Genomic DNA, 72,089 nt, shown 5'->3' with positions numbered 1-72,089 from the left:
TGCATTTTTGGATTATATATTTGTGTTTTGATGCATTTGTAATATTTATAGATATTGTACCTTTAAATGTATGACAGAAATCCACATATATCCATATCCATCATTTTAATAATAAAAAAATACGTACTTGAAATAGAATTTTACTTAGGATTGCGAAAACTTGGTGTGTCTTTCTCAAGTAATGATTCCCTCAAGAAATTGGAAAGTAATGGGAATGGAATAAAACTGATATTAACTCAAAGGAGAATTAGTTTGAAAAATATATAAGAGCATATTATTATGAAGTCTTCATCCTTTCCAAAACTGTAATTTTATACATTTATCCAAATCAAAGTAGCCTATAACTCTATGACGTATATTATGTTAAGTAATACTAATACACAAATAAAATTTGAAAACAAAATTTTATGAATGATGCGGGGCTCGAACCCACGCCCTCTGGCGTTCGGTGCCAGTGCTCTCCCAACTGAGCTAAGCGTTCGAATGACGCATCGTCATAAAATTTTGTTCTCAATTCTTTTTTGTGTATTAATCCTAGAAGTGAGGGTTTTCACTTTAAAAACATAACAAATTGTTTAGATTTACAAGAGCGACATCTCTAGTCAATTTCCTAATACGCAAATATTAGAGTTGAGCAGGTTATCAACTGTAAAGTAAATCCTGTAGATGAAGCCACAACCTGAGAGTTGAACAAAGCATACAAGATTTTATGACGATACGCCAGAGGTCGTGGGTTCGAGCCCCGCATCGTTCATAAAATTTTGTTTTCAAATTTTATTTGTTTATTAATCCTAGAAGTGAGGGTTATCACTTTAAAAACATAACAAATTGTTAAGTAATACTAAGTTCCAAACTTAGTACTTACATAAAATTGACATTCAATTCGAAACGACTATTCGCAGAGTATAAACCAAACAGTCCAGGCTTTACCTGCCAAAATGTCGAAATTTTTTGAATGAATATTCTGCTAAAATTTATTTACTGTCAGAAGTAAGTGTATAATAACACAAATATTTTATTTAGTAGTTATTAAATTAACTTTGATGCTAATTGGAGTGTTTTTTATTTTGCAGGCTAACGGAACTCTCTAAGTAAAAAGCGATTCATTCGATTGCATGAAACGTGCAGTCATTGACAGATTGACAGATGACGGCTATAATCTTGTAAGAAACGGAGATAGCCGATATCCACTACGTTTTAAGCATTTGTTCGCTTTTAAACTTAGCCGGATTATATTTCGTGGCCAATCGCGATACTGTAATTACTACTATTTCAAACTTATGTCAAATGACTGTACGTTTCATATAAAACTAAATTAACATTTTTACTTAGACAGTCCCGCGTCTTATCGTAGTATTTACATCATCTTTGTTACTTTGTCTGACCTTACTTTGGACTTATCGAAACAATAACCTTCTTCCAACAGACCGTTTCTTCTCTGAGATGTATCTGAGAGGTATAGAAACTTTTTTTTTGAAAACTGCTTTCACTCTTCTAATATGAAAACCAATAGTTTAAATTAACTAAATCTTTAACTGTAAGAGTCAAAGTTCGCTTTCGTATACCCCGGTACTCTACTTCACCTTTTGTGCACCGAATCTACAGAACAAATCTTGGTCATCATTCTCTCACACCTAGGCTAATCAGACTATACAGGGAATTCATAGATTTATATTTCCATTTATTTGTTCTGTAATAATTTGGAAAATTAAAATAAAACTTGTCAAATCACATGACTCAAATGGGAGATGTCAAGCACTAACTTCTTAGAGTTGTAAATGTTGTGTGATTTCTCACCATTAATCTTTTTTTATGTTACTTTTTGTTTTTCTTACACTGCATAAGCTGTTCTTTTTTATATCCCTTAAATCTAAGTTCTGTCACACGACTTATCTGTCTAAATTTGCATGCTGTAAGACTTAAATTATGTAAAAAAATTGTGTGTAATTCTGTTGGTGATTCTAATAAAATAAAATAAACAAATAAAGCTAACACTATTCCTATCCATAAGCTCCATTTCTTTATTATCCCATAAGTTGCATTTTAATGTAACACATTGTTTTGTTCCTGGATAAACAATCTACAATTTGTGTCTGTCTCAACATTAACATGTCTATAATCTAAAGTTGTGCAAACTGAGGTCACATAGTCGTTGCGTTGCAATTTACAAAATTGTTAACAATTTTTTTTTAATAGTGTGAATAGAATAAAATGTGTAATTGAAATACAGTTTTACTCAACAGGATATTTCGTGTGACATTTTAGAGAATACGCTAGTGTAGTATATATATATTATAGAGTATAGCTATTGCTCAGGTGTGATGAGATATTGAATTTTGAGAATGATGTGCATGATAATAATAAATATTATTATTTAATAGTTCTTAGATCATTCCTATATATATAACTATGATGATGACATATGACATGGAAGTCTGTAAAGACACTCCGAAAAAATTTGACTGTAATACCAACTACACGTATTTCTTTTGTCTTTCAGCAACTATTTCATTGTTGGATTGATACAATATCATCATCACCATCGTCATCATATCGGCCGGAAGTTGTCCACTGCTGGACAAATGACTCCACCAAGGATATCCACGACGATCGGTCCTGCGCTGCCCTCATCCAACGTATTCCGGCGATCTTGACCACATCGTCGGTCCATCTTGTGGGGAGCCTACCAATACTACGTCCTCCGGTACGTGGTCGCCATTCGAGGACTTTACTGCCCCAAGGGCCATCTGTCCGTCGAACCATATGCACTGCCTACTGCCACATTTTTGCAATCATTTGGGCTATGTCAGTGACTTTTGTTCTAGGGATCTCCTCATTTCTGATCTCTTAGGGAAACTCCGAGCATAGCCCTCTCTATGACCATAAACTGTCTCATTGAATACATAGAAAGGCAGAAAGTAGCCGTTTCCTTAGGGCATCAAGGAGTCCTAACTCGACACTAATAATATTTATTTATATTTAGAGCCATTCTAGTTGGACTTTTCGCGTGTACCTATAGTGGGTAAAAAAAGCTGCTTCCTACTTTTTCCTGGCTCGAAAATCCACCTTCGCATATAGTGTGGTATTCAAAAACTCTCTTCCAGGTGCAAACAAAGTGTTCCTTGAGATTCCTCGCGTGTGCTCAGGACGATATAATGTGCTTCAAAATAGCACATCTAATCCCTTTTTAAAAACCAGCAATGCTCCCGTTATTGCTCCAGTATTGGAGGAGTAACTGGGCGAAAGTGATCACTGAATATCAGGGGTCGCGGATGCTCGTTTGTCCTAAAAGTCAAAGTCAAAGCGAAATAAACTTTATTCAATTAGCCTAAACATAAAATCAGTTGACCCGTACGTAATTAACACTGAAAATATCTCATTTAAATTACCGAATCTAACATATATAGGGCAACCAAAATTAATCACTAATTTTAAACTCGAAAGCGTAAATAGGGAAATGGCAGCGAAAACATCCTTCACAACTGCAGAATCCTGCGAAAATATACCCTTAATTCTGAAAAATCTTTATAAACATGATTGCTATGAAATTCTTACAGGCGCTTTAAGTAATCTGACATTATTTTTCTACAGACACAGTCTGTTATTACAATATAATATATTATTGTATCTGTTTAAAGTAAAGTGATCACCAACACCCAATTCTCTTGCAACACCAGAGGAATTACAGGAGCGTTGCCGGCCTTTTAAAAAGGTTAACGCGCTTTTTGTGAAGGTCTTGTTGATGTGAGCTTGCTTGTGCGGTGAAAACACCACACAAGTAAGCTCATTCGACAGCTTGGTAATACGTTTTTTTTTTTTAATGGAAGTAGGACAAACGAGCTTACGGGTCACCTGGTGTTAAGTGATTACCGCCGCCCACATTCTCTGGCAACACCAGGGGAATCACAGGAGTGTTGCTGGCCTTTAAGGGTGTACGCGCTTTTTTTATTTTGAAGGTCCTACCCATGTCGTATCGTCCCGGAAACACCGCAAAAGGAAGCTCATTCCACAGCTTTATAGGTCGTGGAAGAAAGCTTCTTGAAAACCGCACTGTGGAGGACCGCCACACATCCAGATGGTGGGGATGATATATAGGTACAAAGGAGCCTCCCCCTGACTTACCTTAAGAAGAGCTGGTTGCGCTCGCTCCAGGTTAATTATATAGGACGTTCCGCCCCATGAAGTTAAACAGCAGTTCAAAATTTATTCGGCTAAGGCAAAATACACAGTTTTAAATAAAGGGAAATCAGCAGTTTCGAAATTTTTTGAAAATATATTGACACAATCGTACTATCTGATATTGATTAATATGTGCATACGAAGTTAATTAACTTATCAAGTTATCGTTATTCGTTAGCTCATTCTTATCGCAATTCCTTTAAAATTGCTTTAACAAATCGTTACAGAAGGTTTGCGTCTACTGCATTTCATTGTTTGGTTCTTTTTTTAGTTCTTACGTGCATGCGGTCACGATTTCTAAAGGTATATAGGCGTACAGACTGGTGTAACGTAACATGAAATGTATCATTCTAAGTACCATTGATTGCATTCGCGGATGCACCCCTATGTGTTCGTTCGAAAAATCGACAAATCACGGGCCAGCGCGCGGCTTGTAATGCTCGTAGCGAGCGCGTGAAATGCTCGTTTCGCCCGCACATAACATCCAAACTATGAGAAATTATTACACGGTGTGTGTTACCTTTCATGGTTGTTCTTCTTCTTCTTCGCGTGCCTTTCCCACTAGCAAAGGATGGCTGTCAGCTTTGTAGTTTAAGTTTTTTGTCCTTCGCGAGGCGAAATAGTTCTGCCGCACTCGCGCTGCTAGTCCACTCTCGGATGTTGCACAGCCAAGACTTTTTTCTGCGACCTACGCCTCTTCTTCCGGCAACTTTTCCCATCATGATGGGTTGTAGGAGTTCGTACCTCTCGTGCCTAAGCACGTGCCCCAAATATGATGTTAAATAGTCATAACACTAAAGATATTATAAAGACAAAAATGTAGATGCGAATATTTTATTGAACGGAGAGGTGATTTGATTGATTCCAAATTGCAATGGGGCCCCCATGTTGAAGGATTATATATAACCGCATATGCGGTTAAAAAAATTCGACGATCAACTGACATAGATACGGCGAGATTAGTATACTTTAGTTATTTTCATAGTATTATATCCTATGGTACATTGTTATGGGGCAGTGCAGCTGACATTAATACCATCTTTGTGCTGCAGAAGAGGGCAATTCGTGCTATTTAGAACCTAGGTTCTAAGGAATCATTAAGATAAAAATTTATAAAATTAAACATTTTGACTATTGCTTCTCAATAATATATTTTTGATAATGTTCTTTAAGTTCAAAAGCACATTGAGGAATTTGCTAGAAACTGTGACAATCATAATCTTAGCACGAGGAACAAAAATACTCTTGTTACGTCTACTACTCGGATAAGTCGAATTTGTAAGTCTTTTGTGGTGCGATTTATATTCTTTTACATCAAGATCCCAGAAAATGTTCAAAATAAAGGTATTACGATATTCAAAAGAATTGTTAAAAATGTTTGTGTGGTAAAGGTTACTACAACATAAATGCCTTTCTTAATGATTCCACAGATTGGGAATGGAGTGACCGCCCACAGGACACTTAACGATAATTATACATTATTACTTTATAAACATATTTTTTGATGGAAAAAAAACTTATTATTCTCAGGTCTGAGGCATTTCTTTTTGGAATGGTTGCTAGTGTTCGACTTTCAATAAGTGATTTCACAATCTATTTTGAATTTGAATTTAAATTTAATACATTGCAATAATGTCACCAATCTGTACGCACCATTATACAGCAAATAAGACCTGGAGCTATCCATTACCGTAAAAGTGGACAAAACGACTTTAATCTTTTTTGATTTTTTTTTTACAAAAAAAGAATTCTGGGAGAATTTCTTGCGCTGCTTCGTCTCTCTCAGAGCGCCATTTGTTTCCGAAGCGGTGGTAGTTTTCGAAGTGACATCAAAAAGAATTCTAAAGGAATCAATTTTTGAGAAAATAAATGCCTTTTTTGCATTTTATTGTATTTCTTTAAGTAGATTGTTATAGAACAAAATTGACAGGACTGAGATTTCATCTGCGCACGAGCATACCATCTGCAACCCCTGTGATATTCCAGGTTAGTGCACTTGTTCCTTTAATCAATTTACGCCTTATATCATCCCGCAACTTACAGTCCACTCAAATCCTGCAACAGTATCAGGTGATATTTGAACCAGATCACCCAAACGACATGAGTAAAGAGTAACAATAATGTATCAACGAAACTAAATCATTTTTATTGACATAGAGAGCTTAATGAATACATTGACTGTTTTGGTTTTTACATATTGTTTTAGAACGATAATTTAGCTCACACATCATTTTAAACACTTTTTACAGTATTTAATGGGATTGTTACACTAATTTAAGGATATATTGAGTTACTCTGTATAATACACCTTTTTTTTATGACAAAAAAGGACTAGATGAGTTCAACTGATGGTAATCGAGAAAGCTTGCCCATTAAAATGCAGCGCCGCTCAAGATTCTTGAAAGACCTAAAAATTCTGAGCGGCACTACAAGTGCGCCCGTCACCTTAACACAAAAGATGTTAAGTCTCATTTGCCCAGTAATTTCACTAGCTACGGCGCCATTCAGACCGAAAAACAATAATGCGTAAATATTACAGACTACTTCATGGCAGAAATAGGCGCCGTTGCGGTACCCATAATCTAGCCGGCATCCTGTGCAAAGGAGCCTCCCACTGGTAAGAACTTTTATTGCCAATCTACCATTGTATGTGCTCTCTGATATCTATCTTAACTACAATGTAAAAAAAACAGACTAAGAATATACTAGCTTATAAGTATACTACCTGACAGCCCTTATTATTCATGACCAAAAAATATTAAGAGTTGCTGACTGTTTACAACCTGTCAATCAAAATCGGTTACAGTCACAACAGATTCGCTTTCCTTTTCTATCTAGCTGTATCTCCGTTAGATATATTCTTATATATATATATATATATATATATATATATATGATATTTCTCTCGCACACTTTTTTTAGGCTGTACTACATACATACATACATACACTCACGCCTTGTTCCCGTCGGGGTAGGCAGAGACAATAGAACGCCACTTGCTTCTATCCTTACAAACCCCCCCATTCATTACTCTTTTCATACATGCTCGCCGGTTCCGGATGCTTCGGACCTTTCCTCAAAACGTCCCCAATTTGGTCGAATGTTCTACGAAGTCTCCCGCGACCTACTTGCCCACATACACTTACCTTATATATGTCCAAACCAGGTTAGTTAGGATGTTCCTTTTTTTCTTGAAAACAAGGGACGAGACGAGCAGGACGTTCAGCTGATGGTAATTGATGCGCCCTGCCCATATTGTAATGGGTGCAGTGCCGCTTAGGTTTATTGAAAAACCCCAAAAATTCTGAGCGGCACTACAACTGCGCTCGTCACCTTGAGACATAAGATGTTAAGTCTCATTTGCCCAGTTATTTCACTAGCTACGGCGCCCTTTCAGACCGAAACACAGTAATGCTTACACATAACTGCTTCACGGCAGAAATAGGCGTCATTGTGGTACCCATAATCTAGCTGGCATCCTGTGCAAAGGAGCCTCCCACCTACTCTAGTATATATATTGCAAGTCTACGAAAAACCTTGTTTTAATAAAAAACTTTTTTTTTTTTTTTTAATGGATATAGGAGGACAAACGAGCGTACGGGTCACCTGGTGTTAAGTGATCACCGCCGCCCACATTCTCTTGCAACACCAGAGGAATCACAAGAGCGTTGCCGGCCTTTAAGGAAGGTGTACGCGCTTTTTTGAAGGTACCCATGTCGTATAGTCCCGGAAACACCGCACAAGGAAGCTCATTCCACAGCTTTGTAGTACGAGGGAGAAAGCTTCTATAATAAAAAACTACATGTATAAAAATATATTTGACACCGCTAATAATTATAAAACTATGATAAGATTGAGTTATAGCATCCAAGCCGTGATATCGATTTATACTTCCACATGAGCGTCAGATCCATTTTCCATAACCTCTGTCACATTATCAGTCTCTAAATGTGCAATACACTTTGGTTCTTCGGTACATCTGTTCACAAATTGGAATTGCGAGTTATTCTTCAGTTTCTTGTACTCGCTCCTCACCAGAACCATCAGGTAAAATTGAAGAACTGGAAGAAAAATGATTAATTATTTTAAAACACCAATTCAGTACAATCTTATAAATATTTTTTAATAACTGCAAAGTTAAGATTAATGTTTTTAAACTTTTATTATCGCGGTAGTTTAATATATAGTTTATTATGATGGGTATATCTATATATATAAAAATGAATTGCTGTTCGTTAGTCTCGCTAAAACTCGAGAACGGCTGGACCGATTTATCTTGAATTATTTGTGGAAGTCCAGAGAAGGTTCAAAAGGTGAATTAATATGAAAGTGTTCGGAATTAAATAGAAACAACAATTTTGTTTTTCCTTTGATGTTTCGCCCGCCGTCCGATATTTGTTTTGTATGGACATATTTTCTATGAGAAAATTTATTGACGCACGGTTTGACAGTTCTGCTGTAAAACAATTTCATTACAACAACAGGGAGCATATTTTACGAAATAATTCTTGATGTTATGATATATTATTGACAAATTCAAAAAAAAAAAATATTTATTATATACAGAACAGCGTCTATCGGGTCAGCTAGTATTTTATATATTTCGATCTAATTGCATGAAAATATACGTGGTTGCGCGAGCGTAGTAAAACTCTCTAAGAAAAAAGCGATTCAACGTTATTGACAAATTGACAGATGAATAAAAAAAAGAGATAGCCGAAGTCCACTATGTTTAAGCAACTGTGTGTCTTCATACTTAGCCGGGTTATACTTCGTGGGTAATCGCGATACTCTAATTACTACTATTTCCAACTTATGTCAAATGACTGCAGGTTTCATATTAAATTCAAACTAAATTTTTATTTTTATTTAAGCAGTTCCGCCTCTTATTACGTCGTATTTACATCCTCTTTGGTCGCGGCGGAACTGCGGTGGTGGTGAGAAACTCTTGACACATTGACACTTGACACTAATAGTACATCAATCTGTCCACTGACCTCTACCACAGTAGACATATTATGTCTACTGTGCCTCTACTATATACCACTGGACTTGCGTCTGTGCTTTTGTGTCTGTTTGATATTCGCCATCTTAGCGCTGTTGGCTATGTAGCGAGAGTCTGCGGTACTTAAACTAGTGGATAACATAGATGGTGGGAAACTATTTACAAAAAAAATGTGTACTTTATAACGCTGATTCTTGAAGGGTAAATAACATGGAAAATGAACGAAATTAATTCAAAATGTAAAAAAACTTCAGACTATTGTACGTTCATTCGCAGCCATTTGTATTATACGTCAAAATTAGTTCTCTGGACGCTCGCTAGTGGCGCTTCAAATAGGCACAACAAATTTGCTGTCAAACATATGGAACAGCCTTTCCGGTGGTATTTATACAGTTCAGTGAATCTGTCCAAGTGGAGTCTAATTCATTTTGGTCTTTGATTCCCAAATTATTGATGACACATAGTGTGTGACCACGATTCATGCAACTGTATCGTAATATCGTGTCGTAAGTACCTACCCGTCACAATAATTATAAAGTTAAGATTGTTTGTAGTTTTTCCTGTAGGTAAGTAATTACTTGTTTGATGCCATATTTCGTGATCCCATCAATATTAACGAAATCAGACTGTATAATAATACATTTCGTAGCTATTAAGGCAATCTTTAGATTGGGCTGATATTGCAGCTTCCCAAACCCTTCACAAAAGAAAAGATTCAAATTAAGTTCACATAAAATATGGCTAAATCAATTCTTAAGTAATTCTTTTTTTAAATAATCATTTCTACTGGTTGACTATATCACCTACTCATCTTTTCAATATATGCCAACTCCTAGGCTCATTTTGACAACTACATGTGGACCAAAAGTCTGTTTGACTCAATGGGTACAGTTTGCGAAATTTTTGTGCAAAAAGTGTTATCCAAAAGAAATGAGATTAACAAGCTATTCTGGACTACACAAAAATAAGAAACAACATAAAAGAAACATTATAAAAAGATTACTTTTCTTACAGGTTAGCAAGCACAGTTCTGTAATTTAAATTTAAAATAAAATACACTTACTTTTTAAAACAAAAAAATAATACTTACATATATAAATAAACTGTACTGATAAAATTGCAATGAAAAATGGTAGTATAAACATGAGAAGCATTCCTGCGACCATAAAAAAATGTGTAACGTATGTTATAAGGTACAGAATCATCAGCACAAGTATGACAGCGCTGTACCTGTAGTACATTCTGATAAATGGGTAGTCCTTCTGCAATAAACAGTACAACGTCAGTTACGTATAAAAACTCTTTAAACACAAAAATAAACTTCAAATTAGGCCTGCCATAGACTACAGTAAAACCTGCTTAAGACGATTTCACAGGGACCCAATCAACAACACGTCATAAGCGAGAAAGCGTATTAAACAAAACAAAATTTTATGAACGATGCGGGACTCTAACCAACTGACCTAACTGTTCGAGTGACGTATCGTTATAAAATCTTGTATGCTTTGTTCAACTCTCAGGTTGTGGCTTATAATGTGGTGTATAAATCCTAGAAGTGAGGGTTATCACTTTAAAAACATAACAAATTGTATAAATTTTAATTTTAATTACGTAGTTTAAAGTATTCACTTTTTTTGGTCTGACAGAATGATTTAATCCATTTGAGCGCGTGCAACGCAGAGCAGCTAGAATTGTCGGGGACCCAGTACTCTGTGAACGGCTGGATCACTTGGCGTTGCATAGAGACGTCGCTTCATTGTGTGTCTTCTACCGCATCTATCACGGGGAGTGTTCCGATGAGCCGTTTCACCTGATTTCTTTCGCCGAATTCCACCTTCGCACGACACGCCACAAGTTAGAATATCATCCTCACCATCTGGATGTGTGGCGGTCCTCCACAATGCGGTTTTCAAGGAGCTTTCTTCCTCGTACTACAAAGCTGTGGAATGAACTTCCTTGTGCGGTGTTTCCAGGACGATACGACATGGGTACCTTCAAAAAAAGCGTGTACATGTATTCCTTAAGGGCTGGCAACGTTCCTGTGATTCTTCTGGTGTTGCAAGAGAATGTGGGCGGTGGTTATCACTTAACACCAGGTGACCCGTACGGTCGTGTGTCCTCCGTTGCGGCTCAGAATTTTTGGGGTTTTTCAAGAATCCTAAGCGGCACTTCGTTGTAATAGGCAGGGCGTATCAATTACCATCAGCCGAATGTCCTGCTCATCTCGTCCTAAGGAACATTATTATAAGAATTAAATTCTTCTTTTTTTATGACAGTAAGCAAAATACCATGCAGAATTAAAACCTTACCTTATGGGCACCCCAAATAAAAATTATTTGAAAAATAACATCAATAGCAAGGCCAAATACAAGTGCAAACACCATTATCAAATCAAACCTATAATTTCCATTTTTATTTCTATATAGATGATCGTGAAGGAATATACAGTAGGGTATGATAAGACATATATTTATTATCTGAAAAAAAAAAGAAAAAAACTTTTAAACAGCTTGCCAATAACAGAAGTTCCTCTAGTAAATCTATTACGCAGAGATTCCTGCCGCCAAATCCACCTTCGCACGACACGCCACAAATTAGGATATCATCAACACCATCTGGATGTGTGGCGGTCCTCCACAGTGCGGTTTTCAAGGAACTTTCTTCCACGTACTACAAAGCTGTGGAATAAACTTCCTTGTGCGGTGTTTCCGCTACGACACGACATGGGTACCTTAACAAAAGCGCCTATACCTTTCTAAAAGGCCGGCAACGCTCCTGTGATTCCTCTGGTGTTGCAAGAAAATGTGGGCGGCGGTGATCACTTAACATCACTTAAGCTCACCAGGAGGAGGTTTATTTGCACCGGAGGCCGGTTTTTTTTTATTACTATTGTAATAAAAAAAACCTTATTAGGGTCGAGACGATCAGGAATTTCAGCTGATGGTAATTGATACTCTCTGCCTGATTCTTAATAAATTCTGTGCGGCACTACAATTGCGCTCGTCTCCTTGAGACGTAAGATGTTAAGTCTTATTTGCCCAGTAATTTCACTAGCTACGGCGCCCTTCAGACCGAAACACAGTTATGTTTACACATTACTGCTTCATAACATAAATAGGCGCTGTTATAGTACCCATAATCTAGCCGGCATCCTGTGGAAAGGAGCCTACCCCTGGTATATACTCGTATATATATACTGACGAGCCTTTGCATGTCATGTAATAGTAGGAATGTAAGCATTATTGCCTTTCGGTTTGAAGCGACTCGTGGTGACATTACGGGGCTATGAGACTTAACATCTTATGGCAGAAAATCGGCAAGTTCAATAACGATACCGCTTACAATTTTTGTGTTTTTCAAAAATCTTGGGCGCCACTGCATTGTATCTCTTACCACCAGGTGATTTCTAAATAAAATTTGAAATCAAAATTTATGAACGATGCTGGACTCGAACCCGCGACCTCTCGCGTTCCGTGCGAGGACCAGGGGGGCTTACCAACTGAGCCAACCGTTCGAGTGACGTATCTTGTATGCTTTATTCAACTCTCGTAAGTAGATCCTGTAGACGCAGCCACAACCTGAGAGTAATACCTGTATGTAGATAAATCACACCTTCGGTAAGACAAGGGCACAATTGCAAAATTTTGCAAAAATGAGTTAAATATGCCCAAACATATAAAAATAGTAGTACTACCACTGGACAAAGACACCCATTAATTTACTGTATTTACACTAGAGGGCGTCAATGCCCTTGACTCATTGGTCAATTTTTTGATCATTCTGGCACGACATGTACACATTAGTTAGTTGCGCCGAGGACCGCAAGTGATTCAGTTGTCTTCTGGAGTGACAAAGCCACAATAGAAGTTACGGCTTTGTCCCTCTTATTGTTTACAATTTATCACTGTCATCGAGTATTTGTGACGTTGTCTGTCCATTTTATTAATTCATAAACAATTTTAAAATTACTGATTTATCTAAGCAATATCTTTAAATGCAATATAATATAATGTTTTCTTAGTGCATAGTTATTTTTGTTCGGGCTGTTTTTAGGTACTGCACTAAACTCTGATAATGAATCGGAGAATAGAGACTTTTCACCGTCAGAAGGATCAGAATATAAGCTTCCACGTTGAACTTCATCACGGTAAAATAGATCTCCAAGTTCATCAAACAGCTCGTCTAGTTCCAACAGCAGCTCATCAAGTTCACCGAAATCTGTCAATAATGATACTAATTTGGAAACCAATGAAAGTAATGCGGAGCCAGATCTGATATTCACCTTAACTCTGAACATGGATTTGGAAAGCGAATGTCGAGTAAAAGACAAAAAATACCCTTAAATGGAAAGGAGTTATTTCAAAGCGTTTGAAAAACAGTGGCTAGGCAGGAGGAAAGACTATTCCAAAAAAAAAAACGATGGGTCCACCTTGCAGTGATTCATGCAATCTCTTGTGTTCCACCAAAGTGTCATGTGAAACGAGAAATGAGATATTTAAAGCTAAAGCTAAAGGGAATATCAAAGACAACGAGACTTTCTTACATCCTGCGTCAAAAAAATTCAACCTCAAACTCGAAGAACTATACTATCAGCCAAAACCCGCAATAGAGCACCTAGAAAACCAAACTCTACCTACTACTTTCAAATTGGTGGCAAATAAGTCAATTGTGTAATTCCAAAGAAGTGTAACGATAGTGATTTCCAAGTCTGTGCTATTTTAAGTTCTTAATGATAATGTTTAAAAGAAAATAAAACAAATCTGTAAAATAAACTAATAATTTCATTAATAATTCATGTTTAAAAAATGGTTTAAATAATCATTATTGTAAAATATTTTAAAGATTGGCGTAACAAGGGCACAATTGAAACCCTTTCTTTAAAAAAAAAATTAAATCAAATAAAAATAAAATTTCTTAACTACTGTCAAAGCACAATTCTATTTTTTAATAATCAATGCATATTAAGTTAGATATCAATAAGTAAAATATAATACAAACACTGACCAATATGATATTAATTGCAAAACAAATCTTAAGATGGCTCTCCTGTAAAATTATAAAAAGTTCGATTGTGCCCTTGTCTTACCGAAGGTGGGAATAGTTTTTGGCAAAAATTACTCACAGTGTCCTCTTATTTTATGGTATTTGTAGTTGTGGGTTATAATTAAGAGATTATGAAATCGTAATTGTAATGCAAAAATCAATGTAAAACCAAAGTTACAATTACACGCGTTTTAATACTTTAAAAGTGTTTTATTTGAATGTGTAACACGTGCCATTTAACCTTTGAACAAAATCTCAAGTCTGTAGCACCAATCAGTCAAGAGAAACAGGGAATTATACTTATAGTCAACTATATTATATTTATTATTATAATAATATGTTACTAAATATATATTATGTCAATAAATTATATTTGTGGTCAACGGATCAGCCTATCTATCCAACGCGGAAATGCTGGAAGTATTCTTGGTAAGCTTCCACGTAATGATAGTTTTAATTTTATGTAGTCATCGTATTGTAAATATAGTTGTAAGATTTGTTTTATCGTCTCACTGTAAATATTTATAGTTATATCTAGGCTCGGTCGTCCGGATATTTATATTATAAATGATAAAATAGCGAACTTACCATTTTTACATACGCCCAAATAAGTAGTCCTTTCCGCAGGGGTACACAGAAACAGCATTTTATAAGAACTGGCAGTTCACATCTCATGTTTAAAAACTAAAATAATTCTTAACAGAACAATTGATTGTAATTTGTCTAAGTTATTTGTAAATATGAACAACTTGAATGACAGTTAATTCATTTATGGTCCTTATCATCGGAAGTGTAGCGCAGATATTATAATATTGAGCATGTGTCTGTCTGTTTGTTGAAACATAATCAGTTTTATTATGTAACTTATATACGCTTCGTGTTATTTTACATTGAAATTAATCAAATACAAAATACTTACTGATATTATATGATCCCAGTGTCTTTCTGATAGTATTATTTATACAAAGTTATACCTAGGTAACACTGAAACTGTTATAAAATGAAAAACGGCTTAATGTAGAAAGTTTCCAATACTTTTATTGTTTTTCGAAGTAATCTCCGTTCCTCTCTACACATCGTCGCATTCGATGGAAGCACTGAGAAAAGTAGTGGACCCATTGTTCCTTAGGGGTCTCTTCTATGTTCTATGTATTCATTTTCGTACGCTTTCACCGCATCTTCAGGGCTCGTAAAGCGAATACCTCGAATTTTATCTTTAGTTCTTGGGAATAAATAAAAGTCGTAGGGCACCAGGTCAGGAATGTATGGCGGATGACTCATTTATCTCAACACCTGCCATAGTCAAATATCCAACAGTCCGTTTCTCAGAGTGCGCTGAAGCATTGTTGTGGTGGAGGAGGATCCTGCTTCCAGGGTACTGCTGTCGAATTTTTTTAAAGACAACAGGCAAACAGCGATTGCCATACTGTCCTTCCATCTTCTAGCACAACTGTCGCGAAATGACCTTTCCGACCAAAGAATGAGGCAATCATCTTTTTTCCTTGACTTCTTCCTTTCTTTACCTTAGTGGGCCGATCCTCGAAAGGAAACACCCACTGAGGTGATTGTCTTTTGATTTCGGGTTCGTAGCAATATATCCAGCTTTCATCACCTGTGACGATGTCAAATACAGTATTTGAACTACCGCCGTTGAACTTATCTAACATTTGGCGACACAGTCCATGCGAAGATGTTTCTGGTCGTCGATTAAAGTATGGAGAATCTATCTGGTACAAAGCTTCCTGACGCCTAAATGTTCGTGTAATATTTTTTGAACTCGACTCATACCAATGCGTAGGCTTGCCCGTATCTGCTGATAGGTCACTCTCTTATCTTCCTCGTTAAACCAATTGTAAATGGGATACGAGATGGGGCTTCATTAAGAAATGCTAATCGCAGCCTATCATAGCTTTGTTGTTGAGTAAGCCCACAACGAAAGTCGTAATAAATCATTGACCGAAAATTTTCTCGAATTAGGTTGATTTTCACTTGTAACCAGAGTTATAGATTTGCCGCCAATTCACAAAAACAAATGACAAATGAATGCAATATACTACTACATTAGGTTACCAAAGAGTTCTAAAATTTAAATTCAAAAATGTTTTCATTAGCAATGTTTCTAACTGGCCAGTTCCAAACATTTTCAGTGTTACCCACGTACTACGCAACCCGGCATTTTAGTTTCAATTATTAGCAAAGTTAAACAGAGCATTTGGCAGGTCAACGTCACACATTATACGAGACTGGCTCGAGTACGCCCACTTGGGCGTGCTATTGGTTGCCGCACTTTTTTTTTTTTATGGAATAGGAGGACAAACGAGCGTTCGGGTCACCTGTTGTTAAGTGATCACCGCCGCCCACAATCTCTTGCAACACCAGAGGAATCACAGGAGCGTTGCCGGCCTTTATCGCCTTTACTTTGCGAATACGCCTTCGGTATATAGTTGGATCGCAGCGAACACAAATCCCTAATCTAAGATTTTAATCACCCTAACGTGATCGCATAAAATGGCACGAAGTAGGTGTTGTTCCAAAATTGTCGCTCAGAGGGCTATTGAGAGGGCTATGCTTGGAGTTACCCTGTGAGATCGAATTAGAAATGAGGAGATCCGTAGGAGAACCAAAGTTACCGATATAACCCAAATGATTGCGAAACTGAAGAAGCAGTGGGCCGGGCACATAGTTCGACGGACAGATGGTCGGTGGGGCAGTAAAGTCCTCGAATGGCGACCACATACCGGAAGACGTAGTGTTGGTAGGACCCCCTCAAGATGACGATCTCGTGAAGATCGGTGGAATACGTTGGATGGAACAGCGCAGGACCGACCGTCGTGGAGATCTTTGGGGCAGGCCTTTGTCCAGCAGTGGACGTCTTCCAGCTGATGATGATGATATACATTTGTTTTTAAATTCTTTCGATTATTATGCTGATATTAATTAGCTATTTTTAATATTTTTTATTTCTTATCAGTTTAATTGCGTTTTTGATTTAATTCGTTTTAAGGTTTATTGTAGTGTTAATTGGTAGTGTAGTGATCAAATAAATGTTTTCCTCCTTTCTATTTTGTGAAAAAGTTTTACTTACATCCTTTTTTCATACAATATTTGCTTCTTAATAATGTTTAACACTTACATAATTTATACGTCTAGAGAAAGCCTCTTGTTGTTAGGCAATTTAAGTCATTTACTGTGCCGACAGCTACGTCTTACGCTCGCCATTTTTTTTTAAATATCTAGACGTATAAATTGTCTATGGTTTTACATTTATTACTTACTAGGTTCTTATAGTCGTCACGCCAGCATCAATGAAATCATCCGCAGGAAATTTGTCGCTCACATCGTCGTCCATCTTTAAAATCATTTATCAACTTAATAGGTTATTTAATATTATATTATACAATTTATGTAGCCTGCGCAAAACCAGATAAGCATCATACATCATTATTCTCTGTATAATTTATATTATTGTAAGCCTTCTTTGATATCGAAGCTTTAATATATTTCTTGAATTTGTGCTCAGTGAGTCCTAGTATACTGTCTGGTATTTTATTGTTAAATTAAATACCAAGACCTTGAAGGAGCCCTTTATAATTCTAAGTCTTAGATCATTTATATAACGGCCAAAAAAAATTGAATTTAGAACTAAACCCTATTTTGAGCAATTCACACACACTAACGATCGCAAGTGTAAGACGTAGCTTGTCACGCACACTAAACTATTTCCTGGCCTGTTTTATTGGTCGTCTAACAGCAAGAGACTCTATCTACATGTATAAATTATCTAAGTTGTAAATAAATATAATAAGTGGCAGTTGGTGCTGGGGCTGCTGCTTCGACTGAATTAAACAAGTTAGTTCAATGACGTTATATAAGGATATATCATTCGCAGTCTGATAGCGAAACGGTAAAAGAGTGCTTAATGCAATGTTAATCATCCATGTTCCGAATTTTTTTTGCGTCAAACGTCGTCTATAAAGAAGCATTATAAGCTAATGCGTTTTATTCTTATAATAATAATATTAGCCTTTTTTACAGACAAAAACTAAACCTAATTTTCATCAGCTGGAAGACATTCACTGCTGGACAAAGACCTCGCTCAAAGTCCTGCGTTGCCCTCATCCATCGTATTCCGGCGATCTTGATCAGATCGTCGGTCCATCTTGTACCTACCAACACTGCGTCTTCCGGGTCGTGGTCGCCATTCGAGGACTTTTCGGCCCCAACGGCCATCTTTCCGTCGAACTATGTGCCCTACACACTGTCACTTCAGTTTCGCAATCATTTGGGACTTTGGACTAAACAATAAACAAATAAAAACTAAAAAATCATGACTAAATTCTTTTATAAATTCTTAATTGTCCTTGTACCTCTGGGGAAAGGCCTCCCTTGTTCTTCTTCACTCTTCTTTATTGGCAGTTAGACTAGTCCTAGTTCTTCCAGCCATTTTCATTATTTCATCTACCCATCTTCTAAATTGCCTACCTCTATTTCTCTTGCAACTACTTTGGTACCATGTAGTGATAGTAAACTTTTATTAGGTCCTCTCATCAGGTGTCCAGCCCGTTTCTATTTTAGACTCTTTATAGCATAAGCAACATCGGCTACTCTTATCTTATCTCTCAAATTTTTGTTACTTATTTTGTCTATTCTCTTTTTATTGATTAAGCTCCTTTCCATGGCTTACTGGGATTACATTATTCTTCCATAACCCAACATAAAACAATTGGAAATTTTCATCATCTCCGACAATTTATACTCATTTCTTTCCTGCTCCATCAAAATTGACATAAGTGTGAATTCCACGCGGATGAAGTCGCGGACACCAGCTTGTGTTCTACAAATGTTTATTTTTGATAAAATGCTTCATTTTCAGACAGTGGGACGTCTAAGGTAGGAAGCTAATAAAATTGTTTAATTACTAATAATTATTTAACTTCTGCCACGCAATCCGCAAAATGTTTTCCAACAATTACGGTACGAAACCACTTCTGACACTGATACAGCGTGTTTCATGCACTTTTCTGGAATTTAAATTTCTTTTAAATTTATTACTTAATTTGTGTAAAAATATTTTGAAATTGTATCATTTAGGTATTTCTACCTCACGCCCAGATCAATGAATCTTGAATGAAGCTCTTGCTAGAATATTAATAGGGTCAAATGCCATGCGGATGACGTCATTGATGCTGGGGTGAGATAGAACTATACTATATATATAATAGGCTAAATCTGTCATTGCAGTTTCGAACCATCGATTGGAAGTGTCCTATTTACCGTGAATTTTGAAGTGAAATTGAAATATATTCAAATTAGCATTTCAAATCTATTATTGAACGTCAAACACTACCACCCATTCGAAATAGTATCCTTCAGACCTGAGAAGAAGGGCATAAGAAGCTCTAGAAAAACTTTAGAAGCGCTGAACTCTTTATTTTGTTATTGAATGAGAAATCAGGTCAGACGTCTAAGAGAGCGCGAATGAACACAATAATAATTAAATTAAAATTAGGTAAAACTTTAATAAAATCGCCTCAATTCTTTTCTGCCATCAATGGCATATCATATTGCATCCGGCCGCGCAATAGGGGTGAAGTTAAGTCATCAATTTCAACTCATGCTTTCAAGTTTGAATGGCTGGGTAGCCTAAGGATAAGAGATAAGATAACTTTTAATTAATGGTATTTTAATGTGGATATAAATAATTCATAGGAGAAATTGTTTCTAAACAAAAATTAAAATTACAATCTATTAAGCTAAGAAATGTGTTAGTGATTCTTAATGCTCCTAATAATTCTTAATGCCGGAGAACAATCCGTTATCTATGGCTGCTATTTTTATCGTAACATATTTTTTTTTTGTTTTCTACATTTTAACATGTATGAGTTTTTAATACATAATAGGCGTAGTCCAATATTATAGATATAATATGCTTGTTGATATTATGTTTCTTTTAATGCTACTTTTTATTTTAAAACATGTTTATATTTTATTATCGACCATTATATGAGATATATGTATGTACAATATTATGATTTATTTATTATATGTAAATTAAACACACGCGTTGTAACAGTAATGTTGGTAAGAGGTTCTAGGATCTGCCAAGACCTGAGTGTTTTACTGCAGTATTAGTGATTTTCTAAATAATAATAATGTTGACACACATTTTACACAAATTATCTTGCCCCAAGTTAAGCATATATAGAATACATACATAAATTCATATAAACATACATAAATACATTTAAACATCCATGACTCGGAAACAAACATCAATATTCATCATATAAATATGCTTGTACCAACCGGGATTCGAACCCGGGACCTCTAGCTTAGTAGGTAGGATCGCTAACCACTCGGCTATACAGGTCGTCTTATTATATGTAGACCGCACTGTATCTCCAGAGTTAAACGGGCACCCCTGAAAATCAGTGCTGTTTAACTAAAATCATTGCCATGGCCGTGTCACAGATAATCCTGAGTCGGTGACCCATTTCCTGAACTGCACTGGAACTCTCTAATATTAAATCAATTATTATTTAATAACGTTCTTTAATGGTTTGTTTTGTACTTTTATTTTTGAAGTAAAACTTCTTTCGGCGCGACTTGGGCGTAACTTGGAAATTTTTTCTGACGGAATTAACGCTCAGTTAAAAAGTGAATTGAAACAATTTTTTTAAGCCGTTATAATTTATTACTACTTTTGTAAGAAATAATAAATGGTTCCAGTATTTTTCTGACATTTGCGACTTTCGTTAATTTGTTTTTGGTTTCTTTGTCCATTATTAGATAGGCAAAGGGTTGAAGCCAATACAGCCATATTCGTTAAGATTCATTAACAACGTCATATTGATATGTGGTAATATAAACTTCAGTTTCTTACTATCAATTATTTTATTTTAGAAAATATTATAAAATGTGCGAATGGTATTAATGATGTATAAATAGAATATAAAATGAAAATAATAATCAAATCAAATTTCGGAATCCCAGGAACATTTTACTCTTTCATCAATAATGCTGGGAGAATGCTGGGAGAGTTTCTTGCCACGCTTCATCTCTCTCAGAGCGCCATTTGTTTCCGAATCGGATGTAGTATCTAGTAGTATAAGAAATGGCATCAAAAAGAATTCTAAAGGAATCAATTTTGAGAAAATAAATGCCTTTTATGCCTTTTAATAAATAAGCATAAAAGAGAAAATCAAGAACCTGCTCACCTGTAAAAAGTTTAAGTGTTTATTTTCTGATGAATAATAATATCAAAATATAACATTAAATCATACTTTGTAAAATATATAAAATCTCACATGATTAAATAATATTATTTAAAAATATTTATAAAGGCATTATTTTATTTTAGGCAGAGAAAATGCCAACTTTGCGAAGAAGAAGTTATAACGTTAGCGTTTCTGAGAAAAAAAATAGCAAAAAATATAAGAAAGCTCCTCAGTAATAAGTGAGTGCTTATTTGGTAACAAGGCTTTATTTAATGTTATATATTAATGTATCCGTTAATTATTCAAAAAGTTATTTAATATAAAAAGTTTTACTTCAATCGCGCGTAACGATAACACGCACACGCTTTTTTTATATGAAGTGTAACATGTGAGTGTTTTGTTTTTTTTTTTTCATGGAATAGGAAGACAAACGAGCGTATGGGTCACCTGGTGTTAAGTGATCACCGCCGCCCACATTCTCTTGCAACACCAGAGGAATCACAGGAGCGTTGCCAGCCTTTAAGGAAGGTGTACGCGCTTTTTTAAAGGTACCCATGTCGTATCGTCCCGGAAACACCGCACAAGGAAGCTCATTCCACAGCTTTGTAGTACGAGGGAGAAAGCTTCTTGAAAACTTTTAAGCTTTAACAATAGATTTGATTTACCAATAGGTGTCTATTTATCTTCAATATATTTTAATTTTACGACAATTTTACACAACGGCGCCTATTTCTGTCGTGAAGCAGTAATGTGTAAACATTATTGTGTTTCGTTCTGAAGAGCACCGTAGCTAGTGAAATTACTGGGCAAATGAGACTTAACATCTTATGTCTCAAGGTGACTAGCGCAATTGTAGTGCCGCTCAGAATTTTTGGGTTTTTCAACTATCCTCAGTGGTACACCATTGTAATGGACAGGGCGTATCAATTACTTTCAGCTAAACGCCTTGCTCATCTCGTCTCTTATTTTCATTAAAAAAAATAAAACAACATGTAAAAACTTGTTACTTATGAATTGTTTTTACGAAAGCATTAGCTTAATAAAAGCACCATTAAGTAATGGAAATTGTTTTCTGGAACAATTAATTTTTTTTTTTCAAATCGAACCATCCATATTTTTTTTTATAAATTATATCTTCGACATAACATAAAGCTCTTTTGACTAACACAGTTTCAGCTTTTCATATTTGAACGGAACATAACTTTTGATCAAATCGATAAATTAATAAATGCTTCAAGACCACGTAATAGTCCTGTACTTCACTTAATTTTGCTTTAGAACAATTGTGATGAGTTGAAAGTGTTATAGTTTCTCAGTAAAGTGTACCACAAAGATACATATATTGTGGGATACTTCCCGGCTCTGATAAATTTAGTTATAAAATTATCAGGGCCGGGAAATTTATAAATTAATAATTAATCGACAAATTACTGCTTAGATAGAGGCCAGTCGTAACAGCCTGTAACAAGCACGGTACAGTCGCACATGACGCCTCCCACCCTTTCCGTTGGTGGCAGTGCTAAATATAGCGATAGAATAAACGACCATTCTAGATATCCGGACTTTAGGTATTTGACATAATAATCGGCGTTATTTATTAAGTGATTCAAATTTCCTTTGTGATGCGACAACAGAAAATGTTCAAAAAAAATGTAATACGAAATTCAAAAGAATTGTTAAAAAACGTTTGTGTGGTAAATGTAACTCACCATGTTTAATGAACATGGCGTAGCGAGTAAGTCAATCGAAAGCATTTTGAAATTCCACCGGTATTCCAAGTGAGTCAATCTGAAACACTTAGAAATACGCACGCCTCATTCGATTTCTGGTTATAGGAAGTGCTATTTCACTTTGAACTTATAATAGAATTAAGGCGAATAATGTAGGTATAGTTTTGAACAGATAGATTCGATTCTATATAAAGACTTACAAAATGTTATGTATGTAGGTCCTATCCTTAATAAAATACTACAAACCTTTGCTTTTCATATTTTATTTTATTCTGAATCAATTAGGGTAAGTAAGCAACAGTATTTTTTTATACTAAATCTTCTCCAGAACTCATTGTGATCCCAGATAATGTAGTGGACTGGTCTCTTTCACAACTCTGGTTTTTCTGTTCGGAGAGTACACAAAATTGAGGATCTGGATTTTTTCTCGTCTCGTTCTCGAGTCGTCAATTGTCCCAAAAAAATCCATAATATTATAATTTCTACTATTTAATAATAACATAAATAACGTGTGTAGTCGTCAATAGAAGAAAGTTATAAGCTATCTAACAATATGGGGGGTAGTGAATCATCTCTTAAGGGATAAAAGTTGAAAAGGTGTCCAGCTTATGTAGTAAATAATAGTTCAAAAACCTTCCACAATAGCGCTGGTGTAGGCACAGGGTATGGTTAGAATGTAGCAATTGTAGATGAACTGAAGTATGCCGAGTTAATATTATAATATCACTGTCGACTACAGTATTGAATTATTGAAATTTTCAACAACTCGTTAGTTGTTGAAGATGCGACAGTAGCGCCACCCTAAATTAACGCATTTTGTCGGACAGTATTTCATATGCACAGATGATATTCCTTGCCTCTACCCTCCATACATCACAAGCTGAATTTCGCAGGAACAATGAAGAAATTTTATATTCAATAAGTACCAAGGATGTTGGGTACAAAAGTCAGATGATTTGCGTTCTATTATTATCGGATTGCTCATCGAATTCACAGCTTGGCTTATCGGCGACAACGGACGAGGCGCGACCAGTGTTGCGTGGGCTGAATACCAATTGTTAATTCAATATTTGTAGAAATGTCACTACAATATTATATTTATAGTCGGTCTGTGAATGGATCTCTATTTCAACTTTCAATGAGTTAGATTTTTTATATATTTTATGGGGTAATGTTGCCGATATCAATACCATCTTTCTGCTGCAAAAGTGGACTATTGACGCTATTTATGACCTAGGTCCTAAACAATCATTGAAAGCAAAATAAACATCTTGACTGTTGCTTCTCTCTCTCTCTGTTATGTATTTTCATAGGCACATAAGTGAATTTGCTAGAAACTGTCATAATTATAATGTTAACACCAGGAACAGACATAAACTTATAATGCCTACTGCTCGGCTAAGTCGAGTTAGTAAGTCTTTTGTTGGGCGTTGTATATGCTTACAACAAGATCCCAGATAATGTTCAAAACAAATGTATTACGAAATTCAAAAGAATTCTTAAAAAATGTTTTTGTGGTAATGGTTACTATAACATAAATGACTTTCTTAATGATACCACTGATTGGGAATAGAGCGATCACCCACAGGCTATTAAATAATAAAATTTATAGTATGATTTTACATTGTAGCCATATTTTTATAAAAAAAGAAGTCCGCTAAGTTTAATGCGCCCGTTCTTCTCATCTCTGAGACATACGAGTACCTTTCGGAATGGGTGCTTTTTGACTTTCAATTAATGATATTGATATCCTATTTTGAATAAAAATGTTTGAATTTGAATCAGTTTCAAGCTCCGATCAGCCTTTTTTTCAACAGTGGGAGGATTCTAGGTACCAGATGGTAAATAGGCGTGTACATCAGCGGTGCCTAATACCCGCTACATATGTAACAATACATTCATAGTGATTTGATCTGACTGTATCAAAAGCCCCTAGCGTTTCCACACGCCACCAATATCCGTGTCGATCGTCAGTTCTCCGCAGAAGCTTGAAGAACTTGTCATCGATGATGGAGGACGATGATGAAGATGACCGCACGCAAGTGCCACAACCACCCAAGTTGCTAATGGCCTTACACAGGATGCCGTCTAGATTATGAGCACCGGCGCCCATTTCTGCCATGAAGTAGTAATGTGTAAGTATTATTTCGATCTGAAGGGCGCCGTAGCTAGTGAAATTGCTGAGCAAATGACACTTAACATCTTATGTCTCAAGGTGACGAGCGCAATTGTAGTGCCGTTCAGAATTTTTGGGTTATTCAAGATTCCTGACCAGTACTTCATTGTAACGGGCAGGGAGTATCTATTACCATCAGCTGAATGTTCTGCTCGTCTCGTCCCGTATTGTCGTAAAAAAATTGTTGTCACCTATTTCGGTCAACGGATCAGCCTAGCTATCCAACGCGGAAATGCTGCCAGTATTCTTGGTACACTTCCCCGTAATGATAGTTTTAATTTTATGTTATCATAGTATTGTTAATCTTAATATATATAAATTACGTGACACGTTGTTTGTCCGCGATGGACTCCTAAACTAATGAACGGATTTTAATGGGGATTACTTCATGGAGTGCAGTTTGGTCCAACTTGAGAGATAGGATACTTTTTATTTCGATTTGGGACCCATAATTATTTTTATTTCCAATATTTGTTTTGTATGGATATATTAGAGAGAATTAATTGACGCACTGTTTGACAGTTCTGCTGTGAAACAATTTCATTATAACAACAACGAGCATATAAAACGAAATAATTCTTGATGTTTTGAAATATTATATATAATATATATTATTGGCAAATTCCTATAAAACAGTATTTTTTTTTTATTATCTACAGAACAACGTCTGTCGGGTCAGCTAGTATAGTTATAAGATTTGTTTTGTTTAAATAAAAGTATAATAGAATATAATAACTTGTACTTACAATAACGATCAGACCAGACAGTATACTGCCAAATTTCAAGTACAGACAAGCGAGACTCTTCTGTCTCGGATGGAATTTTCTGATCGGAAAAATAATGATGTACGAGAGCTGTCATACCAACAACGATTCAATGATTGAATTTGAACCCGACAAATAGAACAAATATTATTCAAATACAAGTAATAAGGTCTTTGCGTAATCTGTAATAGTAATTTTGGTATTTTAAATAATGAATTACATGAGCAAATAATTTATTTTATATAAATAAACAAATAAATCCTTAAATTACGTAACGAAAAATTTTTTTTAACAAATAATAATTTAATTTAAACATTCTAATATAACTGGCTTGTTTCATCTGATTAATCAATTACAAATTTATTATAATAGTTCAACCACAAGTCAATCTTATCCCTGTCTGTTAAGCTTTAGATTCGATTAGTGCATAATGAACATATAACGTGTTGTTCGAATTAATCTTTCTTCGAATATAATATTATGACAAATAACGTTTTTTTTTAATAATTGCTTACCGAAAGAACTCCTTACTCCAATATACTCCTTCTGAAATCTTACTGTTACTATGTCTATTTTCGCAACTCTTTAAAACACACGCATAGGGATTTTGTGTCATTCGCACTTTGGCTGACAATGTGAAATATGTATCACGGTGTGATTATGGAGGGTATAGGCAAGTGGAATCATCTCTTAAGGGAGAAAAGTGTCAAGCTTATGACGTAGTAAAAAACAGTTCATAAAGCTTCCACAGTGGCGCTGCTGTAGGTACAGGGTATGGTATGAAGTATGGTGAATCGTAAACGTATTAAAAATTAAAAAATAATAATATTATTGTGGACTAAAGTAGTTAATTATTGAAAATTTCAACAACTTACTTTGTACGAATTAATATATTGAATTTAACCTTATAGAATCATTATAGGGTACCGTGCACGAGTGATTAGCATTATTTTATATTTGGCGGGTCTTTTAAGATGCGACTGTAGCGCCACCCTAATTTAACACATTTTGACGGACACTTTTTCATATACACAGACGATTCTCCTTAACTCTACCCTACATAGGTGTGAACTAGTAAATAAATAGGTTCTAAATTAATATTCTATGGACGAGGTTTCTTTGGGCTTTCAGCTGATGACTCCTGACTGGAGACGCATTCCTTCATGCTGCAGAGATGACTCCGAATCAATACCACGAAGTAGAATTCAACACCTAAAAACAATAGTAATAAAGTTTATCGATAGATTTCATGCTAATGTTATAATATATCCCACTTCTGAAAAGTTAACACTACTGATTTGGATGAAACCTTACAATAATAGATCGTATTAACAAGGTACGCACTTACAAATATATTTCTATTCTTTTTAAGAACCTTTCTTGTCTCGATTGAATTCATATATGCGTTATATTATAAAGTATTGGTAGTAGTTGATATAAAATTCCTAAGCCTTTGCTGAAGCAATAGGTGAAATGCTAACTCTTACCACTGTGCTCCCAGTTTTTTTTTTTTTGGAAAAGGAAGACAAACGGGAATACGTCACCTGGTGTTTAGTGATCACCGACGCCCACATCCTCTTGCAACACAAGAGGAACCGCAGGGGTGTTGCCGGCCTTTAAGGAAAGTGTGTGCGCTAGTTTTGAAGGTACCCATGTCGGATCGACCCGGAAACAGCGCCCAAGAATGCACCTCTTATTAATATGCATACAAAATTAGAATTAAATCTATTTAGTGTTTTCATGTTTTGCCTGGACCTACATTACAGACAATCGGACCATCAGGCAAATGTTTTATAAAGTATTTTTTTTATTATTTGTAGAACACACAGTACACAAATATTCTTTTATGAAAATTTAAATGACGAATGAAACAGTTTTCCTGGGCATGAGATTGGATGCCAGATTGCAATAGAGTCCTCACACTTCACAATTGGGGAAAGGACTTAGTTCAGCAGTCAGAAAAATAAGACCAGTGTGAGGCTCCTGCACAGGATGAACATCCGAAGCACAATAATGCTTACACATTACTGCTTTACGGCAGAAATATGCGCCGTTATAGAACCCATAATCTAGCCGGCATCCTGTACAAACGAGCCTCCCATTGGTAGATTGCAAGATTGGATGCCAGATTGCAATGGAGTCCTCACATTTCCCAGTTGTGGAAAAAACTTAGTTCAGCTGCTTTCGCCTGACAGAAAAATAGTCTTCTGATGAAGCTACAGCAAGTATTATTTATTTTAGTTACTTGCACAGCATTGTGTCCTACAGTATCTGTAGTGTATACTAGCCGAGCCGACTTAATCCGAATTAGCCTCACACAAGAAAGTATCAGAATTTCAAAGCCCTGCCATAAAAACCTTCTCCTCAATAAATATAATTATCTTAATAACCCTTACATTAAGGATTGGCCTCCGCTGCGCTCAAACAAAAAACCCTAGGCGTAGTCGAAAAGTGCGGCAACTTATACTACGCCCAAGTGGGAATACTCGAGCCAGTCTCGAACAATGTGTGAAGTTGACGTACCACATGTTCTGTTAAACTTTACTAATAATGGAAACTAAGAGGCAAACTGTTGTTGCGTAGTCTTTGCGGCCTCCACGGCCCACGTCCTATGTCGCTGTAAAAGACTTCAGGGCCAACAGCATAGAGGACGTTTTTAGTCGGTATGACACTCGAGTCCGACATATGTCGTAATACGTAACTGTATTTTCCTGCTCTTGAAAAAAAAATGCAATAGTAGTAGATTTATGATATATCTTACCAATAACGAGTAGTGACGATGTCATCAAAGAAAAGAATGGCCACCAGACGTCATCTTGAATGTACGCATACAATCTGTACGTCTCCAGTGGAATGTACACGATACATTTAAGTAGTTCCAACGCCAATATAACGGCAGAGTACACGTAGCAAACGTGGACCACGTCATATTTCCTCTAAAATTAAAAAAAATCGCCATGAATAATCACTTTTTATATATGAAAATAAGGGGCGAGACGAGAAGGACGTTCAGTTGATGGTAATTGATACGCTCTGCCCATAATGACAAAAATATGTTAAGTTTCATTTGCCCTGTAATTTGCACAATAATGCTTACACATTACTGCTTCATGGCAGAAATAGGCGCCGGTGTGGTACACATAATCTAGCCAAGGAGCCTCCAACTGAGTTTCTGTCACTATTGCAAGACTGATAATTTGTATGTCCTAGTCATCTTATTTGTTTTTATTCATTTATACGGAACATCAACATCATGTTATTTCTAGCAATCAAAGAGTCATACTTTATAAAGGAACAAATACTATAATACACATGACTATAATAGATGTCCACATCACTCAGTTTGGTTAGTTAGTAAAATTTAAATCCAAAAACCTATAAATAAATAACATAATCTTAAGTCCGAGTCATCTTAAATCAGCCAGTCGACTAGTTGGCTATCAAATCAAATCAAATAAAAATCACTTTATTCATGTAGGTCACGGAAATGACACCTTTTGTTTTATTGAATCTACTGTTACTTCACAAAGGGTTGAGCTAATGAGAGAAAGTAGCTAGAAACTCATTGCCACTCTCTTAAATCAAGATAATATCAAATAATCAATATATTTTAGGCAGTATTTTGTGATTCATACATACTCTCGCATTACTCTTAGAGTGCTTAAGAAGAACATGAATATATTATTCATAAGAACGCATTCATTTGTTGAAAATGTCTCTGCTTTTTTAAATTTTAGCAGTGGCAGGCTTCTATGCACATATACCGGCTAGGTGAGAAACAGCGGCGTCTTTTTCTCGCGTAAAGCAAAAATGTGAAGGCATTATTGTGTTTCACTTTGAAAGGCGCCGTAGCAACTGAAATTACTAGACCATTGAGACTTGACATTAAAGTGACGCAAATGCGAATTGCATCCAATCAAGAATTCTAAGCAGCACTGCATTGTGATGGGCAGGGCATATCACTTACCAAATGTGAAAGTCTTGTTCGTCTCGTCACTTTTTGTCATAAAAATTAATAATTTGTATGATGAACCACTTTAGTAGTCTCACTGTTTTTGTTGTTATTTTATATTAATTATTTAATTACTTTCATTTCTGTTTCTTCCTTTGACCTTTTGCATAGTATAGTCTCGCTTCTAAATTGTTCCGGTTGAATGAATACTGCTAACTTGCAGCATATCATTGATATGAAGAAAAAACAGTGTAGGGGATAGCACGCAGCCTTGCGTGACGCCAGCGTTTATGAGTTTTAAGTCGGAGCATGCACTGTTGATAACAACCTTGATGCTTCGACCACCAAAACAGCTAATGGTTTCACCATAATTAATTGGTGTTAATGTAACTTATTCAATAAGACTTATTAAGTAACTGTCAATTATCCCGAAAGTAAAATTGGCTAATTATATAAGGGAAATGTGTTAGATCTTCAAATATATGAAGCATTGTTGAAGCTGTGTTTTTTTTACAGGACAGTTATTAATAATAATTGTAATAAATATTCTTTCTGGTGTTATAGTATTCTCTTGACAGCTTCTAGTAAGAGCGAAGATCAGGTTGTATAGAAACAGTTACCTTGATAATCCCGATGATAAGTGCCCCAGTAAACAGAACCTGAATCAGCTTCATGATACCCCCAATTATCAACACCATCATGAAGTCCCGTTCATCTTCCTCCGTGTCGGGTGGAAAGTCCGACTCGTCAAAATAAATATAGTGGGTTATAATTGCTAGCTGAAATTTTGTTCATAATGATATGAGATTTAATGTAAACATGATATTTCTATCTCATTATTGATTATTCTGTTAAAAATCAAAGGTAGATCCATCCATTAACCTTGAATCTATTCAATTTGTTATTTTAAAGAGATATTCCTCACTTCGGGCTTTCATTACACATACAAAATTTATAAACGATGCGGGACTCGATACCCCGACCGGGTTCCATCTGAGCGCACTTTCCAACTGCTCCAACCATTCGAGTACGCATGGTTCGTAAAAATTGATATGTCTTGTTCAATTCTCAGGTTGTGGCTTCATCTAAAGGATCTAATATAATGTAGCCTAATTTATATTTCTAATTCAATTTAATTTCCCGCATCATTCATAAAACTGGTTATCTTGAGAATAACCGACAATACTTAAGAACTGTACTTTTAAAATATTTATATACTAGCTGACCTGGCAAACGTTGTTTTGCCATATAAATTATATATGTAAACCTTCCTTGAGCTTCAACGAATCTATTACAAAATATTTCAATGAGATCGGTCGAATAGTTTAGGAGTTATTAGGGAACATACAAACATACATTCTCTCTATATAGATAGATAAATAGCTATACTATTACGAGTATGATTAATAACAATAACATTTAAAATATAAAGTAAAGGTCTAAACAATATGAAACTAAATTACACATAAAATAAACGAATAAAAAACCATTTTAAACAGTAAATTAAAAATATCGTACGGCAAATGAGTTGTTAATGGTATCATTATTCACCTCACCAAACATGTGCATAACATTGTGCTGTTCTGATAAAACTTATCATAATATAACTTTTAAATTAATTTAAACCCAACTCCACGATTGATCGATCGATCCATAATTATCAATATCATATTGGCTTTCATCGGTCTTACAATATTTTTAGTGTATTACGTGGTCTATACCAATAGTACGACCATGTTATTGAAAGCAGAACGGTTGGAGATTTGTTCTTGGTTGATAAATATATTCTTGTAAATGACTATGGGTATGTTCCGATATGCACTGCGACCACTATACAGTGTGACGTCAATTTAGTATACTGTGAAGCCGTTCCTTTATAGCCAGTTATATTGGTTACTATTTAAAACGGAACGTTATATAAAGTATACTGTCATCCGCATTTGTTGACGCAGCATTCAAATGAGTGTATTAAAGTTTTCTAGTTCATCAAAAAAAACTGTTGTTGGAGTCCTGTTAAATTAAAAATATTTGGGATTAAACTGTAGGTATTGTTTATAAAACGTTAGGCACTCGAGTGTTTTTGACTGATCACGTGATCAAAGTACTGCGAGTACCTTACCCCGAAAACACCAGTACTCACAGTAGAATATGTCGGCGATTTATGACGTCATATATTTCCCTAGGGTACTGCGGCAGTGTAATGGCAGTCCATAGCGGAACGAATTTTTCTACAGTGATAGCACCGTGCAGTGTTCGCAGCGCATTTCAGAACATACCATATATAGTGATTGTTCCATGGAATGCTCTCAGAAATATAACAATTCTGATTGTAATTGCAAAGGACAAACCAAAGAGTCATAGATGTTATCTGTCAATAACCGAAACATAACCTTACTTTCAATTTCAATAACAACATTGAAATTGTAAAAATGTTCAGTGTCCAATAATTCAATTTTGATACATTCTGTATTAATTTTGATTATTTTTATTCTTTTATAGAGAGAATGGTAATAAATAGTTTCTAGCAACTACTTATTAGAGATCAACTTTTCCTGGGTGGTAGAGGGTAAGTCTTTAGAGTAAGGAGTTCTGTTAAACTTTGTCAATAATTGAAACTGAAATGCCGGGTTGCGTAGTAAAACTTTGTAAAAATAATACTACAAGAAATAAGAAAGACAAAAAAAGACACGCACACAAGTATCTAATAGTTGCCGTAATAAAAAAGATGTTGTTATTAGGAAGTGCGGTATCTAATTGGAGCGCAGCGGAGACCAATCCTTAATCTAAGCGGTAAGTGTTTGACATTGAAATGAGTCGTGTTTCAACCTCTACGAACAAACGATTTTAAGATTTTATTTTATATATTTACGACCTAAGTTAAATGGAAGGGTTTCAAATTTCTTTTCACATCAGGTATAAAGTTTTATTGATATACTTCATACTATGTAAAATTTCCTGTCTGTTTTATCCCCATTAAGCTTAGTAATTGTTCCATGGAATGCTGTAATTCCATGGAATTGCGTACCTATGACTATAATTAACATAGAATATTTTTCTAAATTTTTATAATTTTTATCTTTATATACATATATTTCTATTTTTCTAAGTCTGTATGGTATGCAATAAAGTGTCTATCTATCTTTCTATAATTGTCATTTATATTGATATTATATTTACTCGCTTAGATACCGATCTCGTGGTAGTTAGTGGAAAGTCTACTAACGGCCGTTCCCAATATTCAGTCTCTTACTTGAGATAAAAATCGTAACTATCGTTGACTTTTCTGTCCCAATAAACATATCGACGGTAACTCGCCTTATCCGCACACGCAGTCTGTCAATGGGACGACGTATTATTATATCAAAATTGGTAAATTTCAATTCACGCGTGCCAATATAAGGCGATATGAATGGCTTATCGGGTATACTGGGACAGTGTAGATAAGTACGTCCCTTTACGTAAATCAAAACCGAGTAGATCGTACCCTAAGTGGTACAGTTCTTCTCTTATAAAAATTGTCAGGGAGAAGTACAAAGCTCACCAAAGATGGAAGAAATACGGTAACCCAAACAGACTATGACGAATTCACATTGCTTCGCTGTAGGGAGCGACGTGTACAAAAACAATGTTTCAATAACTTTACTTCAAACTGCCAGGTCAATATCAAATCGAATCCTAAATTATTTTGGACTTTTGCTAAAGCTCTTCGAGGGGGTTCCTGTTACCCTAAGTCTTTAAGTATGGGCAACGACAAATTTGTGGATGGGAAAGAGATTTGCGATGGTTTTAACTCATTTTTTAAAAACGCTTTCGTTAATCACCATAAGACGGATCAGTTTCCAGAAAACGTCTCTCATGGGCTAGACGCATACTCATGTGTACGAACAAATCCCACCATTATTCTTAAGATGCTCTAAAACCTTAACACTAGGAAAGGCGTTGGTTGCGACGGTATTCCTTCCACATTCTGGCACTTGTGTGCAAAAAGTCTTGCCCTGCCCTTATCAATCATATTCAATCGCTCTCTAAGTGAAGGTATCTTTCCACACAGATGGAAAACAGCATACATAGTGCCTGTTCACAAAAAAGGTAGCAGGACAATGATTGAGAACTATAGGGGTATCTCAATGCTATGCACTGTAGCTAAGTTACTCGAACTTATCGTATACAATTCAATTTATCATATAATTGCTAAATCCATTCCTCATGAACAGCACGGTTTTCTCAGGAGGCGATCGACTTCCACGAACCTGGCGTGCTTCACCGATTATGTACTTTCTAACATGCAACGTGGTGGTCAGGTTGACGTGATCTACACTGATTTTGAAAAAGCTTTCGATCGTGTGGACCATGTCATCCTTCTCCACAAACTGCAGCTCCTTGGAATTCATGGAGATTTACTTCGTTGGGTACAGTCGTATCTTTCAAATAGATCTCAAGCGGTTGTAATTGGTGGTTACAGGTCTGATCTCGTTGATATTCCCTGCGGTGTACCACAGGGTTCGCATTTAGGGCTATTGTTTTATAATGCATATCTCTATGATATCGGTTCCTGCTTAGCTAACTCTGAATATCTTATGTATGCTGACGATAAGAAGATATATCGTAGTATAAAATCTATAAATGATTGTCAGTTGATGCAAAAGGATCTCGACTGTCTTTTTGAATATTATAAAAGAAACAACATTACAGTCAACATACTCAAATGCGTGCAAATCAGTTATACGCGTAAATCAAAGCCCTTTGTCTATAACTACACCTTAAATGGCACACTTTTACAGAAATCCAAACTTGTTCGCGACCTCGGAGTATATTTTGATCACAAAATGTTACTCTGCGACCACATTAACAACATAGCAAAAAAAAGCATAAGAAATCTGGGATTTGTCTTGCGCACGTGCAAACCATTTTCTGATATAGAACCTATTAAAGTTATCTACTATGCATATGTCAGGAGTATTCTGGAATATGCTTGTCCAATATGGTCTCCACAATATATAATTTACAATGAACGCTTGGAACGTATACAGAAAAAATTCTTAAACCACCTAAACTACCGTAAAAAATTACACACCGGCTCTTATTATGACAGTTGTAAGGCGCACAAACTATTAACGTTGGAGCAGAGACGCATTTTACTTGATACGAGCCTACTATTTGATATTGTGAACAGCTTTGTTGACTGTGATAAATTGACCTCTAAAATATCATACTGTACACCGTCAACCCGCACGAGGCACACGAATCTACTATATGAACCACTACACTATACAAACTATTCCAAAAACACTTTCATATCACGGGCAATACATACTTACAACAAAACCTTCAGTCACGTAGATCTTTTCAGCATAAATAAATCTAAATTCAAATCAGAACTCATAGCTACTTTCAATGATACATCTAAGTAACTGATGCACTAACATAATATATTAATATGTTTATTTATTTTACCACATATAGTATACATATTTATGTATTACCTTTTATGTATATATTTAGTAACAGTTTTTTTTTATGTAATGAAGTGTATGTAGTAATGTGATGTGATGTAGTAATTTAATATAATATAATATAAGGGAAACCTGTTATTGGCATTATTATTGTAAAATATTATTAGTTATTTATCTAATCTGTAATATGCTGTTGGTTTTCTTAATAAAATAAAACATAAAACAGTTACAGATTATTGACAGCTAATTACTGACAGTAGAAAGTAGTTATTTATCTCTATCTGTAGATAGTATATTGGGAACGGCCGTAAGTCGGACTATTGATAGATTTATTTTTGTTAACATAAAAAAGTTTTGTTTCACTTAGTTATTATTTTCTTATTGCACTATTTTCTTTAGATTGACATTTCGAAATTCGATTTAGGTATGTTTTAAAGTTACTATCCGATTTTAATAATTTGAAATGTATTTGACAGGTGTTAAAACGGTCTTTAATAAAATTTAATGAGATAGTGATTATTACATTACAATTTTAATATACATTTTAATTACATTTACAATAATAAATTTTAACATGTTAAAAGCAGTTGTAGTGGCATGACTACAGTAGTTGGACATATCGCGGATTTTTTTTTTTTCATATTGAAACGTAGAACATAGAACAACGTAGAAACGTTATTACTGTAGAACATTTTTTTGTTCTACCATCAACAGTTTCCGCAGCGCATGCGATGACAGAATTTTACGACTTATTTATTGGGTTATATTATTGATTTTTTATTGGGGAACCCTATTTTTTTTATTAATGTTATATAGACTATGTCACACAGTGAAGATGCAGCTTTCTAATGGTGAAAGAAATTTAGAATTTGGTCCAGTTGTTTTTGTGTGAAAACATGACAAACATACAAATGTTACCTCTTTTAAATATAGGTTAGATAGATATGTAAATAACTACTTACAATTTTAAGTACTGCAAAAACCAATAGTCCAATTCTTAGCGGCACAAAATAACAACATTTAGATAAATACATATTTGTACAGTTCACAAACTCTCAACCACTCGTCTGTGTTTAGAGTATTATTTAAAAACTGATTCACTATTTGTTTCGTTGTTTCGGGTTCAAGTTAACTGATAAGGCTGGGTCAAATGAATGTGATATATTTTTTTACTAGAAAACATTTAATATCTTTAAATGCTTATTGTGTCTACATACCGTTTGAAACTTTTGTAAATATTTTTTATGGAGTACCATTTGACCGCGTGCAACGCAGAGCAGCTCGAATTGTCGGGGACCCAGTGCTCTGCGAACGGCTGGATCACTTGGCGTTGCGTAGAGACGTCGCTTCATTGTGTGTCTTTTACCGCATTAATCACGGGTAGTGTTCCGAAGAGCTGTTTAACCTGATTCCTGCCGCCAAATTCCACCTTCGCACGACACGCCACAAGTTAGGATATCATCCCCACCATCTGGATGTGTGGCGGTCCTCCACAGTGTGGTTTTCAAGGAGCTTTCTTCCTCGTACTAAAACTCTGTGGAATGAGCTTCCTTGTGCGGTGCTTCCGGGACGATAAGACAAGGGTACCTTCAAATAAAAAACGCGTACACCTTCCTTAAAGGCCGGCAACGCTCTTGTGATTCCTCCGGTGTTGCAAGACAATGTGGGCGGCGGTGATCACTTAACACCAGGTGACCCGTACGCTCTTTATCCTCCTAGTCCATAAAAAATATGGATCATTAATAAGCTTACATATTTTAGGTATCTTGATGGTATGTCAAAGTCAAAGTCAAATAAACTCTATTCAATTAGGCTTAAGCTATACATATTTCTTGTAAATTACAGAATCTACCATATGTTCAGAGCAAGTAGAGCTCGTGAGAAGAACATACAATAAACTCAACTGCCACTCTTTTTAATCAATAGAGTATTTTGCAATGACTGTAATATACAAAACAAATTAATTTGTAAGGTTTATCCAATATATGAATCGCGTTGAAAGTAAAAGCGTTTTAAGTATTAAATATGTCACTAAAAATAATAAAGTATTAAGTGGATAAATAAAAATTATCGTTTATTGAATGCATCAAGCTATAAAGCTTGTTTCGGGAACATGATGGTCGTGATTACTGTCTTATTTAGTAATCGAATCAAACAAATACAATTTTGTTAATTATAACAAAGAGTTGCGCTAGGCTGGCTCGCAATATCAATGTTGCGGTTGGAGAGGGGACTGCTAATGAACGCACCGTGCGAATTTTAACTGACTTCAAAAACCTCCTCGGTTATCAATTCGATCGGTATTTTTTTTATGTATGTACACCGTTTACTCTGAGATTTATAATCCGATATACGTAATTGTTTGATGCAAAATAGATGCATTTGGTCCCATAAAAGTTTAACAGAGTTAGGCCCAGTTTTTTTCATTTTATGAACATTTATATGAAAATTTTCGTCTACCTGGATGTCATAATTGTTTTCTGTGTACGGCTTTTTTTTTTGTTTTCATTCAGGTTGATCATATATTATTATTAACTGTAAAAAATAAAAAAATAATACTTTTAAAAAAACCGACTTCGAAAACTGAAAAGTATAAATAAACTAAAAAAAATATTTAATACACCTCTTATGCAAACCTTTACCTTTAATATTAATAAAATACTATTATTTTTATATGCTACATATTGATAGCTTTGAAGTCGGTGACAAGCCAAATGTGATAAAGGTACCTACACTCGCCTCGCGTGACTTTGAGCGGGATAGCTTCGTCTAGAACAAAACAACCCACGCGGACAGACACGCGTGGCCAGACAACTTAAATAATTACAGTAAGTAAGCTATTTATAATATTAAGTTTTATTTTGTTTAGGGCTTGGCACTGGCTAAAATCCTATCAATAGGTAGCACGTATTAATACTAGTATTTTATTAAAATTAAAGGTAAAGGCTTGCATAAGAGGTGTATTAAATTAAATTTTAAGTTATTTGATACTTTTCAGATTTTGAAGTCGGTTATTTTCAACGTAGTTTTTTTTTGGTTTCAACGCTTTCGTGATTGAAACTTTGACAAACTATGTGGAAGACCGCTAACACAGGTGAATAACAATGAATTGAAAGACATGGTGGAAGCCGATCCGAGCCAAACTGCCCAGGAATTAGCGTTACCTCACCAACTTACGCAGTTTTTCCCCTAGTCCCCATCCGCCAAGACCATACCGTTTAAACCTTTTGACTTTTTGTTTAAGGCGAGGTTTTCCCAACACTTTAGGTAAAAATTGCGCGACGTTAGATTCGATAGGTACGCATGGACACGGGCGTCGGGCATGGCTAAGAACGAACCGAGCGATGCGGGTTAACGACCGCCGACCCAGAAGGACCGCGTAATATTTTTTAAAAGTTACAGTAGTGCTAGAGTACGGAATAACTGTGATAATATTTTTTATGCATTTTTTTATGAGAGAAATGTTATATTACGATTTTATGCACCCTCGAGAACCTCGGACACGATATCCATATTGCTGAAATCATAATTTTGTGCAGCGGCCATCTTGGATTTCAAAAATAATCACAAAATCGGCGTACTGCTGGCTTGAGCAAGCATGCAACCATGGCGTCGCGTTTGATTTATTACGAAAAAAATTAATATAAAATAATTCAAAAAGCGTATTGATAAATCCCACAGTGAAAACTTATAAATACTAATAAACTATCGAATAAAATAACTTTTGTGTTTATAGCTATCATTGTTTTATGATAATATAAACAATTCAAATAAAAAAGACTATTTTTCAAAAAATAAATCTATCGAGATTTTTTTTCGTAATCGTGTTTTAGAAACAGCGATAATTTAGATAAAAAAATGAAGATAAACGTGTCAAAAAGTTGGAGCCGTAGTATTTGTAGAAGTATTTTAAGTAGATTTTTAAATAAGTTACTTTTTAGGACTATAGCGCCTTAATGAAAACTTGATGAGTGGTATTTTGTCTATGATTTAATGGGAGAGGATGAGGATAGCCCATCAAGTAAGCCCTTGTTAATATATATATATTTATAATTTTTCTGAGAAAAAACGGAAGCAATAAAATAAAACAATATTATTAATGTTAGGTTTTAATAAATGTTTAGTAAAAGTAGTAATAAGTTTTATGCATGGCGGTTATTGAGTTAATTATATGTACTAAAATATATTAATAATTCAACTGAACCGAACAATTCTTAGGCATAATAATCCTTGTTTTCCTTTGGGTATTTTATATCTTACTTGGTGATTGATCTATTTCGGCGGCCCTTCAAAAATCAATGCGTAGATCCGGTACTTCAGCAAGTTTCAGATTATTTGGATCAAAGTGAGCGGTCTCCTCTCTAACTGCATCATGGGCCCTCTTCCGTACATTGGGCGCATGCTTAGGTCATTAATACGTCTAGATAGACTATGACAGCCTCGAAAAAGTCGAAAAAAAATTGAGTTTAGAACTAACCGAGAGGACCGCCACACATCCAGATGGTGGGGATGATCTGGCCTGTTTTTATCGATTGTCTAACTGTAAGAGACTCTATCTAGATGTAAAAATTATCTGAGGCTGCACCTTGTTTTAAGTCCATTTTTTCTATATGCATGAACATGCATTGAACAAAAACATACTGTAATTTGTACTCAATGACTTATAAACAGGCGGAATCAGATATTTTGTTTACGCATATCTATTTAATAATTATTTATCACATGCACACATTACTCAGAAGTTCTTCTTCTTTTTTTTATATAATTACCATTTATTTACCATCGTTTTTATTTCATTATAATTAAACCTGCCAATATTTTTTAAAGACAATACATGTATATAGTCAATAGTTTTAACATGTAGAATAGAAATGCTGTAAAGTTTGCTTAAGTAAATAAATAAATAGCCATTTTGGAAAGAAAATAACTTCAAATACAACATTCTATCGTGTACATATTTTCGCAATTGTATATTTCGGCATTCTGGCCTCTTTTTTGATTTAAGGCTGATATTAAATATCATCAGTAAGCTATATGGGGTTTCCTTGGTCTGTATGCTGACGTGTCAGGGTCGGAGATGCAATGTTCCCTCATGCTGAACAAATGACCACGTATCAATATGACGATATATGATTGTAGTGCTGAAAACAAGAACGTACACAAAATTAGTCAATTTTTCGAATTTTAAAGTCTATTTATTTTCTTTTTAAATTAACTTCAAGGTATAACTTGTTATTTTAAGTAAATTCCCTCCCCTATTTGCCAAAATTATACGATGATGCGGGATTCATATAGAGTTGAAGAAACATACACAGATTTATGGACCATGCGTCATCCGGACAGTTGAATTCATAGTTGTCACGTGGATTTCCACCTGCATATGGATCTAGTTCGCGTACGAAAAAGGGCCCTTAGAGCACTGGGTTGAATCCTACTCTATTAAATGTGGAACACAAATTAAGTTTATAACATAGATATTACTCTTGTGTTATTTAAGGTATTGAGAAGAAACTACAATTTATTATTATCAAATAACGTCCAACGACAACTCTTAGTTTCCTACCTGGCTTTTAGGAAGGTTCACATGCTTTTTTTGAAGCTGCAAACCGCGTATATATATAGGAAGGTCATATCATAGTTTGGTTTAACATGGCACCGTAGAGGAACGCCATACATACAAATGGTGAGGATGATACAAAAACTTGTGGCGTGTCTAGCGAAGGTGGAACTCAGCGACAGGAATCAGGTCAAACAGCATGGCAACACTCCCTGTGATAAATGCGGTAGAAGACACACAATTGAACGACGTTTCTTCGCAATGCCAAGTGATTTACCCGATTACAAAGCACTGCATCTTCGACAATTCTATCATCCCACACAGGTCTAAATTTTAAAAACACTAGAATAAAAATTATTTATCTCTTATCAAGTGCCTAAATACAAATTTTAATGGTGAAAGTTCGATATTGACGAACTTTCATACAAATTTCCACCCCTCAAAACCTTTTTTGCGCGATAAAAGGTAGTCTAGGAAGTCTAGACTATCTCTGTACTAAATTTAATCACAATTGGTTCAGTGGCTTGGGTATGATAGTGAAACAAACAATGTTACATTCACATTTATAATATTAGTAGGAATTATGTACGCTTCGGTGTGACCCTAACCAACTTTTATCACAATAATCTATATATCTATATAATAGCTAATCTTTAAAAACCATTCGAAAGAAGGGTTTTAGATTCTTACCAATATAGAACAGCGAATATGTGTTTAATGTCAGCAATCTCCTCGAAACATCCTGTCGGGAACCAGAGAGTAATATGTACGTCTCCAGTGTGATATATACTACACACTTGACCAGCTCCAACATCAATATCGTAGCAGACAACGCGTAACAAACTTGAACCACTGAGGCGTTACTCTAAAATTGTGAAAACATTGTTACAAATACTTGAGTATTTAATTAAATGGAAAGGGTATCTTATTTTCTACTTATTAACTTTAGGTATATAATATATTTCAATACGTCTCGGAAACAACTATAATGTTTTATATTTATATAGTGTTGCTTTATCTATATGTGCAGGTGACTTTCTCAATAAAAAGTATATGCTTAGACTTACTTGCGGTTAGCTATTTTAATATTCAAAATAAAACTAACAATATCGAGTTAATTCCATGCGTGGCTGTTTATGGCTTCTCAATTAAAATCGGTTACAGTAACTGTAAATTCGCTTTACTTTTCTTTCTGGCTGTATCTCCGTTAGATATATTCTTTTCTACTGCGCGCTTTGTTGGTTTATACGCTAGTGTATTGCAAGTCTATGGAAAAAGCAGATATCACCGCTTAATAATTAATTAAAATTACTTCTCTCGGTCATGTAATTCTGTAGTGACAAAGGTAGGATTAAGACAAAAGTTTTAAACTTCGCGTTTATTAATAAGACAGAAACTGTGTTACTAATTAACGCGAAGTAAAGTTACTTCAAATTTAAACTATTATCTTAATCCTACCTTTGTCACTACAGAATTACATGACAGAGAGAAGTAATTTTAAATTTGAAGTATTTCATATAGTGTTTTATAATAAGACAGCATGTGTATATTTTTAATTTTGTAAGGGCGGGTCCACTTATAAGGAATTCTGCGTATTAAGCCAATGAAGAGAAAAAGTATGTGTGGCGAGTTGACAGACTGACGGACAAACAGCGTCGTGTTTACAGTAGATTCCTAGGATCAGTGGGAGGCTTCTTCGCTCAGAATTCCGGCTAGATTGCGGGTACCACTAGTTGATACGTCCTGCCCATTACAATGCAGTGCCGCTCACGATTATGATAAACCCAAAAATTCTGAGCAGCATTACAATTGCGTTCGTCACCTTGAGACAACAGATGTTAAATCTCATTTGCCTAGTAATTTCACTAGCTACGGCGCCCTTTAGACCGAAATACAATAATGCTTACACATTACTGCTTCATGGCCGAAATAGGCGCCCTTGTGGTACCCATAATCTAGCCGGCATCTTGTGCAACGGAGCCGGACTGGTGTGGGTAATTTGTGCGGCGGAGATCACTTAACACCAGATGACCCGTACGCTTTTTTGTCCTCCTTTTCCATAGAAAAGAAAAGAAATAATTAATATAATAAAACACAAACCTTATAAATACCCAAAATCAGTACTGATGAAAAGAACACATCAAGTAGCATTATAATTATATTAATGATTGAAACCATATCCGAGAGATTCGTGTCATCAAAAAAGATATTGAACGTCGTATAGCTTAAAAAACCCAGCTGAAAGTATAAAAATTTTTGATATTAAGTTTTGTCGAATAGGTTATTAAGATAAAATTTGATTTTTCAAAAGGTAGAAAGGCAATTGAAGTGAATCGAATTGGTAATTTGTCTACCTCTAGTTCTAGTAGTACTAGGTAATTGAAAACCGTTTTTCTCCAAATGAATATAGCACTAGCAGTTCTAAAAAATTAATTACTATAGTGTATATCATATTTATTATCTTAACCAACACCTATAAAAATGAATAATGACAAACTTGATGTAGTGGAGATTGAGTAGAGACGACAACATTCCTAGGTATTACATTAGACTTCAAGCTTCAATGGGGCGCTCAAATAAAAACTTATGTAATATACTAAGCTCTGCAGTATTTGCGATAAAAAAAATTAGGCAGCTGACAGATGTTGAAACGGCTAGACTTGTAAGTTTCAGCTACTTTCATAGTGTCATTTCCTATGGAATTATAATAAATACTAAATACCCTACAAGCGAGGGGCCGCAGATATTGACAACCTAATTGTGCTGAAGAAAAGGGCAATTCGAGCAGTATATAAAATGCGTTCAAGTGATTAATTAAGAAAAAAATTTTGTGAAATTAATATTATAAAAGTACACTGCCCGTACATATACGAGAACCTCCTGTACGCTCATAAACATACGAGGGGCGCACTGAAATGATCGGGAATAGAATATTTCTGATTGAGTTATAATAAAACCTTTTTTAGAATTTGAATACTAGCCTCTAAGAACCATAATGACATTCATACAATTAAAAAAAAGTTCAAAAACAAAAACTATGTTGGTTTAAAGTTGACACGTCGTTAACAGAAATGGAGCTCACGCGTGAACATTTCCGTACCATAAATTTATCATAATTTTCGTCGCGGCTTATCTCAAGATAAATGTCTCAGCGAACTTGTTTCGATTTATGATGTTGAAGGACCGAGTCAAACGACAATATACCGCTGGTATGCCGAGTTCCGACGCGGTCGTTGTCGCTCAGCACTGCACCAAGAACAGCGGTCACGCCTGAAAACATCGCAGCTGTGCGAACTATTGTATTAGTTGACCGTCATGTGACATACGAGCAGATTCAGGCTGTTATCAGTATCGGAATGAGTGCTATTCAGTCGATATTACACAATGAACTTTGTGAAAGAAAGCTAGTTTCTTGATGGGTACCCCACAATTTTTCCGAAGAGCAAAAGGCGGCTCGTGTAAATTGGAGCCGGAATACTCTGCAATGCTTCAACGGAGGGAAGTCAAATCCCGTTTATAATATCGTCTCAGGTGACGAATCATGGATTTATTCATACGAACCTGAAAGAAAACATCAGTCACAAGTTTGGGTCTTCGAAGACGAGGTCTAACCAACGAAAGTGGTTCGCTCCCGCAGCGTGTCAAAGAAAATGGTTGCTACGTTTGTCTCGAAAAAGTGACATGTTGCTACAATTCCTTTACAGGATCGCAGAACGGTTACCGCTGAGTGGAATATCACGTTTTGTTTACCAGTAATGATAGCCGATCACAGAAAAAATAACCCAAAACGTCGCATCATCTTACATCACGAAAATGCGAGCTCCCATACGGCTCGGAATACAAACGGTCAACGGTTTGAAGACCCCGAAGCAGCTGTGGAAGCGTACAAATCAGCCATTTTGTCAATATCAACTTCAGACTGGAATTACTGTTTTAATGATTGGTTTGCATGAATGGAAAAGTGCATTAAGTTGAACGGAGAATACTTCGAAAAACAATAAAATACCTACAATTTAGCTATACCGTGCATGTGGTTTTTCTTATTCCCGATCATTTCAGTGTGCCCCTCCGTATCAGCCAATTTAAAAAGAATAGTGATGTATATAATGTCAATAATCGAAACAAACATAAACTCGCAATTCCATCTACTAGGCTCCGTAAAATTGCTAAATCTCTTAAAATCGTCGATTGTGTTATATTTTATAAAGAACTCTCAAATGATATTAAAATATTGCCAATAAAAATATTTAAATGTATCGCAAAAAATTAATCAACATCTAAGCACGGACTAGTAAAAAAAGAAGGACTTCGCGCCGTGATATTAGCAAGTGAAGCACCTTTATGCTAGTGTGTGTGGGGTTACGGGGTATACCAGATTCACATTTTTTTTTCCCATTAGTAATCATATATCCACAAATGCTTTTATAGTATTGTTTTAACACTTTTTCACATTGCATTTTTAAAATATTTTATTGCGACGCAAACTGATCTGTCACAGACGATGGCAAATGTCATAATGGCGGCCGATCGGCTTGTAAAGGGTGATTTTTTAAGAGGTATAGGATTTGATTTTCAAAAAAAACACAAAAAATTTGAAAAATTTGATGAAATCTTTATTGGAATCGATAGAACGATCAATATAATTTAAGTAAGTTTGAAGATGATTTCAAGCAAATGCTGGCCGCGGCTCCGGTTTAGATGGCCCATTCGCAAGGCCCAATTTCGGCACACTCTCTCCAACATATCAGCCGGTATATCACGAATAAATGCTTCAATATTGGCTCCCAGTGCGTCAATCGTTGCTGGTTTATCCCTGTAGACATGAGCCTTAACATGGCCCCACAAGAAATAGTCCAAAGGCGTTAGATCACACGATCCACACCAAACAGTACATTTTTCGGGATGCAGTGGTAGCTCTTGTAATGCTTCTGGCTGGTCTTCACTCCAGATGCGGCAATTATGCTTATTGACATATCCATTCAACCAGAAATGAGCTTCGTCGCTGAACACAATTTTTAGATAAAAAAGTGGATCTTCCTCCAACTTTGCCAATGCCCATTCACCAAATGTTAGACGTTGTGGGAGGTCGTGTGGCTTCAATTCTTGCACCAGCTGTATCTTGTAAGGTTTTACACCCAAATCCTTTCGCAAAATTTTCCACGTAGAGGAGTAACAGAGGCTGCGAACGGCGGCGAATCGACATTTCACGGTCATCACTAACACTGGCGGATACAGCCGCAATATTTTCTTTGGTCCTCACTCTACGTATGCGTGTTCGTGGTTTAATGTCCAATAATGTAAACTGGGTTCGAAATTTAGTCACAAGCTTCCGAATAGCTGTCTCAGTAGGCCGACCAAACTGCCCATAAATTGGAAGAAGTGCGCGATGCACTCTCTTAACCGAGCATGCATTTTGATAGTAAAATTTAATAATTTGCAAGCGTTGTTCGTTCGTAAGTCGATTCATGGTTAAATTATAGACTAAACTGAACAAGTTTGACAATGACACAAGACACGATTCACGCGTGATCTGTCAAAAACTGCAAAAAAAACACCCGTTATTAGTGTAAGTGTATGCGTGGGGCTACGTATTTACACGTTTACCGGCTTGTTTTAGTGCCTCTCTGTTATGTAAGGTGACACAGAGTAGTTCTTATTTTCTTCTTCTAGTAGTTCTTATTCTCGTCCGTGCATCTAAGGCCTATTTCTTCCTTGTTTCTAAATTTATTGTTCATGAATTTTGTTATACTCATTTTAATGCTATTGTAACTCTTGTACTTCATCCTGACTTGCACTAAATAACTTATAAAGTTTTACAGTGAATAAAGATTTTTTCAATTTGAATTTGAATATGCCCGATGGTTGCTGTACTTTTAATTTTTCATCATCTGATTAGATGTTATAACTAAAAAATCATTAATCGAACTCGGAATTTTCAGATTAAACCTAAAGTTAATTCAGTTAATATTACTCCAAATAACATAATGTTTGTTTACAAAAATGCTGAAAAGAATTTTTTATCGGGTGGTAGTCTTAACTTTTCTTTAGTAATCAATGATTAATAATTAATAATTATTTTAATCCTTATATACAACTCGCACACACTAATCACCTGCCCTCGTTGTATGAGCAAGGTCACTGGTATACAGGTTGTCCCAAAGTCATGGGACATGAAAGGAAAGTACCTTAAATATAGTAGATAGGGTATTTTACTGAAAGAAGACTTTACGTTATTTTTAAAAGTTAGTAATTCTGCATTCAAAGATTTTCTAAAAATTACTTGCCTCGTCTGGGAATCGAACCGACTTAAATGTATCGATATAACGATATTTAAGGTACTTTCCCTTCATGTCCCATAACTTTTGGACACCCTGCCTTAAAATAAATCTATTGTTTGCGATGGTTAAAGTTAAGCAGTTACGAACAAATGATCCCCATGAACGCCATTTGTAGGTGATAAATAAAATTTCTATAATATTCAGTAAGAGCAGTGGTTCAAAGGGATAATTATTATTCTTATTTATTTATTTAAAATAGCAATAGGTATGTAATCAATTACTTTTAAGTTATTATTACTAAGTAATACGAATACGAAGAACAATAGCTTAATTTAAAATATAATATAAGATAATAACATTGTATACCACTCAGAATTTGCGAGTATTAATGTTATTAATTTTTACAGAATATAGTCAAAGGGGATGTAAATACTACGTAATCAGAGGCGGGAATGCCTGAGTAAGAATTGAAATTTACTTTAGTATGAAACGTGCAGTGAATTGACATAAGTTTGAAATAGTAGTAATTACAGTATGACGGTTATCTACGAAGTATAATCCGGCTAAGTTTGAAAGCGAACAGTTTCTTAAAGCGTAGTGGATTTCGGCTATCTCCGTTTTTTACAGGATTATAGCCGTCATCTGTCAATCTATCAATCACTGCACGTTTCATACAATCGAATGAATCGATTTTTTCTTAGAGAGTTTTGCTAGGCGGAATATAGTTTATACTATACAAGAAAACGATCCCAATGGTTTCATCGAATAATATTGATAGATTATCAATAAATAATACACAGCTTATTTCAGCGCCATCTACATATTGTATGACGTACTAACCTTTTAATTAATTTAATTATTACGTAGTATTTATATTCTCTTTGGTGATACATATGAGGGCATGTATATATTTTCGTTATCACTGATAAAAGCGCAACAACAAAATACAAAATTTTAGTAAGTTACTTACGATTTTAAAGACCGCTAACATTAAAAGTCCGGTTCTCAGAGGAACACAAAAACAACATTTAGATAAATACATGTTCCCTGCACGTCTCGAGGCCATTATATTAAAACTGATAGATTTTCGTTTCGTTAGTTATGGTTCAAGATTGATAACACTGGGTCAAATGATTATCAAGAATTCTACATTAACTTCAATAGAATTATAGGCCTTATCAGGAAGCTCATTGTCGCTCAAAGGGCAAAGTAGAGTTAGGAGAGGCTCGGAGTTTCCTTGCGAGAACGAATCAGAAATGAGGAGATCCGTAGAAGAACCAAACCGACACGACTAAGATGGTTGCGAAACTGAAGTGGCAGTGGGCAGTGCACATAGTTCGAAAGACAGATGGCCGTTGGGGCAGCAGAGTCCTCGAATGGCGACTACGTAATGGAGCACATAGTGCTGGTTGGCCAAGGTTGCCGGAGTGGGTTGTCGTTTCGGAAACCATAGATTTTTATGTGAGGAAAAACACCAAAATTAAATAGTATAGGTTCTTTATTATAGTAATTGTTCATTTCATTTAAGGCTATGGGGAGGATCAAAAACTGTACATAATATTATTATAATTGAATGTCACCTAAGCTAATGAGCGGATGTTAATGGGGATTACTTCATGGAGTGCAGTTTAGTCCAACTTCAGAGATAGGATAGTCTATATTTCGATTTGGGACCCATAATTATTTTTATTTCCAACATTTGTTTGGTATGGACATATTTTCTATGAGAGAATTTACTGTCGCACGGTTTGACAGCAATTTCAATAAAACAACAGGGAGCAAATTTTACTATATAATTCTTGTTGTTTTGAAATATTATTGACAAATTCATAAAAAAATACAACGTCTGTCGGGTCAGCTAGTTGCAAAATAAAATCCCAAGGGTGATACCCTCCAAAGTAAGGTCAATTCGACCTTGACAGACGAAAGACGACTAACAAGTACTGATAATTCCAGTCAATGTGCCCGTTTTAACTGATAGTATTGATGACTTCAACTTGCGATATTTGGTTACGACCCGATCGTCCATCTCGTGTTGCCCTTGCTCCTATTGCCGCCTATTCACAATCGGCGATTATACGCTAGCACGATCGTGTGGAGGGCTTATTCGGTTCTCGTCACCGATCATCGTCTATACTCGTCATAATAATCGTGGCGATTGGTGACTTGTCGGTTTTTCGGACACGCATCAAAGGGAATTCGCTTGTAGTTGCGTGCATGTGCCCACACGATCGCCGGTCATTCATTCACTGGAGCACACTGGACAGTATTTTGCATCACCACGGTCGTCGCGGCGTTGTTTTGTTTTCCTTTTATTTCGACCAGTGGGAGGTTCCTTTGCACAGGATGCCAGCTAGATTATGGGTACCACAACGGCGGCTATTTCTGCCGTGAAGCAGTATGTGTAAACATTACTGTGTTTCGGCCTGAAGGGCGCTGTAGCTAGTGAAATTGCCGGGCGAATGACTCAAGTGACGAGCGCAATTGTAGTGCCGCTCAGAACTTATGGGTTTTTTAAGAATCCTGAACGGCACTGCATTGTAATAGGCAATCAATTACCATCCGCTGAACGTCCTGTTCGTCTCGGCCCTTATTTTCGTAAAAATAAAATTATATATCGCGAGTACGATATAGTGACTACTGGGTATGACAAATGAAGAAATATTTAAATTCATAGAACTTTATCAGAACTAGAACTTTGCTTAAATAATGTATACTTAAATTAAATAAATGGTTGCAACAGCTATAAACTCCACGTCCATCTTGAAGGACTGTCGCTCAATAAATGATCACAGACGATTAACTTGTCGATGACAGACGATCATACAAGTAACGATTATCGCCGGTAGTGGAGAGGAGGCATGCCGTTGTTGGCACGTTCTAGTGAACAAACCTAATTTTCAATGTGACTGATGACGACCCCTATAGCCCAGTCGTTAGTGAGCCTGCCTAGAGGTCCCGGGTTCGAATCCCGGTATATGCAATCATTTATATGACGAATATGGATGTTTGTTTCCGAGTCAAAGATAAATGAACCTCTTTGGGAAATGTTTGAATCTGAATTTTTGATCTTCAAACCGTAAAGTAAACGATTTTAAGTTTTTCTCATCAGGACCTTCCCAACGATATATTGTGGGGCTATGTAGCTATTGTTTTTGTGGTTAACATAGGTAAATTGGTTTAATTTTAAAATGTCATATATCAAAACGACCGATTGTTATGCATTTATTTGAACCGATTTTTTGATTTTTTTTTAAGTTTTCACACCGAGCAGGGCTCAGCCACCCAGTTCAAAGTGATAGAGCTAGCATATATTACAGCAGAATAATAGAAAACAAATCTATCTAATACAGTTATATTTATATAAAAAAATGCATCTCTCTTGGTTTTTTAACTGACTTCAAACAAGGAGGTTCTCGTCCGTATGTTTTTTTTTGTTACCTCAGAACTTTCGACAGGGTGATTTTTGATCTTTCTTTTTTTTTATTTAAAAGCTGGTGCTTCCTGTGTGGTCCCATAATTTGGTTCAGATCGGACAATGGCATCCATGAGAAAATCATGTCTTAAATTTTCTGTAAGTATGTGCGTGACAAATTTACGAATAACCCAACATCGCGCCACCAGAATTCGATGATTCTTTATTTTATTGTGTCCTTCACATCATCTATCCATCAAAGATAGTTTAAAATAACAATAATCGTAACTAGAATAAGATTTATTAATTAGATTGTCTTAGAAGACGTAATTATTTTTATACTTTTGAGTGCATATTAGTATCTATTGTTTTGGAATATTGTTTTTGAAGTCGGTTGTTTTTGTGAAAATTTTTACTCCAGGTCGATTGGGACTTCATGACAGCATTGCCAAAGATAATCGTTTGAAATTTTGTCGGGTCATTATTATGCTAACATGTTTAATGTTATCAAATACTAGCTGGCAAACGTTGTTTTGCCAAAGTATATGTAGTGTTCGACCGTTTTTTCTCAGACTTATTTTTTAAATCAGACTATCACGAAACAGTCTTTTCATTTTTCGGGTTAATATTGACAATCATAAAAATGTGGCTTTCTATTGGGAGAACCGCGGCCTCCGACGCGCTATGTATAGGCACGCTCTCGCCGGCCCGGCCGGCCGGAACCGTCGCAAATGCAATTTTTGAATCTGTAATATCTTCGACAATATTAATTAAAGTCATATGTTGTAAAGAGCCCTATAGATTTATATTAAATTAACAATGTATTTAAGGTATTTAATTAGATAAGGATTAATGCTTTATTGGTTAAAGTCGCTTCGAAAATTAGCCATTAGTTGTCGTAAAAAGTAAATGACAAAAAAATATTATTGTGGGATATCCAAAGGAGATAGACATATACCATAGCGGAGTTTTCTGTAGACCTTTTCAATGTATACAATACTTAGTATATTATTTTGATAAATCTCGTAGGGTTCAGCCTGCGTTTGCAATGTAAGCGGAAAAAATGTAATTATATACGACATCACATTAGAAACCTCAAAAATAACAGTATTTCTCCACTATTTATTGGATGTTATTATACATATAACCTTCCTCTTCAATCACTCTATCTATTAAAAAAAACTGCATCAAAATCCGTTGCGTAGTTTTAAAGATTTATGCATACATAGGGATAGAGAAAGCGACTTTGTTTTATACTATGTAGTGATTATTAAAGTAAGTTTCGTGTAGTTTCTACAGGCGTCTCCACAATTACTTCTGAGATGTGGTTGATGAAGGTTACTCCACTTCGCAGCTTCAGTTTGCGTATTAGACTTCGCACCAAGAGCAATAAATATATGTGGAGCACTGCAAACAAAGAATACTTCATATTTTTATCACTCAGTTGTTATGGTGGCACTTCAGATCACTATTCGTATTCGCGTGTTTGTCTTATTCGCCTTTTCTCGCCATATACGCCCGTTTTTGGTTCTTTTCCAAACATGTCAACGATGCCGAAAACGTCCACAAATCGGTCTACCTTATCTCTTTATATATAAGAGATTTCCACCTATATGTTGACTCACCACGACATCTCTGGAGATTTACGGCCGTTCCCAATATTCAGTCTATCTTTTACTTGAGACAAAAATCGTAACTATCCTTTACTTTTCTGTACAATAAACTTATCAACGTTAACTCACCTTATCCATGCACGCTGACTGCCAATGGGACGACGTATAGCTTACCAGCGATATAAAGTTTGAATGGAAATTGCAATTCACGCGTCCCAATATAAGGCGATAAGAATGACTTATTGGGTATATTGGGACAGCTTCAGATTATTGACAGCTAATTACTGACAGTATAAGGTTTATCGCTATTTGTAGATATTATATATTGAGACCGGCCGTTAGAAACTTGAAATTAGGTTAAAATATTACTTTCGTCGGTGAGAGTTCAGTTAAGAACGGATTTTACTAATTTGCACCCGCAAGAGTTTTTTTTATCATTAACAGAACAACGTCTAACGGGTCAGCTATATAGTATATTTTTTTTAATGTAAATAAGGGACGAGACGAGTAGGACGTTTAGCTGATGCTAATTGTTACGCCCTGCCCATTACAATGCAGTGCCGTTCAGGATTCTTGAAAAAGCCAAAAATTCTGAGCGGCACTAGGTACAATTGCGCTCGTCACCTTGAGACATAAGATGTTAAGTCTCATTTGCCCAGTAATTTCAATAGCTACGGTGCCCTTCAGGCCGAAACACAGTAATGTTTACACATTACTGCTTCACGGCAGAAATAGACTCCGTTATCTAGCTGGCATCCTGTGCAAAGGAGCCTCCCACTGGTATTACTTCATGCATGTTTTATGTACGCATAACAAATACTGGTGATTAGCATAATGGAAACATTAAGCCACTGCTGCAGTCAACACGGCATGTTCGGCATGCTCGCTGTTCATGAAAGATATGTAGGCGGTTTATATTCCTATTAATCGGACTTCAACAAGAAGCGAAGATAGCCGAAAATAATGCGAACACCGAATAGCGATGTGAAGTGCCATCATTAAGTTTTTTAGTTGAGTTCCTGGGCCAGGGCGTATCATGCTCGTTTAAACGGGGTCTTAAGTGCTCGTGGCGGCGTAGACGTGGACGGGTAGAAATGCCCTAACATAATTATATGCAAGGGAAGCGATGGCTGGGCCACGCATTATGCTTGTGAACGAGCGCTGCTTGTGGTGTCCGCGTAAGAATGCACGTGTTTCTATTATTCATTCATCATCAGCCGGAAGACGTCACTACTGGACAAAGGCCTCCCCCAAAGATCTCCACGACGATCGGTTCTGCGCTGCCCTCATCCAACGTATTCCGGCGATCTTGACCAGATCGTCAGTCCATCTTGTGTGGGGGCTACCAACACTGCGTCCTCCGGTACGCGATCGCCATTCGAAGACTTTTCTGCCCGGTGGGCGGTGCCCATCTGTCCGTCGAACTATGTGGCTCTGCCCACTGCCACTTCAGTTTCGCAATCATTTGGACTATGTCGGTAACTTTGGTTCTCCTACGGAACTCCTCATTTCTGATTCGATCTCGCAGGGAAACTCCGAGCATAGCCTTCTCCATTGTGTTGTTGTTGTGTTTTTATAATTATTACGAAATTTTATAAAAACAAACCGAAGACTATTAGAATATTACTTACCAAATCCCAGGAATATGAAACTACCCTCTATGAATAGGTATTCTCTGTTTCGAAACATAAAATCGTAGTCTATCACGACGAACGTCACAACAGTTGCTAACATTGTTGTTACTTCATAGTAAAAGTATACGCGTAGAAGTTGTACTGTTTTCTGAAAGTGATATCATATATTTGACATACTTTGCATGTTATCTAGCCTAAGTAAGCTTAGTATGTTACTATGGATACAACGTTGTTTTTAAAATAATATATCTTACCTAATATTCATATAAACTAAATCATTTAAATCTATTGCATCTTTTTGCTCTTAATTATGATTTTAATTATTATAACACTAGAAATAAGGGATTGCTTTTAACTAATACTAGTAGGCTTCATAAGATACATATTAGCTTTAAGGGTAAATGTATACACTTTTATAATAAAGTCCCAGCTACTGTTCAGGCATTACCTATAAATAATTTTAAATGTTTTATTTAAAAAATGGCTCTGTCGTAAATCTTACTACTCCACAGCTCAATATCTAAGTGATCCAAAAGCCTGGGACTAGATTATGTTTATTTTGTAGAAATAGCAATGACAGTACAATATTGTTGTATAAAAAGAGCAAAAAAAGGATGCTGGGAGTTTCTTCTCTCGCAGAGCGCCATTTGTTTCAGTTTGCAGTTTGCAGTAGTCAGTATCTAGTAATTATATTAGAAATGACATCAAAATACCTTTTATAATGGTGATAGAAATATATAAATATATATAAGCTTAGATAATTTATACGTCTAAATGTACTGTGACAGCTGAACATTATAAAACCAGGCCTGGTTGTCATGCGTGTCTTAACAGCAAGAGGCTCTGTAGACGTAGAAATTATCTAAGATTATAAGTTGTGCCGTATTCACCATCGAAGTAGAACTCGATTAGAACACTTTAAACTAAGCTACTACGCCTGTAAAGGATTATTAAGAGAAAAATTTAAAGAAATAAACATTTTGACTGTTGCATCTCAATATATTCTTAATAATGTTCGATATGTTTATAAGCACATTAAGGAATTTGCTAGAAATTGTCACAACCATAATATTAACACGAGGAACAAACATTAACTTGTTATGCCTAATACTCGGTTTAGTCTAGTTACAACATGATTTTCTTAATGATATCGACAATTTGAATGAAGCGGTCACCCTCAGGCTCTTTTATTATACATTTTAATGTACGATATTACATTGTAATCATATTTTTATAAAAATATAGGGCTGAGTTTCTTGCGCCTGTTCTTATCAAGTCTGTGGCAGTCTATTTTGAATAGGTGGTGGTAGTTTCTGACGATCATTAAGTGATTTTGAAATAAAATATTTGAATTTGCAACGAGTTCAACAGATTCAATTTGGATTTCACCAACACAAACTAAACGCAGCTACCTAAAGCCTAAACGCATTTAAATGCTGACCGCCAAATTTTCGACGTTTAACATGTTTGATCGAGTTCAAGAGCTGTCATTGTCGGTATCGTAATAGAAACATCGACATTTAACCATTTTGATTTTGTTCATACTTATCAATATCAATTTTGACAGGTATTTGATACATTCTATTGTTTATGACGTCATGTAAACTCAGTTTACGCCAATACGCTCAAATGTAATGGTGAAATCGATTTGTGTTTAATTGAGATCAAGACTGGCATTTACGTAAAAATGGGTTTTATTAAACTCAGTTTGAAGCGTTGTTAGTGAAGTCCTTAGTGGGTTGACTGTCACCTAACTATATTATGTATCTATAAACATACATTATATTGCTCCTTACGCTTGGAGCTCTACAGATATTGCGGGACACATACAGGAATGTAGTGCAACCATCCACACCCTCCTGCCGGCCTTTATGGAAGGTGTGCCCCCTTTTTTGAAGGTCCCCGTTATCGTTTGAAGACAGGCACAAGGTTCTAGACACATCTTTCTTTTTTTATGGGAAAGGAGGACAAACAAGCGTACGGGTCACCTGGTGTTAAGTGATCTCAGTCGCCCACATTCTCTTGCAACACCTGAGGAATTTCACGAGCGTTGCCGGCCTTTAAGGAAGTTGTGCGCGCTTTTGAGGGTACCCATGTCGTATCGTCCCGAAAACACCGTACAACGAAGCTCATTTGACAGCTTGCTTTATACGTAGAAGAAAGTGCCATGAAAGCAGTAAGAATTATTGAACTCTTTATATAAAAACTTACTAAACCTACTAACCTTGTGAGCTCCCACTAATAGAATAACGGTAAACACTGTCTCCGCTATGTACATTAAGAACAGAAGCCATGACTTTACGAAAAACGTAATTCCTCGGTATGGCACTAGGGTACGCGATTGCAAGATATCTTCGTGAAAGTGTATCTCTACACCTATTATAAATATTGTGAAGACCTGAAAAATTTACATTTATTATATTATATGAGATTTTATTAGATTTACGATGTTCATTTCGGATATACTTGGAAGAAAAGGCGAAGTCTTTACAAAACCTTGGTGTATAAAGTACGCTTGAGCAAATTTGGTCTAATAATATTCATATCAGTTCATTTGATAGCATACGATGAAGAGCGGCTCGAATTATTGCCGATCAAGTCATCTCCAGGCCAGAAGCCCTATTACCAAAATTGAAATACGTTGTTTCGGTTGACGGATTGTACATTTTCCTACTACGAAAGTGTTTCGGATCCGAAGATCGATTAGACATTTGTTCTTTCGTTTACCTTATTCCCAAAATTCACTTCACATTTACTTTTTCTTATGTTTCCGAAACGAAATCCGTCCGCACTATTCGGACCGGAAGTACTTTGGTAATAGGATTTAAAAGTTCGTCGTTCTTTCGTTTCGGACAAAACTTCGGCTTTCGATTTTGGTAGACCTCCTGATTCTTTGGCGTTGTATCGAGATGTGGGCTCGGTGAGTGTTCAGACAAGTTGTTCATATTGATACCAGTAGTAGAATCCCATCACCTGATATTTCTTCAAAGTACGAAATACCCGCATCGTTTTGACATCTGGCATTCTACTACTAAAGCCACTTTGTGGATACTATTACCAGCTGTAGTATTCCCGCACCGATAGAACTCAGGGACAAGCTAGGACCATACTTCCTACACCTTTAAGGCCAGCAACGAATCTCGTGACCTCTAGTGTTGCGGATGTCCATGGGCGGTCGTTACGTGATTTCCCATCACTTGATCCTGAGCAACCAAAAAAAAAGGTATTATATATAAATATAAAATTATGTGTTATGCACTATATATGAAGCAGAAAGACGGTGTTGGAGGTTATTACTGAGCAACGAAAAGGTACAGATCCCTGTAATAACTTTGTTGGAAAGGTCTTGATGAGAAAAACTTAAAATCCTTGGGTTTCTAGGTGGTGGGATCAAAAGCTTTTGAGATTCAAACATTTCCCATACACATTGAAAATTATAAGTACCATTGCTTAAACTTAACTAGGTTTGCATACAAAGGCAAGATACACGCCAGCAACAAGAGCATCGTCGCTAGTCTGCATAACGTTATACTCTGCTTTTAAGTTAATTAAATCTAGGTTTTTATATAGTATCAAACTCACCAGGCTAATATAACCGAAACATAGTACGCCTTGTCGTAATGGTACACAGAAGCAGCATCGGCGAAACTCTGGGATTTCCACGCGCATTCTTCGCCTTAGAAAAATATCCGGTTAAATCAAAACTATGGAATTTTCTAAAATTGTAAGACACCAGGGTAGCTGAAATTGATGAAGCACTTTATGAGCTCTTATTGTATCTTTTTAAATCTTACACTAAGTCACTTAACAAAAATTGCACACAAACGTAAAGAAGACAGAAAGAAAATATAGACGGAGCGTTAGGAATTGTGCGACACTTATAAAAAATTGCATTGAATTTAACTAATTAATAAATGAATTATTTTTAGTGGCAGGTTTAAGATTGGTAGTGAAGTGTCTTTATAACTTCGATATTATTTTGTAGAGTATTTTTGCAGCCATTTTTTTGAGTCACACTCACGTAGTTAATTAATTTTGAGATTGAGTTGAATCATTTTGCACTTGCATTTATTTTTCACGATATAATTTGCATACTTTTAATAAGTGAACAAATTGTAACTTATTACCTTTAAGTGTCGCCAAACTTTAGCGATGTACATCATGTTATTTTAAATGTCCTCATGCATCGAACGCATTATTTTTGGTAAAACTGGACCTAAGGAATCCTCAAATATTTTTTGAACTGAAACGATGTAAAAAAAGAACCACAACAATTAAGGTTCATTAGTTTATGTAACTGTTCACTGACTGCGAGTTGTCAAAGCAATAAATGGATTTGTCCCTAATCCTTAATTTGTTAATTCTCGTTACTGCAAGATAAAATGCGTGAAGGCAACTATTTATTCAGTGGTAGTTTAAAATCGTTTACAAAGCAAAAACAAAACAGAATTCTTTTAAAATAACGATGTCATGGCCTCACTCAAACTAGTGCAACACTATTTTCACTGTCTTTGAATTTAGCGCGTGTGATCTGTCTACGATATTGCGTTGGTCTGACAACGTTAATGTTCCTTAAGAAGCAGTCTCTCCTGACTCTGCCTTGCAATTATTCTATTTAAGATGCGGAAATTCTATTGTGAGCCATTTTAGTTACGATTCTTGGTCATTTGTTAGTGTTATCATTTGTAAACATGCATGTTTTATGCTCGATCTTTTATGTTTAGATTCTTTTAGGTTTTATGTTCAAAACATTATTTTAATTTTACGGCTCATACATGGATTATCCTTTGGGTTTTTTTGATTTTTTGAACCGATATTCATCACATGAATACAATTATTTATATAAATTTTATCAAATTATTAGGTATTAAATTTTGTATTGTGCTGTAAATTATAATTATTTTTTTATCACACTTACCGTAATGTCTTATTCTATGATACCTTTTAACAGCTGTTCATCCAATGATGTTCTATATAATTATATAATTAATATAGGTATAATTCCCAGTCTGATAGCGGAACGGTAAAAGTGTGCTTAAAGGCAATAAATACATAATAATAAAAGGTATTTATTTCAGGCATAATAAAACTGATAGTTACAAAAAAAATTTGACACTGTAAAGGGGTGCCAAGTTAAAAGTAAAATAAGACTAACTAAAACTATATAAATATTGCACATATTTGTGCAGTAATTTTTTGTTGTTTTTGTTCTTGTGAATAGAGATCCAGCGCTTAAACACTAGACTCCTGATGTCGTCAGAGACCGCCACTAGTATTTTGTTGTGGGAACGTCGCAGTCTCAGCCTGAAAGAGGCAAAGTGAGACCGGGTTATCGCGAAAAAATCGGGGACCCCAGCGTCTGCGAACATGCCCGACGCGCTGCAGCACCGCTGGAGCCGCATAAGAGCCGGGACGCATCATTGTACTGGACTCTTATTCTGCTCATAGCTTTCAGCGAAAATGTTATCCACAGTTGGCAGGTGTACATGCCTAAACAGTATGCCTTGAATAATGCGGTTTTTACATCCTTGCTTCATTTTGCAAATCGTCGAGCGAGCATGTTGCCTCTGACTGCAAGGGCCCTTCGCTCGCGCTCAATGTCATCATCGTCATACAACCGTTCCGTCAACAAATGTCCTAGGTACCTTTACTGCTTAACTACACCAACCACCATGCCATACAAAAATACACGCGGTACTCTCTCCAGAGGCTGTCTTGCCTAAACACTACTATTTCAGTTTTAGAAATGTTGTATTTCAGTCCGTGCGCATTTCCATAATGCTCACAGACCGAAAGCAGCTTCCTCAACACCTTTATCGAGGGGCTGAGGAGCACCATGTCATCTGCATAGCTTAGGTTATTCACGCAAACGTTCCCTATATGGCAGCCAATCTTGGTTCTCCTCAGGTCCTCAATCAACCCATTGACGTAGAGATAAAACAGATCCGGAGAGGTCACCCCGCTGACGAACTCCACACTCTAGCCTATAATTGCTAGAAGTTGCGTCGCCCCATTTCACACAGCTCGTTTGGTTTCCGTACCAGAATGTCAGCAGCTCAACCACTTGTGTGGGTACTTGTGACGCTAATAGCAAGGCCCAAAGGATATTGTAGTTGACCAAGTCATAAGCGCGGCTAAGGTCTAAGAAGCACGCATAGACAGTAGTATTTCTTGATGTGTAGTAACTAACAGTTCCCTTTAAACTAAATATAGCGGCATCTGTCGAGAGTCTGGGACGGAAACCAAACTGCGCGTCATCAATTTTGATGTTTTTAAGCAGTTCAGGATAAAGAAGACGTTCTAGAATTTTGCCTAGTATCGTACCCAATAAGATAGGTCGATAATTAGAAGCAGAACTTAGATCAGCCGTTTTTATCTTCACGATCGGAACTACAATTGTGTGCATCATGGCCTCAGGCAAATAAATATTTTTAATGCAATGGTTAAAGAGACAACATAGATGTTTATAAATTTTATCACTGGCCCAGATTACTTGCTCAATACTGAGCCAATCATGTCCGGGTGAATTACCACGCTTCAGACTCAGTATAACTTTCGAGATATTCTCACGTGTAAATTCAATGACGTTATTATTGTTACTAACTTCAGTATCGAGTTCGGAATCTGCGGCCAAAGGGCTTACTTTGAACCTACTTGCAAACAATTCAGCGATACCGGACGGCTGCTGCAACCCTCCACGGATACAGGTAGACTTTGCTTATGATTTAAGTTTTTTGTTGCATTCCAAAATTTAAAAAAGTTTTTGTTACTTTTATGGGTAGCTAATATATTCATTTGACACCATTTTAATTTGTTATTGAATAATTTACGGCTATTTTACATATTTTCATATTAAACACCGCCGGAGGGTTTGCCAGCAACCGTCTAGCTTTTGAAATAAAGCCTGGCTTCTTCGTGGCTATCTCTGACGTGGTAGTTCCAACCCGGTACCTTCTTACTACCACTCTGTTCACATGAACGACAACTTACAATAGCAGCGTTCTGAAAAACATCCGTTATATGCCTGTAGAGTCTATCTAAATAATAATGGTGGTCCCGTATATGAACACATTTTAAATAATTATCATAGTCACAAATATTAGAATAGTTTAAGCTAAATAAATCTTAATTATTGTAACAAAATTCGCCATAAGTATTTATTTGACTTGTAGTTCTCTCGCCCCATTTTACATACTTTAGAGAGTCCGGTCCACAGGAGGTAGCTGAACTCATTGTCACTTCAGAGATATTACACTCAATACTCATTGGATGGTGATCGGAGCTTCTGACATCATGGGTAACATACGCGGAGACCACGGACGACTTCGCTACGCAGCCGAATGATGTATTGATGGAGTGCACGAAGTACGTAATGTAAGCACACTTTTCTCCTTAGTCGTGTGTCAATCACCAAGCCTAAATGTGCCTTAAAAAGTGCTCAAAAAATACGATAATGACGCAAAAAAAAGATGGTGTGACTTACCACCAGTAAGTTTATTTTATTTATATAAGATTGGTTTGCAAAAAGCGTAAATAATTTAGTAAAACGAATATTTTTTTGTTAATATGGGTCAATTATTCACAATTATCCACATCCCTTTCTCTCCCGCTCATTAAAAAGATAGAGAGATGAAAGTGACGATAACGCGACCAGCACACAGTCAGAAATGAAAACTATAGAGGCGCTCTTTTTTAAGGCCCAGTGAACAATAATTAGCAATATTGTATTTTGTCTATAGAAAACCATTGCCGGTGAATGTGAACGGCTTATAAGAACGTGAACAATTACAAACTAGTGCTATTTAGACGGTATCATAGACATCGTTTCCTTGCAAAAATTAATACTTATTTTACACCGCAAATCTGTAAAAGCTAACCTTTCCCATCTTTGTCGTACACGAGACAACGAAAGAGAATTGGCACCAGTTGGTAGCAAGAGGGAGAGATGTGAATAATTATACAGGCCAAATGAGTCGAGTGTCATTTGCTCGAATCATTTCCTCGAGGCTGATTTATATTTCAGCAATAAACGATTAAAGCGTTTAAAAATTCATGCTCAAAAAGTTTGATGAAACTTTTTTAACATTAAAAGTATTGAATCTTTTTGTAATGTCAAATTGACGAACACACAAAAGTCCAATTTAGCCACATTTTTAATGTGACAAAAGCTGTCGTACAAAGATATGTTGATGTCCGCTTGCACTACATGTTTTCCAATAAGATACCCTAGAAAAGATAAGTCTTAAAGTCAATTTTTTAACAAATTAAATTTATTTCAGGGAACTTAACATTTTAATAACCAGTTTGCCGAATTATTTTTTATGAATAAAAGATTATATTTGAGTGTTTGTTGCTCTTGTAATGAGAGCAACAAACAGTTACCTTAAGTTTTCATCATGAATCATTCATTTCAGTCTGAAGACGTTCACTGCTGGATAAAGGCCACCCCAGAATATCGCCATGACAATTGGTCCTGCGCTGCTCTCATCTAACCTATTCCGGCGATCTTGACAAGATCGTTGGTCAATTTATGGGGGCCTACCAATACTCCGTCTTGCGATCCCTGGTTGCCATTCGAGGGTTAAAGAGTAACAAATATATGCACAAACCAATAAATAAACATACAAACTTTTGCTTTTATAATATGAGTGTGACTTTGATTAAAACCGTAAAAAACCTCAGACTGAACAGATCTTGATCAGAAAATAGGGACAGACTGACAAACGTAAAACTTATAGCAACTGTCATTTTCGTCATGGTTTAAAAAAATATCTAACTGCTACTACACTGAGCTTAAACTGAAAAAATGTTTACATTGCTGCCTATTGACCAAAAATATTTTAAACCACTAGAGTAAACGCAGAAATGTATAGATATTAGATGTAGCAGTTCGCCTTTGCTATTGTGTGACGTAAATTATCTACATGTATAGAACGTTATTGTGTTCAGCAAATAAAAGTGAAAATAACAGTATAAGTGTTGCATACGTGTGTTTCCCAACGTAACCAGTAGTTACAGACCTCCATTTCCTGTGGTTCTCGAATCTTTTTTGGTTTCTTTTACTGGTACTTGGTTTCTTATCAACACGTTTACACTTTCACTCTGTAATTTATTTAACCTGATTCCTGCCGCCGAATTTCACCTTCGCACGACACGCCACAAGTTAGGATATCATCCCCACCATCTGGATGTGTGGCGGTCCTCCACAGTGCGGTTTTCAAGAAGCTTTCTCCCTCGTACTACAAAGCTGTGGAATGAGCTTCCTTGTGCGGTGTTTCCGGGACGATACGACATTTCAAAAACCTTCAAAAAGACATTTCACCTTCAAAAAAGCGCGTACACCTTCCTTAAAGGCCGGCAACGCTCTTGTGATTCCTCTGGTGTTGCAAGAGTATGTGGGCGGCGGTGATCACTTAACACCAGGTGACCCGTACGCTCATTTGCCCTCCTATTCCATAAAAAAAAATATTTAGTCAATCTCCTTCCTTCAATCCTCTTACCTTAAAGGTAATTTAGAATCCTCGCTTATATTAAAAATGCAAATGTGAGTTTGTTTGATAAGATATCACGCCTTCAACTAGTTCTACTTCAACAATGATCATGAAATATCGCACATAGTATATTGTCGGGGCTACAGAAAAGGTATAGAGTATATTTAAGAGTTGAAAAAAGAGCTTGAAATGATAATATATACTTGATAATAATATTACTAGCGGAACCGGCAGACGATGTCCTGTACACACGTCTTATTGAAAAAATCGGTTCAGCCGTTGGGAGGAGCTCACTAACATACATACCCATGGGCAGGAGATTTATATATCGACAGAATTGAGAATCTAAACCTTTCTCAGATTCACTGGAACACACATAAGAAAATCATCAACATCGGTCCAGCCGTTTAGGAGGTAGTTGAATTGTGAATCTAAACCATTCTCGAATCCACCTGATGACACACAGAAAGTTTCATTAAAATCGGTCCAGCCGTTTAGGAGGAGTTCACTGTCAACACACGTACAGAAGAATTATATGTATTAAGATATGAGCATTTTCGAAATCCAGGATGGCCTCTGCGAAAAATTTTATTTTCAAAAATATAGAAAACGTTTCCAAGGTTTTTGGGGTGACAGAGAATGAGTTTGGGATCATTTTCAAATCCAAGATGGCTGTTGGGAAAAATTGTAATTTAATAATATAAAATTGTAAAAATTGTAATTATGATTTTGGGATTATTTTTTAAATCCAATATCGAAAATAGGAAAAATTGTGAACTATGTTCTACATTGTTCTAAGTTGTTAAGTTTTTTAAATACCTATGTAGGGATTTTAAATACCGTTTCTGCATAAGTCCCTCAATATCCGTAGCGTTGCAAGAGTACGTAGCAATGTAATGAATGTACTTATATGAGGCAATTGACCCACAAGGAATTAGCACTCATAACATTTACTATTTACCTTCTTATTGAGATTTCAGTGGCTTACACACTGTATGAATTTGCTCCAGTGCCTTGAATTCACTTATTGTTAGCAGGACGAGCATTCACCACAGGCAGACGAATGGATCAGCAATCGCCACTCGGCACACGACGCCATTGTTCTACTGTTTAAATGTAATTCGCCATTTTGTGCCAAGAAACAAAAAATACTTCGTTTTAATTATTTTTTATTAAGAAACCAAATCTAGAGAATTATCCAAACACATTAGGAACAACTATACTTGAGCATACGACATTGTCCTTTATCTCATGGTTCACAAACTGGTAGAGTTGGTTCTCATAGCTCACAGCTGGTGTCTCCAGTTTTTTGAGAAAACTTCGCACAAGTAGAATCAAGTAAACGTGTAAACCTGTAAAATACATCAGTGTGAGTATCTCTAAATTTAGATCCAGGTTTAAACCTAATTTTTAAGAACCAGAAATTGTTGACAATTTCACGACATGATAGATTGTAAAAATATAAATTATCGTATAACGAATGGATCATCCTTTAGAGTTTGAATTCATTGTTTGTATAAGGATGCTTCGTATACATGATGGCCGAGATTCATCGCATCAAACCAATATAATGAGTTATTGACTAATCGGTTGACCTGGCACCACATGGAGAAACTGTTCACTAGTTGACGCAGCGACCGGCCATCGCTCCCTTCGCACACATTTGAGGGAAGGCACACGACGCCGGCGCAAGCAACTGTTTGTGGCGAATAGCGTTTTTTTTTATGAAAATGAGGGTTAGACGAGCAGGACGATCAGCTGATGGTAATTCATACGCACTACCCATTACAATGCAGTGCCGCTCAGGATTCTTAAAAAACCCAAAAAATCTGAGCGGCACAACAATTGCGCTCTTCACCTTGTGACATAAGATGTTAAGTCTCATTTGCCCAGTAATTTCACTAGCTACGACGCCCTTCAGACCGAAACACAGTAATGTTTACACATTACTGCTTCACGGCAGAAATACGGCGCCGTTGTGCTACCCATAATCTAGCCGGCATCCTGTTCAAAGTGGCCTCCCACTGGTAAGCGTGCGGTGTATAAGGTGTATAATATTTCCCTACTGCTCTGGGAGCCTGAGGTGATAGAATGTAATTTGTACTTACATAATCCTGCAAAGAAAAGTCCACTCAAATCTAATACCCACATGAAGGAGGAGCTTGCTGAAGTAAAGTTCAGCAGTTCTAGTATGAACATGGTTACAACTGTGGTTATTGCGTAATATTTGAAGGTCTTCAATGAGGGTATGTGACTCTGAAAATTGATTAACCACTGAATCTTATATCTTTAAACGAGCAATTTTTGTATATATAAAATCTGAATCTCGGAAACGGCTACAACGACTTACATAAAATTTAGTATACAGATCCTCTGTCTGGGGGGCGGTAAATCGATCTAGCTAGGTTTCAATTTTAAAAAATGTAGTTTTATCCGTGTTTTAATGAGAAGCAGTTACAATAACATTAGAATTCAAATAAGACTATTAAAACTAATAGTCGGAAGCAAAAAAAAGGCAAAATACAGACAAAATTATGAAAATTTATTTAAAGACTGAAAAATACTAAAACAAAGTTAACTATTTAATTACAAAAGAAAATTATTATTCAAATAGATTTAAAAACCCAATCCAACTGAGAGAATAATATATAGAATACCCAAAATATGTAATTATTACGGGGAAAGGTTAAGGGAATATGTTGTACCTAAACTTTATAACAGTATCGAATGGTTAAGAGAAGATAAAGAAGACTGTAAAGGAGTACTTAAGAAAAAATTAAAAGAGCACTTCCTTAACGTCTCCACGTAAGCCTTAATATAAATTAGTATTTATATATTATATTTATATTAGTAGTATATAGTATAGTTTAGTTTAGTTGTTATATGTAAACAGGTAAGATTTTACTATATTTTTTAGGAACATTATGAATTAATAACTAAGTAATGTATTATGTGTGTATAAGTTATAGTGTAGATAACTTACAAATTAGGTATAGTTTAATTTATTATAGATGCACGATATTATAATATAGTTTAAGAGCGTAAACTCGCCAACAAATTAAAATTTAAGTACCAACTGTGCATACTTTAATAATTAAAAAAAAAGCTCAGCTGAGATGAGATTTTGGGTGATGCGGAAAGCAGAAGACCCCGGTTCGAGGTCAGGTGGGCTATTAGTTTTTTTTTTGTTCAAGTTTTGTACATTCTTAAAAATCCGAGCAAGGCTTGGTCGTCCGGATATTAATTTATTATATGATTAAAGGAAAACAAAATACGCTGGTAAGTCAAACGCTTTCCAGCGATGCCGGGCCGTGGAGCGGAGATGGAGACGGATGGAGATCAAAGCCACTTGAGAAGCTACTGGGTAAATGAGACTTAACATCTTATATCTCACGGTGAAAACGCAATTGCGATGTCGCTTAGAAATTTTGTGATTTTCAAGAATGCTGGCAGCACTCCATTGTAATGGGAAAACGGCGTAACACTTTTATTTTTGAGGAGAAGAGGAGAGGAAGAGGGCCAAACGAGTGTACCTACGGGTTACCTGATTTTAATTGATCACCGCCGCCCACATTCTCTTGCAACATCAGAAGCATTGCCAGCCTTTTCGAAAAGTGTAGGGGCTTTTTTGAAGGTACCGATTCTGGAAACAACTCACAAGGAAGTTCACAGCTTGGTTGTACGTGAAAGAAAATTCCTTAAAAAACCACATTATGGAGGAACGTTACACATCAAAATTTGGGGGATCACTTACCATCACATGAATGTTGTGTTCGTCTCATCAGATTTTTCATAAAAAAGTTTTCAGTCCTTTTTTGGACACTGGAATTTTTATATCAGATTTTAGCCAAAGATGCACATACCTTGTGAGCTCCATAGACTAATACAACACTGAATATAAAATCGAATATGTAAAGAACGAGGCACATTTCATCTTCGAGGATGGAAGTAGCTCCGTGGAAGACCAGAGAGAGTCCGTAGCCGTGGTAGACAGTATAGCTGTACACCCCGATCATAAATGCAGATATAAGCTGGAAAGATTAATCTCTGTTTATATGGTGTTTACCATCAGCTGAACGTCCTGCTCGTCTCGTCCCTTATTTTCATAAAAAAAACCTGTTATTAGGGTTGTCAACCGTACTCAAAAATAGAGTTCTGTACTCTATTTCGTGTAGGTATACTTTATAATCTACAACATTCACAGAGCACCATAATACTCTTTTTACTTAACTTGCTGGTATTTTTGCATATGCAAGCCATGCTGCTAGCATTATACCAAAAAAACTTTCTTATAGAAAAATATACCTTCATCTGATTCCTTCACCCAAATTCCACCTTCGCACGACCCGCCACAAATTAGGATATCATCCCCACCATCTGGATTTACTCGGTTGACACGGCTCACAGTAAAATCTCCCATGTGACGTCCCATATCATATAACAGGATCAAGGTCTGATCCAGGCAGGTTGGATGCCGTTGCAACGTCGGGACCTGCCTGGACAAATGATGCCGTTGCCTGCCACTAGAGGTCAGGGACTTACTCACAGAGAAACACAGACCCACTAGAGTTTACGATAGGTATACGTCGGTCGAGAATAGGCACCACCTCCGCTACTTACAGCGGGTGGTACGTGAACGTATTGCGGAACTCCGCGGCGAAAGATGGGACCACTTGCTCGGCAACCTTAAACCATCACATGTGACCTTCTGGAACCTGACTCGCGCATTCAAACAGGAGCCGCCCACAGTGATTCCTCCGTTAGATAGACCGGGACTGCCGCCGGCGCTCGATGACGATGAGAAGGCTGAATGCCTCGCCGACAGTCTCGAGAGTCAGTGCTCTCCAAATGCATCAGCCGACCCGACACACGTTGACAAAGTTGATCGTGAAGTTGAACGTCGCTCCGCTCTGAGCCCTTCAGCTTCACTCCAAGAAGGCCTCGGGGCCCGATACTATAAACATTAGGGATCTTAAAATCCTGCCCTCCACTCTTAATACTTTATTGGTTACTATTTATAATATTCTTTTGTCTAACAGCGCGTTCCCCGAACAATGGAAGGAGTCCATTGGTATCGGTATCCCAAAACCAAATAAACCAAAAGCCAATCCGAGTAGCTTTAGGCCTATTAGTTTATTTAATTCAATCGGGAAGCATTACGAAAGACTAATTCTCGCGCGTCTTAATCATAACATCCCGGAGCTTAACCTGATACCCGACATACAGTTTGGATTCAGAACCGCTCACTCGTGTCCCCAGCAGGCTCACCGACTCACCGAGTACATCCCCATACGGCGTCAATTCCACGCTACCACGGCAGCCGTGTTTTTCGATGTCGACAAGGTATGGCATAACCGCTTAGTATCAAACTGTATCAACTGGGAGTACCTTCCGATATCGAGTAATGAGCACCCTATCCTCACCCCGACCAATCAGGTCTGGCGTGCCACAGGGTTCAGTCGTCTCTCCCACTCTATTATCGCTCTTCACGAGTGACATGCCCAAGTTTCCGAGTGTCCAGCTCGCTCAGTACGCTGACGATACGGCATTCTACTTTGGCTCCAACCGCTCAACCTTGAGCAAGAACATTAAAGTGCTTAAAGCCACCGTCGATGAACTAGGCAAATCGTTCAGAAAATAGCGGATTGAAGTGAACCCCACCAAGAGTGCAGCGGTACTCTTCGGTGACGCGAATAGCATCCTAGCTAAAAAACAACCGATCAATATTATTAAATTGTATGAAACACCCATACCGTGGGTGAGGGATTACAAGGAGTCACGTTCAACAGCAATATGAACTTCAAGAAACATATCGATACGGTATACAATAGAGCCCGATTTGTTCACAGTCGCCTTTATCCACTTGTGTGTGGGCGAAGCAAACTTACGCTCAAACACAAGTGACGCTGTACAAAACCATCCTACGGCCCATACTGTCATATGCACGCGTCGAGCTACTAACACCGTTTGCAAGTAGGTCAAAATAAATTCACGCGCACGGCAACCGGAGCCCCGTGGTTCATCCGAAACGTAGACCTTCTATCGTAAATATATCGCTACGCTTCTTTGACAAGGCGCCTAAGCATCCCAACATCTTGGTTAGGAAGGCATGTGGGTACACCTCGCTTCACCACAGTCTCAACCCAATAAGACGTCCCCGGCACGTCATGGTAGACCCTGATGACGACATCACCATCGCGAACGCGACACGCACACAAACACCGTTTGGGTTTCCAGTAGCCTTATTGAGGCGCGAAGATAGAACTTTGTACATTCTAAGTGCCTCTGGGCCTCACTGGCCAAATGTTTCGACACCATACAGCACAAAGGTGTATGAGTATGACTCACTGAGACCAACATTTTTGCGATGCTTGCTGTCTTCGGCAGTCGAAGCAGCAGCCCCAGCACCAACTGACTTAGACATGAGAAGAAGAAAGTTTCACCACAGTTTCCCCATTATAATACTCCATTCGATAATCTAGAATGTGCATATGCATAATAAGCAGTAAGGGCTGATTTGATCCAGTTATGGTAAAAAAATAAGAACTCCGTGTCACCTTACATAAAAGTGTAGCACCAAAACAAGCCGATAAACGTGTAAATACACAGCCCCACGCACACACTTACACTACTACATGCCGGTAGGCGGTCATTACGAGAATTGTCATCGTCTGTGACAGTTCAGTTTTCGTCTTAATAAAATCTTTTAAAAATACCGTCGTGCGTTGTGAAAAAGTGTCAAAACGATACTATATAAGTATAGCCACAATATGGCCATATGTGATTATTTAAGGGAGAAAAAATCGTGTAACTAGTATCCCCTGTAACCGCACACACACACACTAGCATAACGGTACTTCACTTGCTAATATCACGGCGCGGAGTCCTTCTTTTTTTACTCGTCCGTGATTAGTAGATAAAAAATTGCAATTGTTTTACTAGACTATATGGCCACCTCACTTGCAGAGCACTACACCCTACAAACTCACATACCATCAAGATCCGAGGCGTTCATTCACAGTGAATATAAGGATCTTTTTAATATTTCTGTAAAAACTTTGTTAAAATAAATCTACAAGAAATAAGAAAGACACTGGGATCACATATCATCAGTAAGTATTTTATTAATTTCAATGTAAAATGACACGAAGCGTATGTTACAAAATTTTAAAGATGCCATTGAGTGTCAAGATGCCACGCACACAAGCATCTAATAGTTGCCGCAAAAAAGCTATTGTTGTTAGGTACAACAGGTACTTAATCTATGCTATAATAGTTACAGTATAATCACTTGGTCATACTTAACAATTACACCTGTGTATATAGGATCTTATTACTTATCACTTACACTGTTTACATATCCAAAAGTAAGTATACCTCTTCTCAGAGGAAGACAAAAACAACATCTGCCAAACTCAGGAATCTCACACAACATAATTGAAGTTGTTAGAATCTTAATTCAAAAGATCTTTCAGCCACTGAGAATCGAAAGTCAAAGTTTTGACTTTTAAAAGAGATTATTTGAACGAGTTTATCTCATCGCGATTGCTGACAACTGCATCGTGAACTGGATTGGCGTCAATTGGAATCATTGTGATGCAATTGAATAATAACTGTGACGTAATATTATTAGGTCAAAGACTCTTCTCTGTCTATGAGAGGGAAGGGTATTTATTTCTAGGTAAGCATTAGAGATGGTAAAATTTAAACATATTTTTAACCGATTTCAGAAAAGAGCAGGTTCTCAATTCGGTTGCTATTTTTTATGGTTGATTTATTATCCAATTTACTTGATTATTAGATGCGAAATGTTTGCCATTTGGTCCCATAAAAAAAATACATACTTTGGCCCTGTAGTTTTCATTTTATGAATATTTTTGCTTACGTGGATGATGTTATTAAAGTTTGTGTACTACTTTTTTAGGAGTTTTCATTTAGATTGATAATATATTATTATTATTAACACGTTTGCCGATAAGTGGGTCTTAGGTTTCCTGTCATTCATAGCTAACAAACGTTCTTCACGATATTTCAGTGTCTCACAAGTGAAATAGGATCTTTATTGTTAAAGGCACGCGGAATCTTTCGAAGGCCTACCCATAGCTACTAAAATTACTATTTAATAATAAGACAGTTTGCAAAGATAAGGATATTTATATGAAAAAAGAACTAGGAAGATTATACAAAGAAACAAGTAAATCAATTCGGAAAGATTACCAAAAACATAGACAAAATATAATTAAAAATAACCTTAATAAATATAGGAGTACAAGGAGAGGTTTTAAGGAGCTAAGCATTAATAAATCGTGGATACCTAAACTTAAACGACAGTCAGAAGAAACAAAAACAAGAAAAGATGTAATTAATCAAGCAACTATTTTCTATGAAGATTTGTACCAGAGAAAAGACAATGACCAAATACCTGAACTTAATATTACTAACTGGGAACCTGATACAAGATCTGTCAAACCAATAGAAAAAGAAGAAGTTTACAAACACATCAAACATCTAAAGAATAAAAAAGCCCTGGGCCAGACGGACTCAGCAATGAAGTTATTAAACTAGGGGCACCAATTCTAGTA

At 36.2% G+C, this 72,089-nt stretch overlaps 3 protein-coding genes and 2 long non-coding RNA genes across 6 annotated transcripts; all 5 read right to left on the bottom strand.

The window, feature by feature from the left end:
* Positions 1–7,978: 7,978 nt before the first annotated feature.
* Positions 7,979–14,980, bottom strand: LOC126964434 (uncharacterized). Its single transcript, XM_050807538.1, has 4 exons — positions 14,816–14,980; positions 11,494–11,661; positions 10,275–10,446; positions 7,979–8,240 (listed from the first exon to the last, which is right to left on the bottom strand). Exons 1-4 carry the CDS (start codon positions 14,900–14,902, stop codon positions 8,065–8,067), a joined length of 603 nt encoding a protein of 200 aa, XP_050663495.1. The 5' UTR covers positions 14,903–14,980; the 3' UTR covers positions 7,979–8,064.
* An 11,350-nt stretch (positions 14,981–26,330) lies between these two features.
* On the bottom strand, positions 26,331–36,598 carry LOC126964446 (uncharacterized). The gene is made up of 4 exons (XR_007729373.1): positions 36,482–36,598; positions 30,687–30,845; positions 28,876–29,050; positions 26,331–27,326 (listed from the first exon to the last, which is right to left on the bottom strand). It is a non-coding gene; the product is annotated as an uncharacterized LOC126964446 (long non-coding RNA).
* A 3,066-nt stretch (positions 36,599–39,664) lies between these two features.
* LOC126964447 (uncharacterized) lies at positions 39,665–48,466 on the bottom strand. The gene is made up of 4 exons (XR_007729374.1): positions 48,325–48,466; positions 43,177–43,314; positions 41,767–41,941; positions 39,665–40,660 (listed from the first exon to the last, which is right to left on the bottom strand). It is a non-coding gene; the product is annotated as an uncharacterized LOC126964447 (long non-coding RNA).
* A 507-nt stretch (positions 48,467–48,973) lies between these two features.
* LOC126964439 (uncharacterized) lies at positions 48,974–58,553 on the bottom strand. 2 transcript variants are annotated; one of them, XM_050807542.1, is made up of 5 exons: positions 58,144–58,553; positions 57,599–57,757; positions 56,241–56,414; positions 54,014–54,164; positions 48,974–52,176 (listed from the first exon to the last, which is right to left on the bottom strand). In XM_050807542.1, the coding sequence occupies exons 2-5, from the start codon at positions 57,683–57,685 to the stop codon at positions 52,040–52,042; spliced, it is 549 nt and encodes a 182-aa protein (XP_050663499.1). In that variant the 5' UTR covers positions 57,686–57,757; positions 58,144–58,553; the 3' UTR covers positions 48,974–52,039. The 2 variants fall into 2 exon arrangements, with proteins under 2 accessions (XP_050663499.1, XP_050663501.1); XM_050807544.1 differs by having other exon boundaries at positions 58,497–58,549.
* Positions 58,554–64,656: 6,103 nt separating this feature from the next.
* Positions 64,657–71,077, bottom strand: LOC126964438 (uncharacterized). Its single transcript, XM_050807541.1, has 4 exons — positions 70,856–71,077; positions 67,371–67,538; positions 65,616–65,763; positions 64,657–64,859 (listed from the first exon to the last, which is right to left on the bottom strand). Exons 1-4 carry the CDS (start codon positions 70,940–70,942, stop codon positions 64,702–64,704), a joined length of 561 nt encoding a protein of 186 aa, XP_050663498.1. The 5' UTR covers positions 70,943–71,077; the 3' UTR covers positions 64,657–64,701.
* Between the last annotated feature and the right edge of the window lie 1,012 nt (positions 71,078–72,089).

Source organism: Leptidea sinapis, chromosome 5 (assembly GCF_905404315.1).
Source record: "Leptidea sinapis chromosome 5, ilLepSina1.1, whole genome shotgun sequence".
NCBI classification, from domain to species: Eukaryota; Metazoa; Arthropoda; class Insecta; order Lepidoptera; family Pieridae; genus Leptidea; species Leptidea sinapis.
Note: the sequence above shows the minus strand (reverse complement) of the source record. Positions and strands in the feature narration are given on the sequence as shown.

What these genes read in the sequence shown, in the direction of transcription:
- LOC126964434 (XM_050807538.1), bottom strand. Translation starts at nt 14,902, where the DNA reads ATGAGATGTGAACTGCCAGTTCTTATAAAATGCTGTTTCTGTGTACCC. An exon ending in TTTGGGCGTATGTAAAAATG is followed by an intron (nt 11,662 to 14,815) that starts GTAAGTTCGCTA and finishes TTTTTTTTTCAG; the next exon opens with ATAATAAATATATGTCTTAT. An exon ending in TTATTTGGGGTGCCCATAAG is followed by an intron (nt 10,447 to 11,493) that starts GTAAGGTTTTAA and finishes TGTTTATTGCAG; the next exon opens with AAGGACTACCCATTTATCAG.
- LOC126964439 (XM_050807542.1), bottom strand. Translation starts at nt 57,685, where the DNA reads ATGCGCGTGGAAATCCCAGAGTTTCGCCGATGCTGCTTCTGTGTACCA. An exon ending in TATTAGTGGGAGCTCACAAG is followed by an intron (nt 54,165 to 56,240) that starts GTTAGTAGGTTT and finishes TATCACTTTCAG; the next exon opens with AAAACAGTACAACTTCTACG. An exon ending in TTTCATATTCCTGGGATTTG is followed by an intron (nt 52,177 to 54,013) that starts GTAAGTAATATT and finishes CTTTGTTTGCAG; the next exon opens with TGCTCCACATATATTTATTG.
- LOC126964438 (XM_050807541.1), bottom strand. Translation starts at nt 70,942, where the DNA reads ATGTTGTGTGAGATTCCTGAGTTTGGCAGATGTTGTTTTTGTCTTCCT. An exon ending in CTTTTGGATATGTAAACAGT is followed by an intron (nt 67,539 to 70,855) that starts GTAAGTGATAAG and finishes TAATCTTTCCAG; the next exon opens with CTTATATCTGCATTTATGAT. An exon ending in TAGTCTATGGAGCTCACAAG is followed by an intron (nt 65,764 to 67,370) that starts GTATGTGCATCT and finishes ATCAATTTTCAG; the next exon opens with AGTCACATACCCTCATTGAA.